The sequence below is a fragment of the Haliotis rufescens genome, unplaced genomic scaffold (genome assembly GCF_023055435.1).
Source record: "Haliotis rufescens isolate VD_foot unplaced genomic scaffold, xgHalRufe1.0.p SCAF_3, whole genome shotgun sequence".
NCBI lineage: Eukaryota > Metazoa > Mollusca > Gastropoda > Lepetellida > Haliotidae > Haliotis > Haliotis rufescens.
The window spans coordinates 28112781-28184869 of record NW_025964001.1 but is presented as its reverse complement, the minus strand read 5'-3'; the positions used below and the strand labels follow the sequence as shown (position 1 = coordinate 28184869).

At 41.5% G+C, this 72089-nt stretch overlaps 3 protein-coding genes across 4 annotated transcripts; 2 read left to right on the top strand and 1 right to left on the bottom strand.

Annotated features, from left to right (window-relative positions):
• The first annotated feature begins 17377 nt into the window (after positions 1-17377).
• On the top strand, positions 17378-24244 carry LOC124146564 (papilin-like). Its single transcript, XM_046516909.2, has 7 exons — positions 17378-17468; positions 18071-18167; positions 20355-20440; positions 20693-20786; positions 21399-21623; positions 22861-23016; positions 23334-24244. The coding sequence occupies exons 2-7, from the start codon at positions 18083-18085 to the stop codon at positions 23504-23506; spliced, it is 819 nt and encodes a 272-aa protein (XP_046372865.1). The 5' UTR covers positions 17378-17468; positions 18071-18082; the 3' UTR covers positions 23507-24244.
• Positions 24245-33016: 8772 nt separating this feature from the next.
• Positions 33017-37511, bottom strand: LOC125384363 (soluble scavenger receptor cysteine-rich domain-containing protein SSC5D-like). Its single transcript, XM_048403389.1, has 2 exons — positions 37506-37511; positions 33017-35077 (listed from the first exon to the last, which is right to left on the bottom strand). The coding sequence occupies exons 1-2, from the start codon at positions 37509-37511 to the stop codon at positions 33017-33019; spliced, it is 2067 nt and encodes a 688-aa protein (XP_048259346.1).
• Positions 37512-37581: 70 nt separating this feature from the next.
• On the top strand, positions 37582-59075 carry LOC124146554. Of its 2 annotated transcripts, none has more exons than XM_048403632.1 (3): positions 37582-37812; positions 53767-53950; positions 58801-59075. In XM_048403632.1, exons 1-3 carry the CDS (start codon positions 37643-37645, stop codon positions 58975-58977), a joined length of 531 nt encoding a protein of 176 aa, XP_048259589.1. In that variant the 5' UTR covers positions 37582-37642; the 3' UTR covers positions 58978-59075. The 2 variants fall into 2 exon arrangements, with proteins under 2 accessions (XP_048259589.1, XP_046372853.2); XM_046516897.2 differs by having other exon boundaries at positions 53767-53998.
• Positions 59076-72089: the final 13014 nt, after the last annotated feature.

Below are 72089 nucleotides of genomic sequence, written 5' to 3'. Positions count from 1 at the left end.
GACGTTAAGCAACAAACAAACAACATTCACAGTACCTATTCTCCTCATCCAATTTATTCACCTCATACGACCGGTAGTCTGGTGCTGATGCTGTTCTAACCTGTGTCCTCACGGGTGGTTTTGACTAATAACGTTAGTGCTATGTATTCTCTGATGCCAGCATGTCTGGTGAATATCAGGAACAATACGCTCTGCTTTGGTGTGCATGACTGCAATGAAAGATGTCTGCTACTCATGTAAATACAATCACAAATGCATCTGAGGTTCCCTACGTGCGCAGTTGCATGATACGAGACATGCCCCGGTGGCAAAGAGTGGCCTTCCATTAGTAAATGTGTTCCAAGATGCACATCTGACTGCAGCAAAGCAGCCATGTCGTCAAGGGCACGCTGGAGACGACTTGATGGATGGTACAGATGCTGAACAAAATAGGAAATGGAAAGTTATGTGCATCAGCTTGTTTGTAACACGGTAAGCAGGGTACTGACACTGAATATTTCATGATCGCCACAGCCTTATCTTTGTCAGATGGTCAGAAAGGTTAACGCTGGATACTGACATTGGACGGAAAGACTAGGACAACATCAGAAAATCTTAGTACCCATTTGTGTTCCGATTTGATGAGATAATTGAAAGACGATAATATTAATTCAAATTAAATATTATAACGAAAACGTTTGGAATAATGAAACCTAAATACGTCGAAGTCCTCTGGAGCAATACAATTAATCGAAGTTATTCATTCGGGTTATCCATACAGTAAACTACGGTTATAACGAAGTCAAAGGGACCACTAATTTTAGTTCATTATAACCGTATTTCGTCATAAGCATATATACAGCAAATGTACGGGATAAAAACATTTCGTTAAATCCGTCAGTTCGTTATAAACGTAGTTTACTGTACTTCGAAAAAAGTGGAATATCGTCATTCCGCAGTGTTTGCCTGGATAAGTTACATCGTTCTCCACGCTGTATCGAGTTAATGTAGTATTGTACCTTGTTCTGGTCAGTGGAGAGTATACATACTCAGTAACGTACACCGATAGATGTCTAGTGGGTTACAGGCCGGCAAAGCCACATTTCGAAAATAGATAGCCCAAATTGATGTGGCTCTCGCGGCAATGGTTATGGTTGCGTGATTGTATAATGTGGCTCTCGCGGCTATGCTGTCAAAACATGCTTTGTGATTCTAACAGGTTACCGTATATAACAAAACAAGTCTTGTTTTCTCATTTTTTATTCAACAAGGATAACATATTCATCAAAACTTTACATTGATGATTTGAATAGCATATGAATATCATAATGGATTTAATGTCATTACTGCAGATGAAGGAGGTCGCCCACGTTGTCAGCATATTCCATCTCACTCAAGCCACACATCATCCACTTTGTTACGAGGTACTAGAGGGAGGGCAGCAGCTCTTCTCACCAGCTTCTTCACCTCCTCATCTTCCTTATAGTCCATCACCAGACCTTCTTTCTGCACTCTCCTCCAGATACATTGGGTGAAGTGAAAGAAACACCCTCTAACTAATGTCCCAGGAAATACACCACGCTTAGTAATTTAAATGTGGGACACTCATTTAAAGGTATCTCTAAAGAACACCACGCTTAGTAATTTAAATGTGGGACACTCGTATAAAGGTATCGGTAATCGGATTAATTAATTACCCGCTAGAATAGGTGAAATGCACTCAGATGAAAATGTGGCTCTACCGGCAATAGCCATTTCTGAAATGTGGCTCTCCCGGCAAGACACCGTCTAGTGCCTCTATGTTTTCATTACGTCAGGTAAAATGATGAATGGACTGCTGATTTGTGTTTATTGTGACAATACGTGATAAAGTGCATTCTATACCTTTGTAGATGAGTGTGTAGTGACTAGAGTAGCCTTTTATCGTGTTCTCATTCCCGTGAATGATATATGCTGACACTCTTTCGTATATATATATACTATATATAGGACACATTACATACCTTATATCAGGCGTTCCTATTTGTTTAGCCTACAGTCGATATTAACGCTTCGCCGTATCTACACGTCCTGTACTGATGTGATGGGGATGGGTAGATGGTGCCAGGTATGTGACAAGTCGATCTTGCTCAGGAGTTGTTTGATCAGGGTTACAATATTCCAAACGTTTTATGGCAGTCATTTTAGACATGTTGAGGACGTTTCCAAATTCGACGCATCAGTGACCAAACTGACGCCCAGTGCAATTCCTAGTTTTGACTTGTACCATATGCACGCACTTGACTTGCCTTGCCTTTGCATGTGTTTGTGACGGATGGGCAGGATAACCTGGTATCGTCACTATTGCACAGCGATATTAAACATGTGCTTATGGTATAGTCGGAATCGTACATTCGAAACTGATTTAAGCATAAGAATTCATATTTCTTATGAATATGGAAACCGTTTACACTATGTTTCTACTTCCTACCAGACCCGTGAAGATTCCGGGGTAGAATAGGTCTTCAGCAACCCAATAGGCATGCTTGCCGTAAAAGGTGACTATGCTTGTCGTAAAAGGCGACTAACGGGATCGGGTGGTCAGGCTCGCTGACTTGGTTGATGCATGTCATCAACCCCAATTGCGTGGATCGATGCTCATGATATTAATCACTGGATTGTCTGGTCCAGACTCGATTATTTACAGACCGCCGTCATATAGCTGGAATATTGCTGTGTGCGGCGTTAAACAACCAACCAACCAACTTCCTACCAGTCTACGATGGAGGCAGCAAATGGTACATACAAATCATTCTTATCATGACAGTGATGATCTTTTACAAGGTGTTAATGAAAACGTGCCCATTAAGAATTTACAATTAATATTAAGTTAGATGATGTGATTATTCATTGTCAACGATTGCAATGATAATACAATTTGCATATTATTTATTCACGCTCATATAACATTTGAGAATAACTAGTAAACTAGTTAATCTTTGTTCGATCTCAGTTAATTCGATATTGATATTTTCGGCTTAATTCGACGTAACCTCATATTTCTGGCTCTGATTTCTATTATTTCATGCTTTCAGATACAATGTAAACAGTAATGAAAACTCGATCTACTAGATGGCCCTTGGAGTTGACGATGTGCTTCTGTTAGACACCAGTGAGTCTATATGTGAAGGATATTCGACTCTTGTCTTGTACTCGTATCTCACCGGGTGACCCCATGAAGTGATATGTGATGAGTGACATAGGTATAAGTGAAAACGTCATGACAACAGTTCACGTTCACGAGATGAGATAACATTGTGTAAGAAAAGACAAATGTTTCGTGCATAATTAATTTCCGTATTGATATTAATGATCTTACTCTGAAAACCACTGTAATAACGAGGAAGATTATGATCTGCAATAAAGTCATTTTCATAATTTTAATGAAATAATATAATATTTTATTTTAGTTAAAATGACAATATTTATGTTTTCAATACAAGAAATGTTTGTCTTCAGAAAATACATATATAAGATAACACATGTAGACTGACGGAATCACCAATCATTAATTACAAGATTGTTTAATGTCACAGTGTATTGACTTTATTGTGATAGTACACACACGAGAAAACATTTACACCATGCTGCAACTCATATTCCTCTCTGTGTAAAATAAATTGTCTCGTGCCCTTGATCTATGATAATCACCTTATCATCGCCAATCATCTGTTGTCCTCTTTGTTAGCTTGTACCCTTTGTTTGTTTCCACCTTTTGTTATCTTATTAATTTGTTGTCCTTTCATGTACATAAATATGCCATCTGCCTCATGGCATTCATTCACCTGATGAAGGAGTAAGCATCTGCTCCGAAACGTTGTGTTCCTCATAATAAAGAAGTTGACATCCATATATTCTCTTCCTTATATGTTAATTATGTAAAATCAATTCATTAACATGGGTTTAATATCGATTCTCTTTAGTGTATTGAAAAATAAAACTTTTTGAAATGTCACTCCGTCGTTGGCCCATTGTGGGTGAATGTATTTGGACATTGCGAATACTGTGTGTGCAGCATTAACAAACCCACGCGTACTAATGACCCATTTAATTTGAACGCGGATGCGATTTTTTCCACGTTCGCCTACGTCTATGGTCGTACATATTGACACATCGTGAGCTGGGTATATCGGCCCAATCTCGACACTGACCCTCATCAAATCTACCTACAATCTAGGCCATACTTAATTACCCTAGAGGCATAAAGGTAAATCAGAAGGAGCATTCTGGGTCATGGGTAATTAAAACCACATTGATATTGAGGGATCGTTGTTGGCGTAGTCAAATTGTCAAATATCACGGTCTGTAAATTTAAAATGTCAATACTTTGCGGATGTTGCTACTTGTGTCAATGTCACGGGAAAAGAACTGGATCTAAAACAAATCAGCTCACACATGATCATTCTAAAACACACGTATGAGTCGTTGTGAGATGGTAACGATGGTACCGGGTTTTCTGGAAACCATCCCACAGAACCAATCGAATTGATAGAAACTGTCTCGCGTGACATTCACTTTACAGTTTAGCTAGGCCAAGAAGCATGTCTACGACTCCCAAAGTCAAATAAATAAGTCTTGAAGGACGACAACCAGTTTGACAGGTTTCTGAGCTATGTTTTTTCGTTGTATCGGCTCACCATCGATAATAAGATGTAGTGCGAAGCATTATCTTGGCTTCGAAATGTCACCCTTCACGTACTGTGATGGCAGCTCTGAGTAAGACGAGAAATTCATTAGAATTTTGTCAACTGTACGGAGTCTTGTTAACAAACAGGTGAATAAAAGACTCAATAGACGTTACTCTGAATAATAGACGAAATACTGGGATTCCTCATTGATAATACCAATGTAAATATTGGGAGTAAGACAAGAAGTAGGCATCCCCGCAGGCACCAAATGCGCTCCCCTTCTTGTTGATCTGTTTCTTTATGCATATGAATTGGAACTTCAGCTCAGGTTGGCAAAGTCAAAACAGAGTAATTTGGCCAAGAAGTTTAATTAGGCTTCAGATATATCGATGATCTGATATGACCATCAAATAGCCAATTCCCCTTCACTGGTTTACCCACCTGAACTAGAAATACAGCAGACCAGTGATACCGCCTCATCTGTTTCATATTTTGATCTATGCATAAAGATTCAGAGTGACAAACCACTTTCCACAAGACTGTATGTATGTCAAGAGGGATGACTTCAATAGTCAATACTGTAAAACGTGAAATTAATGCGTCTCCAAAAAATGCGACCGCTGGCCCCTAGCCAAAAATGCGACACCCCTCCTTTCAAGTATCAGTGGATATATATATAAACAAAATGTCCTCTGTCAGGTTTACAGGAGAATCCTCACCTTAATCCAATCACACACCAAAGAGCACCGCTTATTAGCGCTGAGTAGAGTACTTCAGCTAAAACAATACGTGCGCGCTGGCTCGTGTCGGCCTTTGATGCAGTCACAAAGAGCAAAGACACCGTGTTGGGTGGCGTCTGTCTGGACTTGCAGGTGTGATCAGTGATGACATGAGTGAGTAGAACGCTTGTCTTGACCCCAGCAGTGACAATTCACAGGATGTAATTAGTGTTTGAATGACATTGTTTATATACTTGTAACAAGTGCTGCTCAATAAACAGTGATGTGGAATACATAGTTGTTTGTTTTCAGCGTATGTCTAAGTTGGTATTTCTGCTATCCAAAATGTCTTATTGTTGATATAAATGCGATGTTTAATAATGCGAGCAAAGACCACTCGCATTTTTCGCATTTAATTCACGCTCGCGTTAATATCAAGATTTACAGTATTCCAGCATCTCCAGCATTCCGTGTCTATATTGCACAACTTTTAGGTACAATCGAGGTACAATCGACTATGTTCTTCCTACCAAGATTTCAAAAAGCGTCATGTCACAGCCAAGAAGATGTTTGATGAAAGTAACAACATTCAAGGCCTCAGTGCAGCTTTCAAAAAGGTTTTATGGTAGACATGCGTGGGACATTTCCAAATTTGACGCACCAGTGACAAAAAGTATATAGGATGTAATTAACGTAGATTGTGCAATATCTTTTCTGTGCAATGATGCAGCAGTTCTTGCAGTTCTTAATTCAACATGAACGAAGATGAACAACCACTTACAGTGCAATCCCAGATTAAATCACCTCATACCAATCAACACTGGCCTATCCGGGCTTTGAAGTGATCTTCTTTAAACATCATTAGGAAATAGTTAGGATATCATAGTTATATCATAAACAGTTTCTCCGTTATCAATAAATAATTTGATTATTAAACACGTCAAACAATCTGTTCTTTTTAATATTGTTGATGAGGATGGAGAAACGCGGATTGTACATGTACGTAATTAAATGTTAGACTGAAACCCTTAAGTTGTGAACTTAAGAAAAAAACTGAGAAGACTCTGCAAATGATCAGTCGCTTGCTGTGTTTATAAGCTCCGATAACAGCGTACAGCGGACCTCAAAGGGTAGCTTGTCTTAAGTATAGCTGCTCAAATGAGCACATATTCACATGTGTAAATACCCAATCGACTCTCCTGTTAGCAATATATTTTTTCAACCTTACTGCTTTGAGCTCAAGGTGCAGCTCTCGACAGCATTCGGCGACTACCACCTAAGGACGGTGTTTATGGAGAATTCGAAATACGTTCGTTAGGGCATTTCTGTAGGATAGTCGCGAAGCCACGTAGACTTTGTGGTATAAACGTGTTTGTGTGGGACACATTTGACTTAATTAAAAGCTAACATTCTCCAGCGACTTTTTTCACAGTTACATTATCTACTACGTACAGCATCATACAACAGCTGATTCCATAATCTACAACCTTTAGCAGGAACACCGAGATTTTCAATACATTTTGCATATAGTTTGCATTTACTTAAGGAAAACAACGCTAAGATATTCACTCATTTTGATGTAAAACAATAAAAGATGATATAGTAATTGTTTTAAACTCGACATTTCACAGTTAAAGCTATTCTAATTGAATAAGTTAACGCCACGACAGAAACAATGCAAGTACAGTAAACTACGGTTATAACGAACACGGTTATAACGAACTGACGGATATAACGAACTTACTTTTTTGGTCCCGACTATTTGCTATAAATATGCTGTATATATGCTTATAACGAACTACGGTTATAACGAACTAAAATTAGTAGTCCCTTTGAGTTCGTTATAACCGTACTTTACTGTACTTAAATACAGATCATGAAATGGACAAACTGGGATTTGAACACATGGAGAAAGGACCCTAGCAGGAAATGAACATACACTGGGGTTTGTATCCGCATCTCCCACATACTAAACTCCTTAGGGATTGGTTAGAAAAGGTACCCAGCAACCTATGTTTGTCTACGAGGTGGCTTAATGGATCGGGTGGTCAGGCTCCGTGAGTTCTGTTGATTGTGTGTCATCCTACCCCGACGGCGTTGATCGTTGCTCATAATATCAATCTCTAGATTGTCTGGTCCAGATGAGATTATTTACAGACCGCCGTCATATGGCTGGAATATTGTGTGGCGTTAAACACCAAACTATTGACAAGGTTATCGTAGATGAAGCTTTTAAAAGAGTGAGTGAGTAAACATGGTTTTACGCCGCTTTTAGAAATAGTCGAGCAATATCACGGCGGGGGACACCAGAAATGGGCTTCACACATTGTACCCATCTGGGGAATCGAACCAGGGTATTGGGCGTGACGGCCGAACGCTTTAACCACTAGGCTACCCCACCACCCCCCTTATTAAAAGAGTGAGTATGGTTTTACGCCGCTATTAGCATTATTCCAGCAATATCACGGCGGGGGACACCAGAAATGGGCTTCACACATTGTACTCATGTCGGGAATCGACCCGGGTCTTCGGCGTGACGAGCGAACGCTTTAACCATTAGGCTACCCGACCGCCCCCCTTATTAAAAGTTGCGGGTTCGAATCCCAATTTCACTCGGATTATGTTCCTTGTGCTATATGGCTGTGTAATCTGTTGTTAAAACAATGTTGTAATTATATAACATTGTTTCTGCTAAGATTCAGTAAAAGTTCATAACACTGTATTTTAAAAATAATTAGTGATAAGAGATTTAGACAATATAAAGGGGCATAGGCGTGCCTCTCTCATCTCACGTTACATCAAGACCAGCAGTTGTGTGAAGATCATTGTTTCACCCTGGATATGGAGCGCCCTTCATAGTTTATTCTCGCTGCAGTGTTTTATTGTTCGATATACAACTCCCACTCGTCGTTTATTTCTTAAATACAAAGCAAAAGACATGTGCATACTGAGTCATATTGGGAATTGGGATTGTATACAACAATAAACTGCCACACCGTGATATAACTAAAATGCTGTTTAAAACGGCTTTAAACCAAACTCACTCACTGATGATCTCTCACTGAACTACAGCTGTTTACCGACATGATCGCGATGTCGCTGTGCATGTGTTAAACACTCGCTACATTGGTATATACTTTTAAGCATTGTAACCAAACTGAGATAAACTGGGACATATCTTTAATATAAAAATATTTATAGCAATCGGGAGTGTGTTACTCCGACCTCGAAATGTACTTCAAGGAGTTAATAGAATCCGATTTATATTCAATGCTGGCACATTTTCCCAGTGCCACCCATGGCGCTCTCGTGTCTGATTTAGTAAACCAGACACTGGAATAAATCACATCGAGACTGAGCATGCAAGCCAGGCGACCAATATTAACATGTGGTATTAATTATAAACACCACACATGTACACTGGCCAACTGTCTTTAATCTACCCTATAAATTCTGTACGTTTGAAAATATGTCTTCATGTACTACACACCTTCCATTGTAGTGCCATATCAAGTGTGGAACATTCAGAGGAGTTTCACCAATCTCGCTTCCTAATTGCTACACTGGAACTGAACATGATATCGTTCCTTTATCAGTGTCTAACAAATTAGAAATTATCGATTGTCAGCATGATTTTATATGTGAACGACAACAGTGCACATAATAATGATTACATTACCTATAATATCATTGGGTTTCACAGCAATGAGCGAAGATGCGGATGTCTGTATCTGTAGATAGAGACGATATTCGGGAGATTCTGGGGAGCTTAAATGCCGACTGATACAAACAAATCAATTAATTTATCGACCTGCATCTTCCCATAAGCTCGAACCATACTCTCGGCGAAGACACGAGGAGAGGGATTTTATGGATACGCTCTGTAGTAATGAGTGAGTCAGTTGGTTCAAAGTAACTATCGCTGCTTTGAGTAGAATTTCTGTTATATCACGGCGAGCCAGTTAATGTGGAGTAAAGGCACAACGTGACTCAGTTGTAGACGAGTGCTACTTTGGTGAAGCCCATCCTTGTGGTGCTGACAAACCAAGAATCATAATCAGGGTGAACAGGGATTCGAACCGAGGATTCAGGCAAGCTAGATTATATTTAATGACGATAAAACCCGTTCTACATATAGCCACAAATCTGCTGAAAGCAGGGTCGATTGTACGATTCCGACTGTATTGTGAGCATGTGTTTATGAGTGAGTGAGTGAGTGAGGTTTTACGCCGCTTTTAGCAATATTCCAGCAATATCACGGCGGGGGACACCAGAAATGGGCTACATGTGTTTATGAATCGCTATCAAATAGGTCTTCGCGAAAAGGTGAGTGTATCCTGCCTCACCGTCGGCATCCGCCACAAACACATGCAAAGGCAAGTCAACTGTTGCATTAAGGAATGCGGCTCTGCCCAACGAATTGCGGCACCATATACGACGGGGCTACCGTGATTGCATTGTCTTGAACATACGTACCAATGATATATTATGTATAGTATTACTCATTCTGACGCCTTCCCATTCTTATTGTTTACACTGTATACGTTTTTATGCTTGCTCTCTTTGAGAGCACCTTGTGTCAGCACCACAAGGATTGTCAGTGATCCATTCATACACCGCCACTGTCTTGCCACTATTTTGCCTTTTACGCCCAATGGAATCTGTTTGGGGAGTTCACTATAAAACGTTGTTCTATCATTACGTCATGTCTGGAGATTCGAAGGTGCGCTCGCAAACTTGATGACGTCATATGTTTGACGACGTTATTTTTGAGAGGGAAGCGTCTGGTGATTTAGCTGGACTACGCAGATAATTGGATAATTGGATACTGTTGGATTGCAAGGGAAGGTATTATAAATATTGATACACAAGAATAACGCTTCGTCTCTGAAAATATTTAATTTGGATAGAAACAAGGAACTTCATTTAAATTGAAAAGGAGCCACGGTGAGATGAGATGGGAGAACATCAGAACATCACCCTGTTGAAAATCAAGCTTGCTTCACTTATGGCTTATTGTTTGTGTCTTATGGCTTAACTAGGGTAGGAAAATATATACAGGTTGCCATGGGTTCGCTTGGATCATCAAGATTTTTCCAATTTGTTTTTCTTTCCACTTTTCTTTACAACATCGAATTGATGATTATCTACTATACATATGACCATGTAAAATGTAACCATTCATTTTTGCTACACTGAAATAACAGAGATTGTAACAGAGATATGTCAGCCGCACAGCACATGTCTCTATGAAATAGTGCAGTCAGATGATATATGAGGTACATGTATTACCGCGGACATGTACACAGAGGCGTTGATGGCGAGTGTACATGTTGCCATAAGTCAGTTCATTGTATTCATGGCTTTTGCGATACTTTTGAAATTAATCTCTGGTTACAAGCAAATATAGACTATATAAACGTAACATATTCACGAAGCTATTCACGAAGCTATACATATTCAAAACCAAGAATCTATATTTATATGACATGTAATAATTTTTTGAAAGTAATCTCTGGTTACAAGCAAATATAGACTAAATGTAACATATGCACGAAGCTATTCACGAAGCTATACATATTCAAAACCAAGAATCTATATTTATATGACATGTAATAATTTTTTTATCTATATTTGCTTCACATCAACGTTACCACAATCATTCCAAGCAGGTTTGGGAAGATCGCTATCCAGTGTTCATTGTTACAGCACAAAGCTCGCATCAATACCAGCCCATCATGTGAAGAATGTGGACTTTATGGCGCTCCGATGATATGACGGAGGTATTTTGTGTAATAACGGTTTGAAACCACACTGTCAAAAGAAGTCCTACTTTCGGATAGAGTATAAGCACTGGTTGCATTCATAAGATGATAGGATATAGTCTGTTATGCACACGAGGAATATTTGTACAGCAAATAAACCCAAAACGTTACACCCATTTGGTTTGTCCAGTGACATTTTGTATAGTTGATCGTTGTGCATGAAACAGACGGAAATAGACATGATTCTGGTTATGTCTATACAGCTTCAGACGCCCGGAGGAATGAAATGTGCATCATTGTACATGCAATGTGCAAATGACGTAAATAGCTTCAGGAACAGGAAATGCTTTATTCTCGGTTAATAAAAGCGACAAACCTTGTCCATGAGCAAAAGAAATCTCTTGAGTCTATTATACGATTCCGACTATATCATGAGCATGGGTGTATGAATCACAATCAAATATTGCATTCCAAGATGCCAGTGTTCACGAAAGAGCTTATCCTGTTCCAGTACTACGAGTTGCAATAACTTTATATGATTAAATCCAAATTTATTTGTTTTGCCTCGAGTGAATAAAAGCTAAAGAAATTCATATTCTTTGTTTCGTTTCTTGCATATGTAGTATACAGTAAACTACGTTCATAGCGAACACGCTTATAACGAACAGACGGATATAACGAACTTACTTTTTTGTCCCGACTATTTGCTGTAGGTATGCTGTATATATGATTATAACGAACTACGGTTATAACGAACTAAAATTAGTGGTCCCTTTGAGTTCGTTATAACCGTAGTTTACTGTACATTCTTTTGATGTTAATGTGATTTTGTTTTTTTTAACCTTTACCATAATAGACGAAATACTAATATATCTTTTATAACCCAGGCTTCGATATATACTATGTGAGTGTTTGCATTTGGGGAATGTTAACTCACCGTATAGTCATAACCATATGAATTCATTCGGCACGACCACAGTTTATACCTCGGTTATCCGAGGAAGTGAAGACATGGAAGAGCTACATACTCTAAGTCAATACATATAATGGTATTTTTTGTGCAGCGTTGATTGTTTCGCATGCTAAGGATGGCTCAGGGAGTACAGATGACCTTTTCCTGGTAACGCTACCTTTTTCATAACCATAGAATGAATGCGTTTGTTCCTGCAAACAAAATTGATAAGATCGGTTCGTGACCACGTCGAAAGGTCAAAACCTCGACAAGAAGAGACGAGAAGATGGGAGAGGTATGGGAAAGCTGGTGCTTTTATTACCTGAGCCACAAACTTCTACACAGCGTTCTCTAATTGTCATTGTAGCCTGCCATTATGCCGTGCAGCTATAGGAGTCATTTGAAATGTTAATTACACACTAAGTCACAATTTAAGTACTGATTGACATTCATTCGTTTTGCCTTTGATCCTTTAATGAAAGAAGTTTTCAAATTGCGTCGTAAATGGTTTGTTACGTATAGCCGGTCCTGGGTTTCCATATTAGAGCAAACAATTATTTCAGAATCATCTGTAAATTGTGCTATTCAGAAATAAAATCCTTGTACAAACGGGAAGTTAGTTCCCGGTTTATTAAGAGTCCGTATTTGAAATTGAAGGTTTCAACAATCAATCATCCTGTTTAAGGTTTTTGTATTATTGATCGTGATTCGATCATTGAGGTTCCGGAATACTTAGATTCCAGGATTAAAGTCAACCTGTTCTTCAATGACCGCCTCCGTGGTCTAGTGGTAAAGCGTCCGCCCGGAGAGCGGAAGGTCCGGGGTTCGATCCTCGGCTGCGTCATACCATAAGACGTTAAAAGATGATACTTGTCTGGCGCTCGGAATTAAGGGGCTAAAAACAAGGACTGGTCGGCTCGGAATCAGTATACTGTGTCTGACTTGGGGTATTCATGTTAAACTGCGGCATGGTATCTCAGTGAGCTAGCACTATAAATCGGCATCAGTCCGGACTAGTACAAGCAGCCACACAAACACACACGTACATGCACGTCGCTATATAAGTGCAATAATCTTGGACGCGACGTTAAACCCAATTTCACCTCACCTCACCTGTTCTTCAATGAATAGATTCTTTCTGGGAGGAGCGCCAATGGCATAAGTACTGTGCGGCGTCAGGCAACAAATACACACTTACTTTCTATGCAAATTGTGTGAGTGGGTGCTCCCGTGCTTATCCTTTTTTGCGAACACCTGGTGCCACCCATTCCTATGAATTTCCTCTCTATTTTTACTTTTGAGCTTTATATAATATGTTTCGGTGGATATTCGAGATTAATTATTCTCCGGCTTTGACGTGTTATAATGTGAAACCTCGTTAGCTGAAGTCATGGAAGTGTCGAGTTATCAGTATTTGGAGACATGAGATCGTATTGCTGCTGATACAATCGAGTTAGTGAGATGTAACTGTAGTAAAAAAAATGTGTCTGGAATCACCTGGACAAACGTTCAGAAAACAAAGCAATATATGTTGCCAAACCAAGTTCAACTTACGTCATACACACCCGAGAGTGTGTACATCATCATCTTCAGTGTGTACGTGTACGTGTTATTCCGACGATACTGTTGGCGAACTTCTGCTGTCATCACTGATTCAATAAATATTGGCCAAATAATATCACAATGTCTGAATGTCGCATACCTAGGAAATGTTATTATATGATGTATATCTATGATGAACAAGTGAGATAAATTGGGTTACAAAGCTAAGGAATTGTATGTGTAAACTAGATTTGGCGAAGTGTGTTTTTCCAAACGTGTGGAAACAAAACAATATTTTCTAAAAATGTGTCCACAAGGTTTGAGAAACAACTTTCAGAACACATGCCACAATGAACAACTTTCCTCCTCAAAATGCATTATTATGCAAAATTCAATACTTTTATAAATTGTGAAACCTATATGAAACTCATGCCGTCAGTTTAACTAAAAACTGCTCTTTCCAGATTTCTAATAAGCTGTCATGATCGAGAAATCGAACATGAGCAGAATGCAAAATTAATATTCCACGAACTCTACGTAAATGTAAGTTATGCAGCTTAAACTGTGTTGAAACGGAATACCACTATATATTTATCTGACTCGTGTTTGATGACTTAAGACAAACTTATATTAAAACCAGGTTCTCCATCCAAACCATCATAAATTCAACCTCCTTTCATCATCGCAAGATCCTAACACTGTAGTTAATTAATTTATAAGCTGAATACATGTATAATGCTCGTGTTGAAAGACACCTGTTATCCAATGTTTACCATCAGGTCTGTATTATAATTATATTTTGTACTGTACATTGAAATGAGACAGGTGTTTTAGAATGTGGTTTTGGTTGAGTGCTGATTAGTGCCAAACCCCAAATCAATACGCTTTAGCGAGCATCTGCTTCACTAAAAGTCTTACACAACGGGAAAACATCTGCCTGTAAATTGAACGGCAAAATCGGTAGACGACGAACTTGAGAACAACATATAAGACAAACAGTTTCACAAAAGCGTATGACCACTTTCACTTCGCTAACACCTACAATACCTTTTGGTAATAATATAATTTTAACATAGGCTCAAAACTCCAGACCGTTGAAGATCCGGGTTACCAAATGGCTTCAGCAACCTGTGCTTGTCCTAAGAGGCGACTATGCTTAAACTTGTAAGAGGCGACTAACGGGATCGGATGGTCACGCTTGCTGACTTGGTTGATGCATGTCAACGTATCCCAATTGCGTAGATCGATGCTCACGATGTCAATCATTAGATTGTCTGGTCCAGACTCGATTATCTACATACCCTCGTCTTAGAACTTGAATATCGCTGAGTGTAGTGTTAAACAACAAACAAATGAAAAATCTAGACCCGCCAGTCGTTTGTACAGAAGTAATAAGATGACGAGTCCAATATTGGTTCTAAACGGTAGGGCATGTTGGGGAAAGTGCATAGCGAGTTGTTCAAACTGTACTTAATCTAGTTGTCTGTCCTGTTCACCTGGACTCATTACAAGCTGATTTATTAAAGCCAATGCTTCCGTGTCTTGATGGACCTGTCATTCCCAGAACTGACTTTACAGTTACACAAATGAAGATTTTGTCGTGGATGTTTCTGTCTATCCATCTGCCTTCAGAACAACCATAAAACCAGACGTGACCACGTTCCTATTGCAGGAGAGCAACTGATTGATAAATTGTCCTTCAGCTTTATCTTACAAAAGAACAATAAATGACTTTTTAATGTATTAATTGTTTTCAAGGATTTTTTTGTATGTGTTACCAATCAATCAATGAACCAATCGATCAATCGACCAATCAATCAGTCGACCAGTCGACCAAACTCTGCATTCAATATGGTCATAGGCCAATATACATTCCTGAATTAAAACGGTATTGGCATAAAGTAATAATCTGAGCATTTCTAAAGGTATGTGCCTAATGAATTTATTTATTCGCATGGATCATGAATCATAAATTATCATTATCATAGTTCCTAAATATTTGTAAATTAGTAAAACATACTATCTTTCGTACGTCATGACAAACTGGACACATGTAACAATATCAAATACGTAACATTTGTTTATGCATATGAATCAGAATGTCTGCTCGGATTAGCAAAGTCAAAACAGGGTAATTTGGCCAAGAAGTTTAACTTAAATTTCAGGTTTTTCGATGATCTGATATCGTTCAATAACCATCAAATAGTTAATTCCCTTCCACTGATTTACCCACCTGAACTAGAAATATAGGAGACCAGTGAGACCACTTCGTATGCTTCATATTTAGATCTTTTGAGCATAAAGATTCAAAATGACAAAACACTCTCCACAGGACTGTATGACAAGAGGGATGATTTCAACTTAACAAAAGTCAACTTTCCCTTCATGTCGAGCAATATATCTGAAGTTCCAGGCCCTGGTATCTACATTTCACACCTTTTGAGTTACATTCGAACATGCTCTTTCTACCAAGATTTCAAAGAGCTTCCTGCAACTCATTCTCAGAAGCTGTTTGATCAAGGTTACAACATGCAAGGCATTAGTAAAGCTTTCAAACCGTTTTATGGTAGACACGTGGAGGACATTTCAAAATGTCCGGTGACAAAAAAAGGTCGGATACAATTCCCTATTTTGACTTGTACCATATGTTCCCGGTTTTTTTTTAGATGAACATTTGACATGCTTTTGGCTGTGCTTGAGACGGGTGCCAAAGGTCGGACAGGGTTCGCTCACCTTTTCGCGAACACCTGGTATCATCACTATCTGATAATGATTCATACACACATGCTCATGATATGATCGGAAACGTACAATCGACTCTCTTTTCTTATGAATATGGAAAGGGTTTTGTCGCTTATAATTATTTAAATAATAGGATATTTCTTCTCTCTTCTGAGGCTTGGAAAGAGTTTAGTATGAACCCTCAGATCACGTTTGAGTTTCATCTATATTTTGGCACCTCCCAATGCTTTTGTATATTTAATTAAAAGCAGCAAAACCCTTTCCATAATCACAACAATCGACCCTTCCTTCAATCCCCTCATGGCCCCAGCAACTTGAGGATACACCACCATATGTTATTATCCATTGCATTGTTTGTTTATTTTATAAATTATTAATGTTATCATAATTAAAGTTAATGAACCATTTTCGCCCAAAACTCAAGTATCTACAAAATTTATATATAAAACAAGATTTACGATTTATAAATATGAATTGATCTATTACTTTGTAATGGAAAGGCGACTCCCACATTCGTCGACCTCATTTAATTATCCAACCCATCACAAAGCAATGTATACTGAATGTAGGCGTATTTTCGATTGAAATAAAATACAACACTCATCCCTCAGAAAACTTTTTTAAAAGTATTTTTATTTCTCCGACATTGTTCATTTCCGACCCAGTACAATCAGAAGATACCAATCCTAAAGACAATTTCATATACTCTGATTCACGAGACAGTGACTCTTATTTCACCACCATGCGACATGTTCAAATCTAGATACGTTTACAAAGAGTATCATTGGACCACACTTCTAACGTCAGCTGTACCGAAATAGCATCCGACAACGTCAATATAGCTAATGCGACGACGTATTCCTACTTCTAAATTTTAATTGGATGGGTAGAAGCTGTCTGTGTGTACCGCCTGTTTGAACACATTTAGGTTGGTTTGTTTGCTTGTCTATTGTTTCCCTCTCCTATAAAAGACGTATTGCGCGGAGAAATGAACCAGATACTTTGAGTGCTTGCAACGACACTAAGACAGACCTACCGCAACGTCGCCTGTGCGCTTACCTCCACGGAGTGTTTTGTATTGGAGTATAGCTATATTTCAAAGGTGAGTTCTGTTTATTGAATTATGACACTTTGTTAATTTTCTTATATTTTCGTTATCATGTAAGTAATAAGGAATGTCATCGGAATGATGTTTCTTGAATATCGACATGTCATTTAACCACATTACCATGTTCGTATTAGACAGTAGTACCTAAAAGAACTGAGCTAAATGTAACATTTCATTGTACTGACTAAACTTGTACAATATTTCAAACGTATATATACTAAATCAATGAGACTTTTCAGATTTTCTCTGTATTAATAACTGACTAACTGCAGTGAAAGTAGACATTAATAGTGATTAATTTTGATAAAAAGATACAATTGCTAAAGGTACTCGAGTATGTATAAAAGCTTAAAAAATAGTCATTTCGTTGTTGTATATCGAGTTATTAATTGTGTCATGTGGCCCAAACAAGTTGTTCGTAATCGGCATTGCGTTATTATATTGTTTCAGTTTATATTTTGGTTCAGATGTGAGGATGTTCATCCTCCTCAAGAATCACGTTTTGTTTCAAGCATCACACCAGTTCGGCGTAACACTGTGCCGAAAAAATATGTACTCTCTGATCAGATTTAGTAACACCATTTTACCTTTTTCAGGTTTGTAACAAGATGCCTTCAACCGTAGTATTCTGCCTGATGTGCCTCGTCACTCTATCAGTCGCAGCAGAGCCGTTCGAATATTTCAAAGACTTAGGTAAGATTTTCTTAATCGAGATTAAAAATGAATTACGCCGCACATAAATATATATAATATGTACTTCTCAAATGAAGTTACAGAACACCCTACTCCTTCATATTACTATAGGTGATCTGTCATGTCATGCTTTGACAGATTGAATAAATATGACGTAATCGGGTGTCCTTTAACTTCTTTTCAGTAGAATATAGATATGAATACAGGTGGATTCACTTAATGAATGGTACTACCTGAACCTATTCTTGTACCGGGCATCACATCATTTTAATCTTAATTAACTTGTGTACTCTTGTAAAAGAAAGATATGTCAGTTTCTTTCAGATGTCCTTTCTCATGTTCTAAATATTAATGGCCATTCATAATCTCGAATCATAGAACAGGTGGTATTATCATGTTCGACTCATGACCGTACATCGGTATTCCCAAGTGAAATTAGGATCAAAGTCACATAACACTGTTCATTACAATAAACCAGCTGTGCGCTGTATAATTCTTAGTACAACATTAGAATAATTTGTTCGGATGTGAGGGTGTAAGTAACACAACACTGGTCATTAGAATAGTTAACTGTGAGCTGTGTAATTAAAAGTACACCATTTAATTATTATAACTACATTCGGAAGTAAGGTTATCATTTCAAGTAGCAATGAAGCATATACAATAAATATTTAGCGAAAGTTTGTATAATTAGTATGGCTAATGTGCAACTTCCAAAGACATTTAATAAAGTTAGTTACGGATCATATATAAGCTACGACAGTAATGAGATCCGAATGAGAGATGAGATCGTTACAGCATGTTGAGAAGAATGTTCCAAATATGTGTGATTTAAAACGATACGAATATCAAGGAGAAAACTGTGAAGGTTTGGAGCATTACGTTCTTCTGGAACCCCACATTCTTTGCCGTTCTCCAGACCATCGATACTAAAATAATACAAGAACAGTCTACTATTTCCCGTTGTGCGTGTCTGACGCAACAGAGTTCAAAGAAGGCGATCAGAGACTTTCCCAATAGGTCTGCTGCAGGGAGGTGCTATTTTCCCTCCCTTGTTCATATAAACTCTCTACGTCTCGTCTCACCTGAAGACCAGGCAACCCAGGTGTACCCTGGCGAGCGAGTACACGGCAAACAGCGTTAATAAGGATGTGTACACAGCGATCTGTACTCACAGCGCTAGTTAGTTAAGTCGCAGATGCGTCAGTTAACATCATGGAGTATTTGATGGTTGCGTGTCTCAAATGGCAATGATGTGTTAAACATGGCTGTTTTGTTAATGTGTGTGTTCTTCGTTTGTTGATCTCTTCGGCGTGGATTGTCCCCGAATCTTCCTTTTCCTATGGTTGGGGATGTCCCTCCTCATATGTAATTTACTATCATACCGTAGTAGTAATTTTAAACTTAGTTATATAGACATTGTTGAAGGTAGACTTCGGAAAGTACCTGGCGTCATTCCTCCGCAGAATACAAACTTCTGTTGGAACAAGGATGAAATAGTGTAAACTAAACAAACAAACGCTTAGTTTTGAATGTAAATAATGTGAGTGGCGGGTGCTGTCGGTATGGCTGGGCATGTTCACCTTTTCGCGAACACCTGGTGTCATCACTTATTTTTTTCAATGATCCGTTCACATGGTATTCACAGCTATTTTCTCTACCCGATGGAATCTGTTTCTGGAGATAATCAAGATTGATTATTCTCTGGCGTTAATGTTTTATGTTTACGAGAAGTGGTAAAGAAGAGAAATAGACATGTCAACACGTAAAACACAAGAACGTTGCTCTTTGTCTGTATTGGAATGCTAACTGTCGACGGAAGGTATTTTAACGAACTTTAATGCTGTGAACATATGGTACGACCACTAGTACTGTGAACGTTACATGTTCATGGTTGAACGTGTGACATACAAGTAGCCCTGTGGCTGAAGGTCATTTGACCTACCAGGATCCGCTGACCCCGGATTTGAATCTTAGATCCTTCTTGACAATGATTCAATACCAGTGTTCGAGGGTTCCGCCAAGCTTCTCAAGTTGTAAGACCTATGTCACTGCCCCCCCCCCCCCCCCCCCCCCTCCCCCAAAAAAACAAAACAGTCCCACCCCCCACTCCTCACCACTCCACCCCCACCACACCACACCCTGGACATCATGCTGTCAATTTTAACTGTTGTTTTTCTCTTCCAGTTTGCAAGAACTTCCGATGCGGCGACGACATATGTTTAAAACAGAAAATGTGGTGTGATATGTGTTCCTGTTCCGATGCATGCTCGGTAAGCTATCTCACATTGTATTGTGCGGATCCTGGCACACGCCTGAGGGACGCAACTCTGTAGATTAACGTAGCGGCGCCTCGAACGACAAGACAACCCGTCATAATTTAAGAAGTAACCTTTGTCAATAAACACGTAAATCTAGTTTATTTGGCTTGGATTATTTCACTTTTTATGACAGAGGTTTCAATTCAGGGATATCATCCCGAAGAAATGTCGTATTTCATTTCAACAATTTGGTTCTTTTTTCAGAAGGTCAAATGTGGATCTGGTCAAGTGTGCAAGACGGTCAAGTCGCGAGGCTGGTTCGCTAGATCAGTAGCAACATGTGTTGACAGCACTGATGGTGAGTGAAGGATGCGAGTAGTAAGTGAGTGAGTGAGTGAGTTGAGTTTAACGCCACTTTTAACAACATTCCAGTTGTACGGTGTGTCAGCTTATTGTAGAAGGAAAGCCCGAAGCGATGCATGTCTCAGACGTTTGCCACTTTGCTGAAACTCACGAGGACGGAAAGGGTGCTGACACACCTAGAAACATAATGTGGGCCGAACCGGGTTTGGAACTCACTATCATAGGTTCCTGGCGTACCCAAGGCACGTAACTCTGCACTCACTGCACTCAGTGAGTGAAGCGCTGACGACATACCGCTCATCATAAGACAAATGATCATTGTACCAATAACACCCCCACATATGATTATCTAGATGCATCAAAATGGGTCGGGTGGTAAGGCTTGGTGATATCAACCATTGTTTTGTCAGGTCCAAACTAGATTACGTACGTTATATAACTTGATTTCTGCTGAATGCAGCCTCAAACAGCAAATTAACAAACCTATATCCCACTGTCAGATCCAAACAGTGGCTGTTAACATTTTCTGAAACCAACATAGAGGAAATATAAGTATGCTTTACCTAGCATTTGTAAATAATAATGATAAATAATATATAACTTGTAGCTCAAAGGAAAATCGAAGCAACAACAACTAGAAGACCTACGACCACGTCTACAACAACTACAACCACCCCGCCAGCAACCATCTTCCAAAGGAGCAGCGATATCTGCAACAACGGACGTCCCTGCACGTCAGATGCCGCTTGCGACTTCGGCGACTCCTGCCTACTAACCCCGCAGGAGGTGACCGGCACGTGCTGCAAGAAGGAAATTGTCAACCTGAGGCCACGTGAGTATTGTCTATTTACACTACTAATTAACTATTTAACGCATTTGCTATTCGCGTGCCTTTTCAAGAGCCATGGCGTTGATGTGGGTGAAATAGTAACGCAAGCAAAAAATAATGATAATGCGATTTGAAGTAACATACAAGTTGTTTCTCAATATAAACATCCCACGAAGTTAATATATACACAGAAGAGCACATGACAATATACTTCTTAGTCGATTTTATCATGTGTTATATATTCAGTTGAAAATATCTGAAGTTATCTATATCATATTAAAACATAAACTACACTGGCGCTTAGTCAGCAGTGAAAGAACATTTTAATTTTCTATATGGTTATGTTTAAAAAAAAATATAATCTGATTTAAAACTTTTATAAATAAAAAAAAAAATACATTTGCATAATACACAACTGCTGAAGGGTAGCTAATTATCTTATCTTTGATAATCAATATAAATACAGTGCTTTTTCGGCACAAATGTACAACATTTCAAACATCGTAGGGGTTGTGTTGTTGCTAATTTAGTTCTCACCCCAGTCTTCATTGAACAAATTTAATTTTACACAAAATTACCCAGCCATAGATTATTTTTTACAAACTGTTGCAGGAATGAGTGATGGTCAAATAGACATAATCAAATTCAACAGTCGTGATTAACGGAGTGGCCAGATGTCGTAAACGTTGTGATGATTAGTGAACAGACTGACGTCTGTCAGGCACTCTTATATCTCGGAATATGCTCAACACGAAGTTAGAATTGATATCGGTGTACTTTGATTATATCTTGACACAGTAACCGTTTTTCTGAAATATTACACAAGCTGGAGAATTGTTTGAATTACAAAAGTGCTAAATCGGCTCTTATGGAAACGAGCGTAAAACTTCCATCTTAAGAAGACAGAGTATTAAGCTGGGGGCACGGGTGGCCCAGTCGTCTAAGGCGCCGCGATTCGCTGTACAGAGTTGCGTCGCTTGGGCACGCCAGAAACCTATGATTGTGGGTTCGAATCCCGGTTGGGCCCGATTATGTTTCTAGGTTTCCCAGCACCATGTCCGTGCTCGTGTGTTTCTCCGAAGTGGTAAACGTCTTGGATCTGCAACTCTTCGGGCTTTCCTCCCACATTAAGCTGACACGCCGTGGTATAACTGAAATAAAGTTAAAAGCGGAGTTAAACCCAACTCACTCACTCACCATAAACGTACTTGATTACATAGTGTATGCTATTTGGTTGCAGGGTGCCGGGAGGCAATGAGGACTGGGCCATGCAGGGCTGGCTTCCAGAAGTACTTCTACAATGTCACCTCCTCCAAGTGCCAGGGCTTCTTTTACGGAGGGTGCGACCCCAGCGAGAACAACTTCGACTCGATGGAGGGATGTCAACAAGAATGTGGTTAGTATTTATAGAATGTTTTGCATTGGTTTTATTGCATAACACGATCTTCTAGATGTTATATACCGCGAATCTTCATTCACTCGAATTATAGACAATGTTACGATATGACCATGGTAGTGTGTTTGTGTGTTTAAGCCGCACTCAGCAAAATTTATTTATTTATTTATTTATTTATTTATTTATTTATTTATTTATTTATTTATTTATTTATTTATTTATTTATTTATTTATTTATTTATTTATTTATTTATTTATTTATTTATTTATTTATTTATTTATTTATTTATTTATTTATTTATTTATTTATTTATCAGAGAATCCATGCCTGCTTCCCCTGGACTCTGGTATCTGCAGAGCCATCCTACGCAACTACTTCTACAACACTACATCTAAGCAGTGCGAGGAGTTCTACTACGGAGGATGCGGAGGGAACGAGAACAACTGGAAGTCACTTGAAGAATGCCAGCAAAGATGCATGTCTGCGTGAAGACCTCGTTGATCAGAAGAACGTTCTTGCCTGCGTCATATGGCATCGTGATCATGTCTCTAGTCCTGGGTTGAACAGATATTGGTGCCAAAGGAACCAGGTGTTCTGAAATAAGACTATTGTCTGTCAGCTTAAAGCTTAAGGACATCTTGTACGTATCATTTTACGAGAAGCCTATAGTTATCAATGTACACACATAATTCGACGAAGAATCAATGTGCTTAAAATCATTATGGACGCATCGAATCGTGTAAAGGTTTCAAAATAACTGTCTGTTCCAATTCAGTTTTGTCAACTTCTACAATTTTTCATTTTGTTTTGAAACCTTTTAAAGGTTTTGGGTTTTTGAATCATGTACATAATGTTTAGTGTAGAATATTAACTTTTATACCGGTGCTAATGTATGAATGTGCGAGAAGGGTTGTTTAAAAAATCATTTTTTTTTAAATATCATGTATCATGTTTCGAAAACTTTGAGAAATGTTTTGTCCATCAACGTAGTTTAAAAACATCCAGATCAAACTGCTGCAAATTGTTCATTACATCCAGTCTACTTTGAAGTAAATACCATTAATGGCTAGCACAATATTGTTTATATGTTTATACATTGATGCTGGCCGTCCAATGTCTGAGTGTGAGCGTTATATTTGACTGAATGGAATATGTCAAATGGGATGTATACCAACTGTTTATATTAAAATGTTGTACAGAAATAAATTGTTGTGAAACCCACGAGAACGGGTATGGTGCTGACGAACCAAGAAACATAAACAGGGCGAACCGGGATTCGAACATAGGATTATAAATGTCTGGCACGCCTGAGGTACGCAACACTGCATATCGAATTGCTGCGCCTTCGATAACTGGGCGACGTGGGATGATTGTCGTAAACATAATGGGGAACTCATCAATTTCGACTTTTTCATGATTCTGATGTACTGATGCATTGATTTTGATGAAAATGAATCCTGTAACCTCAAACAACCTAACGCTGTGCATCATATGCTTGCTAGCCACGACATCAAACCACCTAACACGTTGTAACATGCATGTGTATTATTGCCCCGACCTCAAATCACCTGACACGTTGTAACATCCATGTGTGTTATTGCCCCGACATCAAACCACCCAACACGTTGTAACATCCATGTGTGTCATTGCCCCGACATCAAACCACCCAACACGTTGTAACATCCATGTGTGTCATTGCCCCGACATCAAACTATCCAACACGTTGTAACATCCATGTGTGTGATTGCCCCGACATCAAACCACCCAACACGTTGTAACATCCATGTGTGTGATTGCCCCGACATCAAACCACCCAACACGTTGTAACATCCATGTGTGTGATTGCCCCGACATCAAACCACCCAACACGTTGTAACATCCATGTGTGTTATTGCCCCGACATCAAACCACCCAACACGTTGTAACATCCATGTGTGTCATTGCCCCGACATCAAACTATCCAACACGTTGTAACATCCATGTGTGTGATTGCCCCGACATCAAACCACCCAACACGTTGTAACATCCATGTGTGTGTTTGTCCCGACATCAAACCACCCAACACGTTGTGACATCTATGTGTGTCATTGCCCCGACATCAAACCATCCAACACGTTGTAACATCCATGTGTGTGTTTGTCCCGACATCAAATCACCCAACACGTTGTAACATCTATGTGTGTGATTGCCCCGACATCAAACCACCCAACACGTTGTAACATCCATGTGTGTGTTTGTCCCGACATCAAACCATCCAACACGTTGTAACATCCATGTGTGTGATTGTCCCGACATCAAACCACCTAACACGTTGTGACATCCATGTGTGTAATTGTCCCGACATCAAACCACCTAACACGTTGTAACATCCATGTGTGTGATTGTCCCGACATCAAACCACCCAACACGTTGTAACATCCATGTGTGTCATTGCCCCGACATCAAACCACCCAACACCTTGTGACATCCATGTGTGTTATTGTCCCGACATCAAACCACCTAACACGTTGTAACATCCATATGTGTAATTGTCCCGACATGAAACCACCCAACACGTTGTAACATCCATGTGTGTGATTGCCCCGACATCAAACCACCTAACACGTTGTAACATCCATGTGTGTGATTGTCCCGACATCAAACCACCTAACACGTTGTAACATCCATGTGTGTAATTGTCCCGACATGAAACCACCTAACACGTTGTAACATCCATGTGTGTGATTGCCCCGACATCAAACCACCCAACACGTTGTAACATCCATGTGTGTAATTGTCCCGACATGAAACCACCTAACACGTTGTAACATCCATGTGTGTGATTGCCCCGACATCAAACCACCCAACACGTTGTGACATCCATGTGTGTCATTGCCCCGACATCAAACCACCTAACACGTTGAGACATCCGTGTGTATGATTGCTCCGACATCAAACCATCCAACACGTTGTAACATCCGTGTGTGTGATTGCCCCGACATCAAACCACCTAACACGTTGTAACATCCATGTGTGTAATTGTCCCGACATGAAACCACCTAACACGTTGTAACATCCATGTGTGTGATTGCCCCGACATCAAACCACCCAACACGTTGTAACATCCATGTGTGTAATTGTCCCGACATGAAACCACCTAACACGTTGTAACATCCATGTGTGTGATTGCCCCGACATCAAACCACCCAACACGTTGTGACATCCATGTGTGTCATTGCCCCGACATCAAACCACCTAACACGTTGAGACATCCGTGTGTATGATTGCTCCGACATCAAACCATCCAACACGTTGTAACATCCGTGTGTGTGATTGCCCCGACATCAAACCATCCAACACGTTGTGACATCCATGTGTGTTATTGCCCCGACATCAAACCATCCAACACGTTGTGACATCCATGTGTGTTATTGCCCCGACATCAAACCATCCAACACGTTGTGACATCCATGTGTGTTATTGCCCCGACATCAAACCATCCAACACGTTGTAACATGCATGTGTATTATTGCCCCGACATCAAACCACCTAACACGTTGTAACATCCATGTGTGTTATTGCCCCGACATCAAACCACCTAATACGTTGTAACATCCATGTGTGTGATTGCCCCGACATCAAACCATCCAACACGTTGTAACATCCATGTGTGTCATTGCCCCGACATCAAACCATCCAACACGTTGTAACATCCATGTGTGTGATTGCCCCGACATCAAACCACCAAACACGTTGTAACATCCATGTGTGTCATTGCCCCGACATCAAACCACCCAACACGTTGTAACATCCATGTGTGTGATTGCCCCGACATCAAACCACCCAACACGTTGTGACATCCGTGTGTGTTTTTGCCCCGACATCACACCACCTAATACGTTGTAACATCCATGTGTGTGATTGCCCCGACATCAAACCATCCAACATGTTGTAACATCTATGTGTGTAATTGCCCCGACATCAAACCATCCAACACGTTGTAACATCTATGTGTGTGATTGCCCCGACATCAAACCACCCAACACGTTGTAACATCCATGTGTGTTATTGCCCCGACATCAAACCACCCAACACGTTGTGACATCCATGTGTGTTATTGCCTCGACGTCAAATCACCCAACACGTTGTAACATCCATGTGTGTTATTGCCCCGACATCAAACAATCCAACACGTTGTAACATCCAATTACGAGATTGCCCCGACATCAAACAACTTACACCTGGTAACATCCAATTACGAGATTGCCCCGACATCAAACAACTTACACCTGGTAACATCCATGTACGAGATTGCCCCGACATCAAACAACTTACACCTGGTAACATCCATGTACGAGATTGCCCCGACATCAAACAACTTACTCCTCGTAACATCCATGTTCGAGATTGCCCCGACATCAAACAACTTACTCCTCATAACATCCATGTTCGAGATTGCCCCGACATCAAACAACTTACACCTGGTAACATCCAATTACGAGATTGCCCCGACATCAAACAACTTACACCTGGTAACATCCATGTACGAGATTGCCCCGACATCAAACAACGTACACCTGGTAACATCCATGTACGAGATTGCCCCGACATCAAACAACTTACACCTGGTAACATCCAATTACGAGATTGCCCCGACATCAAACAACTTACTCCTCGTAACATCCATGTACGAGATTGCCCCGACATCAAACAACTTACACCTGGTAACATCCATGTACGAGATTGCCCCGACATCAAACAACTTACACCTGGTAACATCCATGTACGAGATTGCCCCGACATCAAACAACTTACACCTGGTAACATCCATGTACGAGATTGCCCCGACATCAAACAACTTACACCTGGTAACATCCATGTACGAGATTGCCCCGACATCAAACAACTTACACCTGGTAACATCCATGTTCGAGATTGCCCCGACATCAAACAACTTACACCTGGTAACATCCATGTACGAGATTGCCCCGATATCAAACAACTTACTCCTCGTAACATCCATGTACGAGATTGCCCCGACATCAAACAACTTACACCTGGTAACATCCATGTACGAGATTGCCCCGACATCAAACAACTTACACCTGGTAACATCCATGTACGAGATTGCCCCGACATCAAACAACTTACACCTGGTAACATCCATGTACGAGATTGCCCCGACATCAAACAACTTACACCTGGTAACATCCATGTACGAGATTGCCCCGACATCAAACAACTTACACCTGGTAACATCCATGTACGAGATTGCCCCGACATCAAACAACTTACACCTGGTAACATCCATGTACGAGATTGCCCCGACATCAAACAACTTACACCTGGTAACATCCATGTACGAGATTGCCCCGACATCAAACAACTTACACCTGGTAACATCCATGTTCGAGATTGCCCCGACATCAATGATCATAACACGTTATAACATGGCTGTGGGTGATTAACCCGACATCAAACCTGACACGTTGTAACATCACTGACAGAAATTGTTTCCTAACTTAGTAAATTTCTCTGTCCACTCAGACACTAACATTATATTATACGTTACTAATCAGTCAGTGTGTTTATTGTCACTAACTGAAACAGGTTAAGCAGTAATCAGATATACTTTCATTGTCTGCTTCCCGTAGGAGCGAAATGCTATTTAGCATACAACAACACATTGATGAAGAAAAAACATTTTAAACCTGCATTCCTTTGATAAGTAGTCTGTCACTCTGCCACCCGTGCTATGGAGACTGCTGTCGTCATAAATATCAGTATTCCTAGTCGCCATATGCATTAAATACGTGTTAAATATGTACCTGCCTAATCTGCACATCTAATTTCACTATATATATATTATACATCTAATCCATATTTGACTTATAGCCTGATAATATGCACTTTATTAAATATAGTTACTGTAGTATTCCACTTCTAAACATGTTATGAGGTGTTTAAATTCTAAACATGTTCAGGGGTGTTTAAATTCTAAACATGTTTAAAGGTGTTTACATTCTAAACATGTTTTGATTATGGGGATGTTGTGTTTAGAAGGTGTTTAGGTTAAGATGTGATAGATCATTTCATGTGTTTAGACCCTAAAAGTGTTTGGATACAACACACCAAATGTGTATACGGCTTAGGATTGAAACACAGTCCTAACTTCGCCTGGTATCTGTTTACATTCTTAACACTTTGTTTTTACAGTTTGATTAAAGTAGTGAATTGTACTCATTTTAATGAGTGATATTTACTGATCGTCAGCACCTTCGTGCAATCTACCGTGCACGATAGTAAATTCGTTGTTTACTAACCTTCTGGCGGCTGTTACTAAATGTGTTCGTAAAATTCACCAGATATTTTTCTCAATGATGCATGTGCGTGATTGCCCCGACTGGTGTTATGGTATGTCCCAGCAATCACAATAGCATTGTTCTGGGGAATTGGTATCATGCCAAGTATTGCATATGCTCAGTCATCGTTCTACCTAACACGTTGTAGGTTCTACTACACCAAATCAGAACCAGTTTGGACAGTGCGGTTTTGGACAGCCTTCAGTGCAGATCGAGAGATATCTGCAGGCTGTGATTGGAGGATATTCTGTAAGATTTTTATGTCTTTCAAATGTACATCCTTCCAGTTATTAAAACTGACCATGTTTTTCTATATTTAGTACTGTATTTTTCAACATGATGACTTATGCTGAATGTGACCACAGCTATTTTCAAGTAGGTGACATTTGGTGCGAAACTGGGGGTGGTGTGTTTAGCTTCCGGTACTGGGAAAAGGAGCTGACTAAGCTAGTCATTTTTATTTTTTTTATTGCTGCTCTAAGGCCAAACTGTGCACACACGTACAGGTAATAGCTGTTGAATGCTTAGTTATTTAAAAAAAATTCATAACGTTACTATAGAAGTCTATGGGAAAACATTTGGTTGTGTGTAACCTGTAGAGTTGTTCGACTGCAAGCTCCGGCGAACATGCCCAATCAGCTGTGCTCTGAGACATAGAGGAGCAAACGGATCTTCTCGGTTGTATGCAAGATAGGCACTTAAACCGTGTTACAGCTAGCATCTGAGTAGACACCAACATCTTGATTAACTAGTCCTTTAGCGGCTGATTTTGCCATTAATGCTAAAGTGCCTTCCGCGATTAGTATTTCCATAACCCCTGGCACAGCCATCAATATTACAAGGGAAATGAACCAGGGATAATCGCAGCTGGCTTATTCGGGATTAAGTGGCAGTAACGACAAATATGGTAATTAAAACCAGACCACATTAACCTTGTATGGTCGAACCGCTACGAGCCATGTCGAGCATCTGTTTCGATTGCTATAATACACCAGAGACCTTCATATCGTGGGGACATTAACCCTTGATGAGAGAGTGGAGGTTGGACGCACTTGTTAACCCTTCCATTAAATCATCTCGACACAATGCTTCGCTTTTAGAATTTTAAACTCGTAGACGGATCTTGTATGTTTTGAATTTGTGAAGCGATTTGTATAGCGTTGGGGGTGGAGCGTTATGCGAAAGAGTTGAGGGTTTCGTGTATCAGGCGATGGAGCTTTCTGAGAGAGAGAGAGAGAGAGAGAGAGAGAGAGAGAGAGAGAGAGAGAGAGAGAGAGAGAGAGAGAGATGGGGGAGATGTAATAAGAATGTTGATTGGAGTTGATTGTGATTGAAAAGTAATAGTGAGTGAGTGAGTATGGTTTTACGCCGCTTTTTGCAATATTCCAGCAATATCACGGCGGGGGACACCAGAAATGGGCTTCACACATTGTACCCATGTCGGGAATCGAACCCGGGTCTTCGGCGTGACAAGCGAACGCTTTAACCACTGGGCTACCCGACCGCCCCTGAAAAGTAATAGAAAGAGGGGAGTTTGGAGAGGGTAGGGTGCTAGTGAATGTTGGACTGGGTGGGTGGAGGTTTCTGTGTTATAGCAGAAGGAGGGTGAGGAAAGAATGTAGTGAGAATGGTTGTTGGGGTTAGAGGAGATTAATAAGAAAAAAAAAGAATGGATGGTTGGACCAGGGTTGGGGTGGTCATGTAACATCCATGTGTGTAATTGCCCCGACATCAAACCATCCAACACGTTGTAACATCTATGTGTGTGATTGCCCCGACATGGTGGCGGTTTCTGAGTAAGAGAAAGAAGGGGGAGGGTGCGGAAGGGATGTAGTGAGGGTCGTTGTTGGACTGAGTGGGTTGAGGTTTCTGTGAGAGAAAGAAGGACGGGGAGAGAGGGGGAGTTGTGTAGCGAGGATGCTTGTTGGAGTGAGTGCTGCATATTTCTGTGAGAGAAAGGAGGTCGGGGAGGGTGGGGAAGGGTTGTCGTGAGGGTGCTTGTTGGAGTGAGTGTTGGATGTTTCTATGAGAGAAAGGAGGACGGGAAGAGTGGGGAAGTTGTGTGGCGAGGATGGTTGTTGGACTGAGTGCTGGATGTTTCTGTGAGAGAGAGAAAGGACGGCTAGGGTGGGGAAGGGTTGTCGTGAGGGCGGTTGTTGGACTGAGAGGTAGCAGTTTCTGTGAGAGAAAAGAGGACGGGAAGGGCGGGGAAAGGTTGTCGTGAGAATAGTTGTTGGACTAAGTGCTGGATGTTTCTATGAGAGAAAGAAGGACGGGAAGAGTGGGGAAGGGTTGTCGTGAGGATGCTTGTTGAAGTGAGTGTTGGATGTTTCTATGAGAGAAAGGAGGACTGGAAGGGCGGGGAAGGGTTGTCGTGAGAATAGTTGTTGGACTAAGTGCTGGATGTTTCTATGAGAGAAAGGAGGACGGGAAGAGTAGGGAAGTTGTGTGGCGAGGATGGTTGTTGGACTGAGTGCTGGATGTTTCTGTGAGAGAGAGAAAGGACGGCTAGGGTGGGAAGGGTTGTCGTGAGGGCGGTTGTTGGACTGAGAGGTAGCGGTTTCTGTGAGAGAAAGGAGGACGGGAAGGGCGGGGAAGGGTTGTCGTGAGAATGGTTGTTGGACTAAGTGCTGGATGTTTCTATGAGAGAAAGGAGGACGGGAAGAGTGGGGAAGTTGTGTGGCGAGGATGGTTGTTGGATTGAGTGCTGGATGTTTCTATGGGAGAGGGAAAGGACGGCTAGGGTGGGGAAGGGTTGTCGTGAGAATGCTTGTTGGAGTGAGTGCTGGATGTTTCTGTGAGAGAAAGGAGGACGGGGAGGGTGGGGAAGGGTTGTCGTGAGGATGCTTGTTGGAGTGAGTGCTGGATGTTTCTGTAAGAGAAGGAGGACGGCTAGGGTGGGGAAGGGTTGTCGTGAGGATGCTTGTTGGAGTGAGTGCTGGATGTTTCTGTGAGAGAAAGGAGGACGGGGAGGGTGGGGAAGGGTTGTCGTGAGGATGCTTGTTGGAGTGAGTGCTGGATGTTTCTGTGAGAGAAAGGAGGACGGGGAGGGTGGGGAAGGGTTGTCGTGAGGATGCTTGTTGGAGTGAGTGCTGGATGTTTCTGTAAGAGAAGGAGGACGGCTAGGGTGGGGAAGGGTTGTCGTGAGGATGCTTGTTGAAGTGAGTGCTGGATGTTTCTGTGAGAGAAAGGAGGACGGGGAGGGTGGGGAAGGGTTGTCGTGAGGATGCTTGTTGGAGTGAGTGCTGGATGTTTCTGTGAGAGAAAGGAGGACGGGGAGGGTGGGGAAGGGTTGTCGTGAGGATGCTTGTTGGAGTGAGTGCTGGATGTTTCTGTAAGAGAAGGAGGACGGCTAGGGTGGGGAAGGGTTGTCGTGAGGATGCTTGTTGGAGTGAGTGCTGGATGTTTCTGTGAGAGAAAGGAGGACGGGGAGGGTGGGGAAGGGTTGTCGTGAGGATGCTTGTTGGAGTGAGTGCTGGATGTTTCTGTAAGAGAAGGAGGACGGCTAGGGTGGGGAAGGGTTGTCGTGAGGATGCTTGTTGGAGTGAGTGCTGGATGTTTCTGTGAGAGAAAGGAGGACGGGGAGGGTGGGGAAGGGTTGTCGTGAGGATGCTTGTTGGAGTGAGTGCTGGATGTTTCTGTAAGAGAAGGAGGACGGCTAGGGTGGGGAAGGGTTGTCGTGAGGATGCTTGTTGGAGTGAGTGCTGGATGTTTCTGTGAGAGAAAGGAGGACGGGGAGGGTGGGGAAGGGTTGTCGTGAGGATGCTTGTTGGAGTGAGTGCTGGATGTTTCTGTGAGAGAAAGGAGGACGGGGAGGGTGGGGAAGGGTTGTCGTGAGGATGCTTGTTGGAGTGAGTGCTGGATGTTTCTGTGAGAGAAAGGAGGACGGGGAGGGTGGGGAAGGGTTGTCGTGAGGATGCTTGTTGGAGTGAGTGCTGGATGTTTCTGTGAGAGAAAGGAGGACGGGGAGGGTGGGGAAGGGTTGTCGTGAGGATGCTTGTTGGAGTGAGTGCTGGATGTTTCTGTGAGAGAAAGGAGGACGGGGAGGGTGGGGAAGGGTTGTCGTGAGGATGCTTGTTGGAGTGAGTGCTGGATGTTTCTGTGAGAGAAAGGAGGACGGGGAGGGTGGGGAAGGGTTGTCGTGAGGATGCTTGTTGGAGTGAGTGCTGGATGTTTCTGTAAGAGAAGGAGGACGGCTAGGGTGGGGAAGGGTTGTCGTGAGGATGCTTGTTGGAGTGAGTGCTGGATGTTTCTGTGAGAGAAAGGAGGACGGGGAGGGTGGGGAAGGGTTGTCGTGAGGATGCTTGTTGGAGTGAGTGCTGGATGTTTCTGTGAGAGAAAGGAGGACGGGGAGGGTGGGGAAGGGTTGTCGTGAGGATGCTTGTTGGAGTGAGTGCTGGATGTTTCTGTGAGAGAAAGGAGGACGGGGAGGGTGGGGAAGGGTTGTCGTGAGGATGCTTGTTGGAGTGAGTGCTGGATGTTTCTGTGAGAGAAAGGAGGACGGGGAGGGTGGGGAAGGGTTGTCGTGAGGATGCTTGTTGGAGTGAGTGCTGGATGTTTCTGTAAGAGAAGGAGGACGGCTAGGGTGGGGAAGGGTTGTCGTGAGGATGCTTGTTGGAGTGAGTGCTGGATGTTTCTGTGAGAGAAAGGAGGACGGGGAGGGTGGGGAAGGGTTGTCGTGAGGATGCTTGTTGGAGTGAGTGCTGGATGTTTCTGTAAGAGAAGGAGGACGGCTAGGGTGGGGAAGGGTTGTCGTGAGGATGCTTGTTGGAGTGAGTGCTGGATGTTTCTGTGAGAGAAAGGAGGACGGGGAGGGTGGGGAAGGGTTGTCGTGAGGATGCTTGTTGGAGTGAGTGCTGGATGTTTCTGTAAGAGAAGGAGGACGGCTAGGGTGGGGAAGGGTTGTCGTGAGGATGCTTGTTGGAGTGAGTGCTGGATGTTTCTGTGAGAGAAAGGAGGACGGGGAGGGTGGGGAAGGGTTGTCGTGAGGATGCTTGTTGGAGTGAGTGCTGGATGTTTCTGTAAGAGAAGGAGGACGGCTAGGGTGGGGAAGGGTTGTCGTGAGGATGCTTGTTGAAGTGAGTGCTGGATGTTTCTGTGAGAGAAAGGAGGACGGGGAGGGTGGGGAAGGGTTGTCGTGAGGATGCTTGTTGGAGTGAGTGCTGGATGTTTCTGTGAGAGAAAGGAGGACGGGGAGGGTGGGGAAGGGTTGTCGTGAGGATGCTTGTTGGAGTGAGTGCTGGATGTTTCTGTGAGAGAAAGGAGGACGGGGAGGGTGGGGAAGGGTTGTCGTGAGGATGCTTGTTGGAGTGAGTGCTGGATGTTTCTGTGAGAGAAAGGAGGACGGGGAGGACGGGGAGGGTGGGGAAGGGTTGTCGTGAGGATGCTTGTTGGAGTGAGTGCTGGATGTTTCTGTAAGAGAAGGAGGACGGCTAGGGTGGGGAAGGGTTGTCGTGAGGATGCTTGTTGAAGTGAGTGCTGGATATTTCTGTGAGAGAAAGGAGGACGGGGAGGGTGGGGAAGGGTTGTCGTGAGGATGCTTGTTGGAGTGAGTGCTGGATGTTTCTATGAGAGAAAGAAGGACGGGAAGAGTGGGGAAGGGTTGTCGTGAGGATGCTTGTTGAAGTGAGTGTTGGATGTTTCTATGAGAGAAAGGAGGACTGGAAGGGCGGGGAAGGGTTGTCGTGAGAATAGTTGTTGGACTAAGTGCTGGATGTTTCTATGAGAGAAAGGAGGACGGGAAGAGTAGGGAAGTTGTGTGGCGAGGATGGTTGTTGGACTGAGTGCTGGATGTTTCTGTGAGAGAGAGAAAGGACGGCTAGGGTTGGAAGGGTTGTCGTGAGGGCGGTTGTTGGACTGAGAGGTAGCGGTTTCTGTGAGAGAAAGGAGGACGGGAAGGGCGGGGAAAGGTTGTCGTGAGAATGATTGTTGGACTAAGTGCTGGATGTTTCTTTGAGAGAAAGGAGGACGGGAAGAGTGGGGAAGTTGTGTAGCGAGGATGGTTGTTGGACTGAGTGCTGGATGTTTCTGTGAGAGAGAAAGGACGGCTAGGGTGGGGAAGGGTTGTCGTGAGGGCGGTTGTTGGACTGAGTCGCTGACAATGTACAGCTTCGCATGTGAGATTACTACATTACTATGAAGGATAAACTTGATTTCTTTGCCTATTTATATGCCATTTTGTCGAAGAACACACGATATAGTTTATCTATACGCAGGCTCGTTGCCGGTTGCGCGAACGCAAAATCCACATGGCTATGCGGCTTACGGAAGATACCACTTTAAAAATGGTGTCAAGCATGAAGGCAAGACATGGAGGAGTATAGAGGATAACTGGTATTTTCTCTTCCTCCTACAAGTTCGCGTTCATATTGATTTTGTTTTGATTTACTGTGCCAACTGTTCAGGCGGCCGCATTAACTAGTAGTTGATGGAATTGAAGTGAAACAGGTTGGCGGTGTCACATTCAGGACAAACAGAAAAGACAGAAAAAGGTCAAAACAGGCTATTTTCTACAAGCTGAGTAAAAACAGATCGACGATATTCTTGTAAAACGACACTTGTTTGCATCATTACTGATTTTTGTTTCGCAGTGGAAGTAGTCCACTGCTTCTTTCAAAAGGTTTTGAGTTGTTTATTCAGAATTGAAAGGTTATTGTTTGCGTATGACTTGATTGGAAAATGCATTTTACGACTGACATACTAGTATGTTACACGATGTGACACACAAGTAAATGGACATTGTCTCATACCGAGAGTCAAGCAACGTTCAGACACATGACGGGTTGTGTTAAAACGGAACGCTAAATTATGCATAATCTATTTGTAGATATTGCAGTTTATTGGTACAATCAGTTGTTAATTGAAATATAAGTGTATTCGAATGGTTGAATGTCCTAATTGTCAGTCTGGACATTGGTTAAATAGTCAATGAGGTTTTACAGTCGGTGGTGGTTGGTGAGAGTGGTATTTTGGTATTTATTCATATACTTGGGAAAGGGTTGGGGGTTGGGGAGGGGAGTCATGCATTGACGAAATGTGGAAGAATGTTGTTATATACGTAAAAGTATTAACTGCCGGACAAAAGAAAGTATACACCCATGCTTGATAGTGGCTAACGATGAAACGGGGGCACGGGTGGCCCAGTCGTCTAAGGCGCCGCGATTCGCTGTGTAGAGTTGCGTCCCTTGGGCACGCCAGAAACCTATGATTGTGCGTTCGAATCCCGGTTCGCCCCAATTATGTTTCTAGGTTTGTCAGCACCATACCCGTGCTCGTGGGTTTCACCGAAGTGGTAAACGTCTGAGACCTGCATCACTTCGGGCTTTCCTCCCACATTAAGCTGACACGCCGCGATATGACTGGAATACCGTTAAAAGCGGCGTTAAACCCAACTCACTCACTCACTAACGACGAAACAAGCAAGGAAAGGTTATTCGATGGTGATGTATGAAATACGGGTATCATAGTTGTGCTTTGGTCTTAGGATTTTAAGCCTAGTAATGTGTTGATATTCGTACTGTTTTGGTCATATCGAGTTTTCAAGTAAATGATATACGCATCAAGTTAGTGTGTACAAAAAAACAAGGGTAATGCAGGTCGTCGGCATTTATGTGGTGAAAACCTAAAGAATGTTTATGGTGCTGATAAACCAAGGATTATAATCAGCCCAAATCTGGGATTCGAGATCAGACTCGGCGAATGCGGGCTCCCCAAAGAGTAGCAATGCATTCTACATAGCAAAATCGACACCTTAGGCCAAGGCATCAATGAGGATAAACGTCTTAAGATACATGACCCTGCGTTTCTCCTCCAAAGGAGGTTACTCTGAATAGCGGATAACAGCGCCTTCGGCAGGAGAACGGTCATCTAACGGTTCCTGCAGACTAATGGTTCTTACAGACTAACGCTACCCACATACTAACGGTTCCTGTAGTTAATTTGACTAATAAAAACCTGACAAAAGCATCATCGCATTTCCTATATTAGCACGAACATGTCGTATACAGTGGTCGCCAATAGTTGCATTCAGCCTTTTTGGACTAACATATGAAATATTCGTCTTGTAAAGGGTTAACGCAATGCTAAATGCACGTGGTTATCCGACGCCCGCGTGGACATGGGTTTAATTGTCGCATCAACCCTCTCACCTTCATCCTGGTTGGGGAGTAATTGTCAATCCCGTAATAGCTTAATGGGCACTTTATGCCTCTTTGACAAGGTCATTGCAACTACAAAACGTTTTCTTAACACAACAATCAACCAACTGAATGAGACACTGCAAAGAATGAAAGTATGTGAAACACAGGCTAACTTCAGTATGGGGTGCACGGTGTCTTACAGCTTTACCAGGAAATTCTCAACCAACTTCACGTCTCGCCAGGTTGAAACCATTACATGCTCATGGAATGAAGTAATGAAACAGAGAGAAGTCTTCGGAATCGGTATATATAAATTGTAAGTATTGTGTTATGTTTTTCTGTAAATAAGTCATCGCTAATGTAATTGTAAAACGTGACACACTGTATTTTCCGCTGTTATGAGGATGCTTTTATTTTAAGCATTTTCGTATGAGGCGTTTTGTTGTGTGATGGGGAGGGGCGTGGTGAAAATGTGTGATGGAGTTCGTAGGATAAGTTTGGACAGTCGGTCTAGTCTCTCTATGATGTACCCAGTGTCAAATTACACTTGTCAAACTTCTTTTAGAGGTCTGGTTTAATGTCTGTATGATATACCCAGTGTCATGTTACACGTGTCAAGCGTCTTTTAGAGGTCTGGTTTAGTGTCTCTATGATATACCCAGTGTCATATTACACGTGTCAAACTTCTTTTAGAGGTCTGGTTTGGTGTCTCTATGATATACCCAGTGTCATATTACACGTGTCAAACTTCCTTTAGAGGTCTGGTTTAGTGTCTCTATGATATACCCAGTGTCATGTTACACGTGTCAAACTTCTTTTAGAGATCTGGTTTGGTGTCTCTATGATATACCCAGTGTCATATTACACGTGTCAAACTTCCTTTAGAGGTCCGGTTTAGTGTCTCTATGATATACCCAGTGTAATGTTACACGTGTCAAGCTTCTTTTAGAGGGCCGGTTTAGTGTCTCAATAATATAGCCAGTGTCATGTCACTCGTGTAAAGCTTCCTTTAGAGGTCCGGTTTAGTGTCTGGATTTAAAACCCAATGTCATATTACACGTGTCAAGCTTCCTTCGAAGGTCAGGTCCACAGTCTCAGTGAAATTGCTAGTGTCATACAACACGTGTCAAGCTTCCTTTAAGAGGTCAGGTCTACAGTCTCAGTGAAATACCCAGTGTCATATTAAACGTGTCAAGCTTCCTTCAGAAGTCAGGCCTAGTGTCTCCATGAAATACCCAGTGTCATGAAACACGTGTCAAGCTTCCTTTAAGAGGTCAGGTCTACAGTCTCAGTGAAATACCTAGTGTCTTATAACACGTGTCAAGCTTCCTTTAAGAGGTCAGGTCTAAAGTCTGGTCTACAGGCTCAGTGAAATACCCAGTGTCATATTAAACGTGTCAAGCTTCCTTTAGCACTCAGGCGTCTCACTGACATACCTTGTGGGATATAGATGTAGCTTCTGCGAGAAAGTCAGGCACTGGTTGAAATGTGTCAAATTATATATCCGCCTGATTTTATGTACTCAAATTTTAGACTAAAAGGCCATGTACTACTTTAATTAACTGTAACTGATATTATCCACGTGTTAATTATCATTTCCCTGATCACTGATGACTGAGTCCGCACTTAGCCATTGGCAATACTTGTCAAAACTGATATTTCCCCAAGATCAGGACCGTGCCACCAAGAGATATCAACGCTACGACTCTCGTAATACCTGGTTCTTGGAAAATCGTCAACCTGTCGTAAACAGTCTGCGATCGAAGGAGACGATCCAGACCTGTCCCCAACTGGTGCAGACCAGCATGTTCCTATACCATTATCGGAAACAGTCGACGATGTGCAAAGAATGACCATGAGCTTGAATTCTGCCTCATGGCGACTTGAAATACAGGATTGTTCCCAGGAAGTATTCTTGAATCTTTTTTGAATGTACATGAGGTGTTTGTTGCAATCAGTCATTCGAAAATTGTGTTCTCAATAAACTGACGGATCTGTAAAGTTTAAATCAGTTGCCACAGCTTGTGTCACCGAAATGATAAGGTGTAATCTGCGATCGTTCGTAACGGGTTTTCGACTGGTTACGATTTATAGGAACCAGGCCTAGTTAAACCGATTTATATCAAAGGGACTTACCATTGTCTTAGCGCTAAGATCGTTTTGTGGAACGGGATCATGATCCAGAAACTCAATTGGTGGGAAGTTCATTATATGAACAAAGGTGAGCGTGTATGGTTGAGAGGTTTTGCGAAACAGGCCATATCGATATAGTTAGAGCGTGGGGCGGGCTTAACGCTTGGTGGCAAACTGAAAGAGCGCAAACAGAACACATCTGACCATCATACAATTGCAGCTTTAAAAAAGTGGGTTCAATTAACATAAATTAAAGAAAATATATTCCTCTGGCTCAAGTTGGCTTATTTTCCCCAGGAAAGAATAAAGAACAGGATACAGGGCACAATGAGACACTAGAACCTAACAGGGCCAAGCTCACGTCTTGCTGAGCAAAGGGTCTGTGATGCCAACTGCAATCGATAACGGTAAATTAAAAATCCACATTCGTCTCCTTCCAAATATACTCCCAATCACGCCTGCTATTTTTGGCAATCTTATGGGATTTCATTACGGTTTTGTTTTAAGGGTAAAACACTTTAAAGTCGTATTTGCACTCAACTATAACGAACGGCCATCGACGCTTTCCAATACTTTGTACTTAGTAATGTGATATTTTCTGTGCGAGAACCTGGTGCTTGTGTATTATTTTTATCAGGGGCTTAGGTACTTTTTTTTATCTTGTGCTGGTGTATTTTTATCACTTAGCGCAAAGGTAGTGTTTTATATCCCGAAGCATGTGTGTGTAGATGTACATGTATGTGATATTGGGTTTTTCAAGTTTATTATTGAAACATGAGAGTTGACGCGTGATTTCTAACAACCAGAAATACATATTATGTCTTTTTCAATTCATAGCCTAGTCTGATGTTAAATCAAGCCAATAGACATTAATGTATACAATTTATTGTCATAAGATCAGAAACGCCGATTCAGAAGTTTTTATTGGTGGTAATAAAACCACCTTCGGGATAATATGCAGATATAGACACGGACAACTACTGATCAATTTCAATGCAATTAATTACGAGTTGAACCTAGCAATAACGTAAGAATGCGTGATGTATGTTGGGCGTGTTGCCAAGGACACCTACCGCTTCTGACACATGGCGACATATACAACACTGGAATGTATTTCTCTTGTTTGACGCTCCAGTATCAAAGAAACACCAAGTCATCTGCGCTGATGGTACCGCCATATTGATTGGATTTACCAACACGTTCGATTGCCTTCTTGGGCGAATCAAACTCTAATCATTTTCCGATGACAAAGGAAAGCTTTTTGAGGATATTGATTTTGACATCGATCACTCATATGACACTGGGAATTTCTGAAGGCACAATACGTCGTATTGCAAAGAGGCAAACACAACTGATTGACATTTGAATAGACATGTGTCGATAGCTCTGTTTACTTCGGCTCCATGGAAGCTGGTTAGCCTTTGATCAAACTAACTGGCTACAATATGTCTTTAAAATGCCTTGTATATTGCAGTGTAGAAAATATCTTGCAGTGATGACCTTTCCCTTTGTTTGCGTCGTTACAGTCCCATAAAGACAGTTTGTCAAGCGTTTACGTTGTGGGAGTGACGACATCATGTACTAACAAAGACCCTTTTTTGCCAAACATTGGGGTGACTCCAAGCAAGTATAACAGTCATACTTGGTCGTAAAGATCCATAAGGGCATCAACAAAGCGTTTGTAAAATATTGTTGATTAAACCGTTTTACTTCACGCACATACAACAGCTGCAAAGAGAATGCTATTATGTCATTTTGTTTTAAACAATTTGAATTCAAAACATATTACGAGTCATATTATTACAAGACGCATCAATTGGAGGTCATCTTACGGAAAATTCCGTACGTTGACGTAACGTCATTTTCACAGTTGTATGTCGAATTACGGTCAGTGAGTTGTTATAAATGCTTTTCTGCAATAGGATGCATCTGCATGTGTATTGCAGACCCTTGAACGTGCAGCGATGAATATATGCATGATATAATGCAATTCCAGAGGCTGCCATCGAGCGGACACTAAACACGTTACCATGCATACAACGCCAACACTGCACACAATTGACAAGTAATGCTAAGGAACAATGACCAAAGTGAATAGTGATGATTGATATGAATATCGCTATATACTGTTAGTTACAACAGCAGAGTGAGAATGCCTCATTTACATATTGATTGGTTCTTGTGCGTATTGCTTTCCACATGAAATAATAGATGACTTTACCACTTGCCAGGCTTCCTAAACCATCAACGTCACGTTGATATGGCCAGGCATAACTCGCCGATTTTGGCACAAATGAGGTATTTTTATTTTAGAAAATCCCAAAGTTAGTTTTATATTGAATTGCTCTTTCATTTGAAAGCCTTCGTGTTGAAAGTTGAGGTTTAATCGTATTCAAAGGAAATTTGAAGAAAACGGAAAAGGGGTGCAAAAACTAAAACATGATTTCTACGTCAATTTCGTTCAACTGCTAATGGTGCTGAAGGGCATATTGTATCAGTTGTTTTGAAACATGAGAAGTGGAACTGCAAGTTCAAAGATGCAGATCAAATTACTCCCCTGATTCTTGAATGTTTTCTGAAATTGAACATATAGGTGGGTAGGATTCAAATATGTTTGATAGTTGATGACTTTTAAGAAAAAGTGTTCAGACGAAACGTTCATGTAGGGATATCTGTCAAGATTTTCGATTTTTAAATATCGAAAATGAAATGAGTAGTTGATTTGTTGATTAGTCTCGTTTTGTCTATTTGTTTTAATAAATATATATGGCAACTTGAAATGTATTAATGTGATGTTTCTTAATCGTTACCATAACTCCTGAAGAAATCTTTGAATATGCTTCAGGGCAAATTTCCCTTCACTCACTCACGATCTTGCTGACATATTAATATATTTAAAACTTCAACGAATCATGCATAGGCTATGCAGGGAATTTAAAACCCTGGATGATTTTTTTAAAGTTGAAGAAATGATCATGTGTTTCAACAAACTTTGGGAAATGGAATGCTGACAGTTGTTTTATCCCAACTATTAAACGAAATGAAATCATATCCTTAAAAATCTGCCACATCACAATCGAGTGTTATGGCTTTAATCCTTTTTTTCGCAATATCCGAGGAATATCGCGTCGGGGAACACCAAGACTATATAAATGCTTGTCACTCAGTAGCCACGATTGGAATCGAACCCTGATATCTTTGTCGAGAAGAGCAACAGGATCTTCTAGCCTACTCAGACGCTCACTAAGCTTGTAACGCTTCCAGATGGTTGCACACTCAATCTCCAAGCCGATGCAAGGATTTTGTTAAACAATACCAACATGTATAGATGAGATTGAAATACCAAGTTTGTATTTTGTCAAAGAAATGATGTGCATATCAAGGTTTTTTCCCCATCATTCATATCCATACCCAAGGGATTCATCGAGTAGGTTTCAAAGAAATGTTACAATCGTAATCTAGATGACATTTTGAAAAAAAATAACTCACGAACAGAACAAAAGATTGATTTTATTAACATCCGTCGGTTGGATCAGCACCAGGAATATAGTGTATGAACATGGCTGTCATTCACAGGTTTCATTTGATTAAAAGCCATGTGGTTCTATAGTCTCCAGGCGGCGCAATTCACATTTCCGCGTATTCAATGCCACCATCAACGGATCATGTCCTTAAAAAGGACATTTTTTTGTCCGTGACATATGCATTTCCGGCTGACAATCACTCGCGAGTGACACGTGAATCTCCCAATTTCTAAATATCCGATCTATATGGCTTTTCACCTTAATGAGGAAAATGTTATGTGTCTTATTTCTAATGAAGAGGATCATATGATATAAAGAAGACATTGCTATAGCGCTGTATATGATATGCGAACCATCCTTGAATGACGATACGCAGAAGCCGTTATTAGATTTCGTCTATTAAGCACTCATTTCAGCTAGAAATAAAAGCCCTTCATCAAAAGAGGTTATATTTATTGAATATTGGCGAAGATTTATACGCTGTCAGCTGCCCTTTTCTTTACTCTGCAGTCAGCGTATTCTTCGGTGTAATGTCATATGTTAAGGCTATTCTTGGTACCAGGATACGAACAAACAGTGTGGGTCTACTTGATCAGATCTCATAAACAGTACTGTGCAGTATCTATAGATGGATATTAACACAATGTTATTCGTCTCAATTTCTTATTTTGTTTTACAGAAACTTTCCAAAATTCATTAATAAAATTCATTTCGAGTGATATGGAGATCTCCATTGTAGATTTAAAAATATAATACGTTGATATGAAGAAGGCTTATAGGTAAACATCATAGCACGAAAACCATTAACTCGATATATCGCATTATGGTCCCGAGGAATCGATATCAATAATCTAATCGAATCGGATAAATCAATTTAGTTCCTTGTGTTGTATTTTTAAGAAGTTTGGCAAGTTTAATTTTGTTTTAACTTGTATTTTGGCATGTTTAGATTGTGTATTATAGACGATTGGGGCTTCTTGTTTTGGCGTGTCAAATGTCAAATGTCAAATATTTATTTGTATGTATATGTATGTGTACGATTGCCACATTTCAACAGTTTTTAAACCTTATGTCAACAAACTCCACAAGAACTTTAAAACACATTGGACTATTCCTATCTAAAGTTATGAATATACGTAACTCATCACTGTTCTAACGTATTCTAAAACTATTTGTCTTAACATAACGCCATAGTATATAAGCATGTATGATCTACATTATGTCAACATGTATTATGGGCTGGAGGCCTGATTACTGAATATATCTGTCTGTCTGTCTGTCTGTCTGATTGCGGTTGTGGCCGTATGTAGTGTCAGAAACTACAACCGGAGCGGTCGGGTAGCCCAGTGGTTTAAGCGTTCGATCGTCACGCCGAAGACCCGGGTTCGATTCCCTACATGGGTACAATGATTGAAGCATATTTCTGGTGTCCCCCGCCGTGATATTGCTGGAATATTGCTAAACACGGCGTAAAACAATACTCACTCACAGCTACAACCACAATTACAGTCGTGTGAGTTACACACATAACTTTCACACCAGCCATAACGGATCCCTAACTTCGGCCCTAATTACAGAAATACCAGCACAAACACAGTTATAACTACTGCAGCCACAACCGCAACCAGATGCTCTACATCTTTATTAGTAGAGCCAGTTTTTTCAGCATGCATGTGTGCACGTAATTTAGTGCTTAGCAGAGTGTCTGCGCTTCATTAACGCCAGATGAACATCTTGCAGACGAGTCACCGAAACGTCCAGAGCCAGTTGATTCTTTGAATAAACTACCAATTGAAAGACGCGAGCCGAAGCATTGCCGTGTCCATTGCAAAATAACGCATACCTTGACAAACGATGGCTCTACAGAGGGCTGAAATGGTGGCCTGTTCACTGTCAGCAAGGTGATTGTGTGTGGTATTGGATTCTTGCGACTTAAGTTATGGTAGGATTCTGTTCAACATGGAGAAGATACAATTTGAAATAGCAGTTCTGCTTTGACGTTAAAACGTAAGCTCATTTAGGGATTTATGGCGTTCGGGCAATCGTGTGTTCAGTCCCAGTGGGGCCCACGGTTTCGCTTGAATGATGAATATTCATTAGTTTCGGGTTTTTGTTATCTTGAAGCCTAAAGTTCAATAACTAGAGTTATGGGACTGATAATGAATTTGAACTGCAGAAATGTCCCCAAGTAAAACCTGGGAAGTCTACGAGACAGCCCCGGAGGGTGGTTGGTAGAACAATAGGTAAGACAGTGGGTAGGACAGTGGTAGGACAGTGGTGGGACAGTAACTAGGACAGTGGTAGGACAGTAGGTAAGACAGTGGGTAGGACAGTGGTAGGACAGTAGGTAGGACAGTAGGTAGGACAGTGGTGGGACAGTAACTAGGACAGTGGCAGGACAGTAGGTAAGACAGTGGGTAGGACAGTGGTAGGACAGTAGGTAGGACAGTAGGTAGGACAATGATAAGACAGTGGGTAGGACTGAGTATGACAGTAGGTATGACAGTGGTGGGACAGTGGGTAGGACAGTGGTAGGACAGTAGGTAGGACAGTAGGTAGGACAATGATAAGACAGTGGGTAGGACTGAGTATGACAGTAGGTATGACAGTGGTGGGACAGTGGTGGGACAGTAGGTAGGACAGTGGTAAGACAGTGCGTATGACTTGGTAGGACAGAAGGTAGGACAGTGTTGGGACAGTAGGTAGGACAGTGATGGGACAGTGGTGTGACAGTTGGTAGGACAGTGGGTAGGACAGAAGGTAGGACAGTGGTGGGACAGTAGGTAGGACAGTAGGCAGGACAGTGGTAAGACAGTGGGTAGGACTGGGTATGACAGTAGGTGGGAGAGTGGTTGGACAGTAGGTAGGACAGTGCCGGGACAGTGGTGTGACAGTTGGTAGGACAGTGGTAAGACAGTGCATATGACTGAGTGTGACAGTAGGTAGGGCAGTAGGTAGGACAGTGGTGGGACAGTGGGTAGGACAGTAGGTAGGACAGTAGGTAGGACAGTGGTGGGACAGTAGGTAGGACAGTGGTGGGACAGTAGGTAGGACAGTGGTGGGACAGTGGGTAGGACAGTGGTGGGACTGGGTAGGACAGTGGTGGGGCAGTGGTGGGACAGTAGGTAGGACAGTGGTGGGGCAGTGGTGAGACTAGGTAGGACAGTAGGTATGACAGCGCCGGGACAGTAGGTAGGACAGTGGTAGGACTGGGTAGGACAGTAGGTAGGACAGTAGGTAGGACAGTGGTGGGACAGTAGGTAGGACAGTGGTGGGACTGGGTAGGACAGTGGTGGGGCAGTGGTTGGACAGTAGGTAGGACAGTGGTGGGGCAGTGGTGGGACAGTAGGTAGGACAGTGGTGGGACTGGGTAGGACAGTAGGTAGGACAGTAGGTAGGACAGTGGTGGGACAGTAGGTAGGACAGTGGTGGGACTGGGTAGGACAGTGGTGGGACAGTAGGTAGGACAGTGGTGGGACAGTAGGTAGGACAGTGGTGGGACTGGGTAGGACAGTAGGTAGGACAGTGGTGGGACTGGGTAGGACAGTAGGTAGGACAGTAGGTAGGACAGTGGTGGGACAGTAGGTAGGACAGTGGTGGGACTGGGTAGGACAGTGGTGGGGCAGTGGTTGGACAGTAGGTAGGACAGTGGTGGGGCAGTGGTGGGACAGTAGGTAGGACAGTGGTGGGACTGTGTAGGACAGTAGGTAGGACAGTGGTGGGACAGTAGGTAGGACAGTGGTGGGGCAGTGGTGAGACTAGGTAGGACAGTAGGTATGACAGCGCCGGGACAGTAGGTAGGACAGTGGTAGGACTGGGTAGGACAGTAGGTAGGACAGTGGTAGGACAGTAGGTAGGACAGTGGTGGCACAGTAACTAGGACAGTGGTGGGACAGTAGGTAGGCAGTGGTGGGACAGTAGGTAGGGCAGTAGGTAGGATAGTGGTGGGACAGTAGGTGGGACAGTGGTTGGGCAGTAGGTAGGACTGGTTCGGACAGTAGGTAGGAAAGTGGTAGGACTGGGTAGGACAGTAGGTAGGACAGTGGTGGGACAGTAGGTAGGACAGTGGTGGGGCAGTGGTAGGACAGTAGGTAGGACAGTGGTCGGACAGTAGGTAGGACAGTAGTGGGGCAATGGGTAGGACAGTGGTGGGACAGCAGGTAGGACAGTGGTAGGACAGTAGGTAGGACAGTGGTGGGACAGTAGGTAGGACAGTGGTGGGGCAGTGGTAGGACAGTAGGTAGGACAGTGGTCGGACAGTAGTGGGGCAATGGGTAGGACAGTGGTGGGACAGCAGGTAGGACAGTGGTAGGACAGTAGGTAGGACAGTGGTGGGACAGTAGGTAGGACAGTGGTAGGACTGTGTAGGACAGTACGTAGGACATTGATGGAACAGTAGGTAGGACAGTGGTGGGACTGCGTAGGACAGTAGGTAGGACAGTGGTTGGACTGGGTAGGACAGTAGGTAGGACAGTGGTGGGACAGTAGGTAGGACAGTGGTGGGACAGTACGTAGGGCAGTGGTGGGACAGTAGGTAGGACAGTAGGTAGGACAGTGGTAAGACAGTGGTGGGACAGTGGGTAGGACAGTAGGTAGGACAGTGGTTTGACTGTAAGTGGGGCAGTCTTAGGACAATGGTAGGACAGTAGTTAGGACAGTAAGTAAGACAGTAGTTAGGACAGTGGTAGGACAGTAGGTAGGACAGTGGTAGGACAGTAGGTAGGACAGTGGTGGCACAGTAACTAGGACAGTGGTGGGACAGTAGGTAGGCAGTGGTGGGACAGTAGGTAGGGCAGTAGGTAGGATAGTGGTGGGACAGTAGGTGGGACAGTGGTTGGGCAGTAGGTAGGACTGGTTCGGACAGTAGGTAGGAAAGTGGTAGGACTGGGTAGGACAGTAGGTAGGACAGTGGTGGGACAGTAGGTAGGACAGTGGTGGGGCAGTGGTAGGACAGTAGGTAGGACAGTGGTCGGACAGTAGTGGGGCAATGGGTAGGACAGTGGTGGGACAGCAGGTAGGACAGTGGTAGGACAGTAGGTAGGACAGTGGTGGGACAGTAGGTAGGACAGTGGTAGGACTGTGTAGGACAGTACGTAGGACATTGATGGAACAGTAGGTAGGACAGTGGTGGGACTGCGTAGGACAGTAGGTAGGACAGTGGTTGGACTGGGTAGGACAGTAGGTAGGACAGTGGTGGGACAGTAGGTAGGACAGTGGTGGGACAGTACGTAGGGCAGTGGTGGGACAGTAGGTAGGACAGTAGGTAGGACAGTGGTAAGACAGTGGTGGGACAGTGGGTAGGACAGTAGGTAGGACAGTGGTTTGACTGTAAGTGGGGCAGTCTTAGGACAATGGTAGGACAGTAGTTAGGACAGTAGGTAAGACAGTAGTTAGGACAGTGGTAGGACAGTAGTAGGAGAGTTGGTAGGACAGTGGTAAGACAGTGGGTAGGACAGCGGTAGGACAGTAGATAGGACAGTGGTAGGACAGTAGTAGGAGAGTTGGTAGGACAGTAGGTATGACAGTAGTTGGACTGTAAGTGGGACAGTGGTAGGACAGTGGTAGGACAGTAGTTAGGACAGTAGTAGGACAGTAGATAGGACAGTGGTAGGACAGTAGTAGGAGAGTTGGTAGGACAGTAGGTAGGACAGTGGGTAGGACAGTAGTTAGGACAGTGGTAGGACAGTAGTGGGAGAGTTGGTAGGACAGTGGTAAGACAGTGGGTAGGACTGGGTAGGACAGTAGGTAGGACAGTGGGTAGGATAGTAGGTAGGACAGTGTTAAGACAGTGGGTAGGACTTGGTAGGACGGTAGGTGGGGCAATGGGTAGGACTGGGTAGGACAGTAGGTAAGACAGTGGGTAGGACCGGGTAGGACAGTAAGTAGGACAGCGGTAAGACAGTAGGTAGGACTTGATAGGACAGTAGGTAGGACAGTGGGTAGGACAGTAGGTAGTACAGTGGTAAGACAGTGGGTAGGACTGGGTAGGACAGTAGGTAGAACAGTAGGTAGGACAGTGGTAAGACAGTGGGTAGGACTGGGTAGGACAGTAGGTAGGACAGTGGTGGGACAGTAGGTAGGACAGTGGTAGGACAGTGGGTAGAACATTAGGTAGGACAGCGGTAGGACAGGAGGTAGGACAGTGGTTGGACTGTGGGTAGGACAGTGTTAGGATAGATGGTAGGACAGTAGGTAGGACAGATGGTAGGACAGTGTTAGGACAGCAGGTAGGACAGTGGTGGGACAGTAGGTAGGACAGTGGTAGGACAGTGGGTAGAACATTAGGTAGGACAGCGGTAGGACAGGAGGTAGGACAGTGGTTGGACTGTGAGTCGGACAGTGGTAGGCCAGTAGGTAGGACAGTGGTAGGACAGTGGTAAGACAGTGGGTAGGACTGGGTAGGACAGTAGGTAGAACAGTAGGTAGGACAGTGGTAAGACAGTGGGTAGGACTGGGTAGGACAGTAGGTAGGACAGTGGTGGGACAGTAGGTAGGACAGTGGTAGGACAGTGGGTAGAACATTAGGTAGGACAGCGGTAGGACAGGAGGTAGGACAGTGGTTGGACTGTGAGTCGGACAGTGGTAGGCCAGTAGGTAGGACAGTGGTAGGACAGTGGTAAGACAGTGGGTAGGACAGTGTTAGGATAGATGGTAGGACAGTAGGTAGGACAGATGGTAGGACAGTGTTAGGACAGCAGGTAGGACAGTGGTGGGACAGTAGGTAGGACAGTGGTAGGACAGTGGGTAGAACATTAGGTAGGACAGCGGTAGGACAGGAGGTAGGACAGTGGTAGGACAGTGGTAAGACAGTGGGTAGGACAGTGTTAGGATAGATGTTTGGACAGTAGGTAGGACAGATGGTAGGACAGTGTTAGGACAGCAGGTAGGACAGTGGTAGGACAGTAAAGGTATGACAGTGGGTAGGACAGTGTTAGGACAGCAGGTAGGACAGTGGAAGAACAGTAGGCAGGCCAGTGGTAAGACAGTGGTAGGACAGTGGGTGGGGCAGTAGGTAGGACAGAAGGTAGGACAGTGGTAGGACAGTGGGTAGGGCAGTAGGTAGGACAGTGGTTGGACTGTAAGTGGGACAGTGGTAGGACAGTTGTAGGACAGTAGGTAGGACAGTGGTAGGACAGTGGTAAGACAGTGGGTAGGACAGTGTTATGGTAGATGGTAGGACAGTAGGTAGGACAGTGGGAAGGACAGTGTTAGGACGGCAGGTAATATAGTGGTAGGACAGTAGGGTAGGACAGTGGTAGGACAGTGGTAGGACAGTAGGGTAGGACAGTGTTAGGACAGTAGGGTAGGACAGTGGGCAGGACATTGTTAGGATAGATGGTAGGACAGTAGGTAGGTCAGTGGGTAGGACAGTGTAAGGACAGCAGGTAGGACAGTGGTGGCACAGTAGGTAGGACAGTAGGTAGGACAGTGGTGGGACTGGGTAGGACAGTGGTGGGACAGCAGGTAGGACAGTGGTAGGACAGTCAGTGTCTTCTGTGTATTCGGATATATTTAAAGAACATTATTGATTCTTTTGGACGTAATGGAAGCAAGGTTGTTGAGTTGTCCAAGACGCCACATTTCGTGGTGCAGTGTTGCGGTCCTTGGACGTTGCAAAATCCTATTAATGTGAGTTCGAATTCAAGGTTCTCCCGAATTATTGTTGGTATGTCTGCACCGTGGTCATTGGTAGGTAGTAAACATCCAGGACCTGCGTCGTCCATTGCGCTGGCACGTGATATGAAATACATCATATGTTCGAAGCGGCGTTAAACCAACTCACTCACTGGCTCACTCTCACACACAAACAGCAGTATTACACGTTTTTTTCCTGAACTAGGTTTATGTGCACAAAGCGATCTCAGCGCTACTCCAATACTTCAACACTAACTAACGATATGCTACTGCTAAGATCGCTTTGTGGAAGTGGATCCAGGATATATCGAATCTGTCCGAATAAATGTTCCACACACACGCATGACCCATTATATCCCATTCCTGATTTCAGGAGACTCCTAAAGCTTTACCAATTATAACTTATGGAAGTGGCAGGGTTCCACACGCCGTGAAACAACACAGAATCTCATCCATACGCATCGATACGAAGAATCTATCGCAATGTCCCAAGGTTTGAGCACGAAGCAGACACCGAGTTTCTATTCTATGTACTCTTAATAGCCTTATGTTTAACAACATAGTCATGATAATGTATTTTTTGTCACTGCTTCAAAACACGCAATTTGTTTCTGTTAAGGAAGAGACCATTTTTTACACACATTTCATCTTTCAGGATATCATGTATGCCTAGCGTATAATAATATTTTTGTGGTAAAAAGGGGGAACGATTATTTTTGTGGAACAAATTATTTTTTTCAAACATATCCAACCACTACCCCGTCACCCTGACCACTACTTACAACCACACCACAACCCACCCCCTCCCCTACCAAATGGTCGGTCCACTAACTGTGTCCAGTATTGGCGCAGTAGTACGCATTTACGTAACAAGTCCTGCCTGAAATGACGCGTGAATTTGATATATTACACATACAAGGCTAGATTCAAATTTAACTCAGACTTCTATCTCCAATAGTTATGTATGTTTACCCTACTACCTGGCTGGGTGAGTACGAGGCAGTTAAGGCACTGCAGACTGCACTACATTCACATCCAGGGTACCGTGCCTGTTATTTACATTGTCATAGATAACCATAGCGGCGCTGAGCAGAGCTGAGTGTATATTTACTTATATAATTTCTCGCCATCCCCACTGTGCCTGGGTAACCATCACTGTCAATAGGTGTTATCTTGTCACCAGAACGTGAAAATAACTTATGAAAGGATGTCAATAAACTAACAACCCCTCGCCTTCGTATCACACGGAAAGATGTTTACCCTATATAAATATAGTAGATGGTGGAGATACGAGGACGGCAATGTGAGAAAGTTAAGGCGCGTGTTTGGTGCTGTGACATGAGGCAGGAGCTCCGGGAGTTGTTGATAGAAAGCGTGTCCCTGTCGATGAGCCATTTATGGCCTTCTCACCACTGGCAGTCCTCGGGGGAGAAGGGGAGTCACACCACTATTTGCAGTCAGCTCGACCACTGTTTGCAAGAAGTGAATGAATGTTTAATTAGAAAATATTATTTCCAATAACTATCCCACGACATCACTGGCCAGTCACGTACACCAAAATTGTAACAGTTGACCTCATAATCGTCGTGGTTTTAGGATACAACTTTTATACATTTCCAATATTGTTACAATCATTTCTTCTCTGACTAAATAAAAGATATTTCGAGTTGCTAATGAAACTCGTGTCGTCATCCTTTTGGGTGATGATGCATTCTTAACATTTCATGACAAAAATTGGAGGAGAAGGCCTCAATAAGAGAACACAACTTGACATTAAAATTCCGAGATATGAAACAGCCATATTATTTATCGCAGGTTATAAAATACATATTTTCGGCTGATTTCCTGTTCTTGGGTTATTTGGATTATGGCACAGGTGTCCATTTTCATATACATTACGATTTTGTTGTCGTTCGTTACCATAGTAACAAGCAGCAACTGTACTATTTGCGGTTTATTGGCCACTTCGGTAAAGACAAAAGCTAATTCCATGCAGAGCAGATTGAGACCAGAGAGGCAGTCTGGAACGCATCAGCAATTCCTTCAAAGATGAGTGTATTATTAATATTCCACTTCAATCATTGTTAGTTACAAAAATGCTGCAACTCATGTCACTCAATCATGTGTACCGGGCTATTTCCATCCTTTACTGCACATCCTGTCAATCAGCTGGATTTATGTATCATTATCAATCCAAGCAATGCTCATTTCATTTCTCGTGGATAGACATACCCGGCGTTGAAAGCTATTTGTAGATAATGATAGTTCAGTACATAATTGGGAGGCGATTGACTCTTGGCTTCCCATTCCGTCTTCAGGCACTTTGATCATGACCATGTGCTTGTGAAATTGATTTAGGTTCATCATTCTTCTCGTCTTATCTTTGTCCGACGAGTGTTCGCACAGTCTTATCATTTACGTTTGATATCACGTTTATTGAATCAAGGCTGTTAACTGGAAACTTTAACCATGAACCAAGAATGAACGTGTATCACTTTGGATGAGTCCCTTCCCATGTGATGCTATCATGAGGGATTGGAATGGTGTTGTTTAGGATTGTTTACCCACTCCAGATGCAACAGAATTACCTTTCACGATTCTGAAGTGGTGACAATCAAATCCTATCCCACTCATTGGAAATTTAACCATGATGTGATCAACACAAACCCAGGTCTTAACTTGGAAACATCCACTTTGAATTACCAGGATTGTTGCTCAGATTCTATTTCTAACCCAGCCTGTCTTTAATTTGTAAAAATATATGTTCCGACATTATATCAATACGTGTTCTTGAAAGATACAAGTTCATGTGGAAGAAACGAGAGGCGAGTCACGAAAGCAGAGTAAAACGTAGTTATTGAAGCACATGATGGCCTGATTGACCAGCTATAATAAAATATGAAATGTCATCGAGTCTTCATCCGATCCTTTCACCGACGAAATGACATTTAACTGATGTGTTTATTTCTTATCACAAGGCTATTGGAGTCAGAAAGAGAGCTGAGGAAGCTGTTTCCAAAGATCGTTTGCTATGACAACGTCGAACGCTTCACTGTAGACGAAGAGCATCTCCGACGTCATGCACTGCTTGTGATGGACGGCATCGGCTTTGCTGTCGAATGCCTCGACGACGTTGGGAAACTGGACCACTTTCTGACAATGGTCGGTAAACGTCATTACGAGTCTCGGGTTCCCGAGCGCGTGTTGAAGGTACGACAGAAACACCAGATCTCCCAAACTCATGCGTGTTTTGTGTGTTAGAACATTATATTCAATATGATGCTATTTGTTTAGCAGTGAAAACCTGATGACCCTCAGTCAAAGATTTAAGGAATGAACCAGCCAAATGTGGTAGAGTAGGAAAGGATTATGATTCATTTGCTTTTGTTTTTTGTTAACATGCCAAATATTCTTTTCTCATTTCACTGTGCTAAAATACACCGAATGCAGACATTAAGTGTTTTGGTCCAGATGCGTAAAACGGTAAGGGACTATGATAATGCACAAATGATACGATGATGTGAGATCAAGTCAAATATAACGACTCCGACACACAGACAACGCAAAGAAATATAATATTATATCCTCATAATGTGCGGAAGTTTGCTGATAAAAGATATGCCAATATAATGTCCCTGAACTTCGTTGTTGTCAGCGATGACATGAGGTAACAAAATACAGGTCTTTGTGCTGGTCTGGCAGCTTCTCTCCAGAAAGAATAACGCGGCAAGAAGCATGGAGTCCAGGTTTTCCAGACATGTGAACGCAGATTCCTTCATTTCGAAAAAACAAAACTGAAATCGATATTTCTTTGCCGTTCTATTAACTCATATTGTGATAAAAATACAGAGGCCACAACGGCAAGCAATGACTGACTGCGATGCGGATGTATGTAATTGGTTGCAGAAGCGCCAGGCAGAGAGTTCACGCATAGGTCTGATGTGAAGCGGGCAGAAAACAGTGCTTGCTTGAATACCTCCATAATGACTGACTCATATGCCAGATGCCGATTTGTTAGTAATTCACAACCTGGGTATGTCGTATGAAATAGAAAGTTCAATATAAAACATTATGCGAGCGGTTCAAAAGATGGTAAATGAATTCCGACAAGTATCCCAATTTATGAAAGAAATGTAGGTGAGCGGGAAATGGAGTGGCCTGAGGCACCACTCTATATTTTTTAGCATAACGTTCTCAAGCACTTAACGCGTATTAGATTATGCGTAAAGGTTTATGAATTTTAGTCAACATTACTTTGTTTGTTTGTAGCTTCAGGCCGCACTCAGCAGTAGTCCAGCTATTTAGCGGTGGCCTGTAAGTAATCGAGTCTGTACCAGAAAATACAGTGATTGATGTTGAACGCGACGATCCACGCCCTCAACTATTTCTGCGATATATTCCGTAATCCGTTTTATGTTTCAGTAAAGTCGTAATACAGTTATCAGACTTACTGTAATAACATCAAAACAAAGTTATCAGAAATGGCGTAATAACGAAATCAGACATGGCGTAATAACGCTGTCAGAATTGGCGTAATATCGTTGTCAGAAATGGCCAAATAACGGTATCAGACATGGCGAAAAATACGGTATCAGAAAGTTTAACACAAACGGCGAAAGAACGATATAAGAAAGGGTGTAATATTTACCGAATGAACTTCTTCTAAATAAATTGTTTTCTCTAAATATGAGCGATTCCTGCAAATCCGTATATACACTTCAATAAATATTTCACAGGGTACTTACGGTTAAGTATATCTATCACGGCTCTTGGAGCATAAAATTGAGAACGGTAATCTCGTAATAAAGATCTACAGTTGATAATGGTAATGCCATGCTACCTCCATTAAACTGAAGCATGGCGACGGATATAACAACGTAGACCATTAGATGAAGAGTGCCAATATTCAGTGGTAGATACTCGATTAAGGTAGATGGCAGAAGGAACGCTGGTAGTCGTCAGAATAATGTCGCCGTCTCTGGAAACCCGACTACTCACCACCTGAGCACGTTTTTCACCTATAAATGTATTTCAACGTTTCTGATAATTTACTTTGAGGTCGTAACATAGGACTGACAAAGAGAATTGTAATGAATATAGCTGACAGTGTCCTTAAACAGTTAGGATTTGCACAAGCCCATAAATAACCCATTGATTGCAACGCAAAGGGCGGACATCAAACATGAGCTTTTTCCCAACGCGGTAGCGACGTCATTCGCCGGTTTCGGTACGGCTTTGAACTTGAAGTTTATCAAATTATGAGTGGCTGCCATTAAGGCGACTCAACACCTTGCTTGGTATTGATGTCGTAAAAATGAGGTTGAATGCAACGTTGATTGAGCAGTGGCGAAATCACACAGGACTATCAAGCACATAGTTATCGCGATTTTTTATTAATTGTTCTTTCTTAATCTTACATCGTAGCTATAATTCATACAATATACAACTGATGAAAAACCCGATGCGGAAATATCCATGGACTCACGAACATCGTCATAAAGACATCAGATTCATGACTCAAATATTGAACCTCACGATCGACTTCTTGTCTGCAATGAAAACTGCAGCCATCGACTTAAGTTCTTTGAATTCGAAATTGCATGGTCCGTAACATCGTTAAGAACCGACTGATCCAAAGAACCAAGTCGTTATTAACACGGGGTCTATGCATAACAACGTGAGTACTTGGATTACGCCTTTACCAATAACAATCCAAGCATCTTTCATTATATAACCATCCTTACCAATTACTTCATACAGAACATCCCACCGGGAGACTGGAGGTCTTCTGGCATCACATTTACATAAGATGAGGTGAGATAGGATGAGATCATTTCTATTGTACATGTACACCCACTGAGGGCCGCGTACGAAACAGCTAAAATGTAAAGCTTAAAATAACAAGGACATCATCATCATCATCATCATCATCATCATAATGATAATAATAATAATGATGATGATGATGATGATAATTACCGTGGTTGAACCTTGGAAGAGTGGTAATTATATATAATTATATATATACGTGTGTGTTATTACAGGCTATTATAGTAGCACATTTTTATTACTTTTTGAAATATATATCAGAAAACACCGTAGGAGAAATGAGCGTTATCTTTAATTTCTCAATATCTCTATGAATGGTGGTATTTCGCCCAACGGGCTGTATTAATGTTCACGGAGGCTATGGGGATTATAAGTTAAAAGCGTCGCCATTTTGTTTCCCCAGAAGAAGTTTGTGAGTTATATTTTCCGCTTTATGAAAAGTTGCTGTTTTGCAGATGTTAGTAAATCTTTGATGCGATAATGTAACTATTTAATTTTGAGGAAATTATCATCTATGTTGTTAATCCTGTTCACCTGAACGTAGCGACAAAATCAGTTCCATATTCATAAGAGTCCATATTATCTGACTATATCATACGCATTTTATACATAACAAACAAATAGTGACGATGCCAGGTATTCGCTAAAGGTGGGCGTATCCTGCCCTACCGGTAGAAGCCGTCACAAACACATGCAAAGGCAAGTTTACTGAAGAAACACGGGAACATAAAAATAGAAACATTCATCGGACGTCATTTTAATAACTGATGCATCCAATGTCCGTCTCGTGTGATGCTGCTCTTTGAAATCTTTGTAAAAAAACATACTCCATTGTAACTCAAAAGTTGTAAAATGTAGACACCAAAGGCTGGAGCTTTGGGAATATTCTCGACATAAAGGGACAGCCAAGTAATGAGCGTGTAAATCTCATGAATCCATGGACGTCATGGGTTGATCTCATGAGCTTGCCTGACACTGCAGAATGTTTAAGTATACTATTGATGATTATTTATTCGGAGATAATATGTGTGCATAATTGCTTAGATATTCATAGAAAGAGACATCTGACCAAGTTCACCCACACATCCAATGTTGTTTGTAAGTCTTGTAAGTTCATAGAATCTTATTGTGCAGCAACGCTCTGTCCGGACAGGGTACACAAGTAGGACAGTTATATGGCACAGTTTGGCGAAACATGGCAAATGTTTATACACATCATTAATGCATGAAAACAAGATGAAAAGCATGACATAGCGTGGACAATTCTAAGGTTGTTTACAATGGGCATCAGTGTATATATGAAGATAGCTGTTTCTGATTATAATTATTCAACAGATGTAAATAAGAGATAATGTCTAAGAGATTGACTTTTTTTCTGTTAAGTCTGTGCCTATCATTTGATAAAATCATATATTTCATGTGTCGAGTGAAATATCTCCTTAACTTACAGTTTATAACGAAACATTTTCAACAGAATAACAAACGGCAGCGACTTTAACAATCTCTCATTAGTTTGCCTTGTCAATGTGGAACTAAGGTGAAAAGTCAAGAGTTTGAGAAGGAGCTAGACATTGACGATGGTAAATCCCGCAATTCTAAATCTATTTAACTATGACAAAAGTTCCGTCCAAATGTTTCGATCAATGCAGTGAAATATCAAGTGTTATGTTCACTGCTGTGAAATATCAAGTGTTATGTTCACTGCAATGAAACTATCACTTTTAACAACTTCAGAAATCTCAGTCTTTCACACGGAAGTATATCTATAATAAAAATAGATCACTTCATTTCGCCTTACTAAAACATTAACATGCTTTCTAGTTGAAAACCATTAACAGAAGCACAATCAAATAGTAAGCTACGGCCGTGCTACTTTGTCTATCACTAGTTGAGGTCAATAAAACTCCAACAGTAAAACGAACCTGACATGTACGGCCATAATGCCTTCTCCGCATCGTACCACAATGCTAAATCCAATCACTGCCCCCACGGTAGCGTAGATGTACAATGTATTCTTCCCAAAGGAGAACACTAAGTAAATTGAACAACGTGACAAATTCAAGGCTAAATTCTCATTGGAACCACTAAAACGCCGGACCTCTACAAGACCAATATGCTCTGTAAGAGCAAAAGTGGTTTTTTTAGAAGTTTTATTGCAACATAATTGTTTTTGATTTTTCCAGAAATTGTGGCCTGCGCTTGACGGGAGTTTTACGGCAACGTTAAGAGATACTTACTCGAGAGAAGCACGGAAGGCCTGGCATTTCTTCTTTCACTACATGGTCAATGTGATGAAGATTGGGATGAATGAAGCGGAGATGAGAGATGTGTCAAGAAGGGGCAGAAAACTGAGTGACTGACACCGCTGCTCCTGATGTACGCAGCGTCTCCAAGTTCATCTCAGAACATCGCTGTAAACTGACACTAACAGCCAACACCCTATATTAAAAGCTTATAAACTCCCTTTTTTACCCAATACTCTTGGTCTGTTGCTTTATAATGTTGACTATATCCAGCTTAAGTTTTTTATAAAATAGATCGAGTTTGATTCAATTAAGAGGCAGATATTCCTCAATTATGTGCAAGCCAACTAAACATACCAAAGCGTGCCAATTCGTCTTGTTAAGTAATCTATGAATATCAAGGATGTAGGAAAGTTGCACCTGGTTATATTTTCTCTATCGAGTCTTGATGCTGGCTCACGTCTGAGAACGGGACCATCGTTCAGATTGTTTAACTAATAGCCCTATGCATCCATCATATATTCTGGTGACACAGAGACCACATTCACCTGTGCTTAAGACATAATAACAAAGACAATACCTTTACACTCGTCCCTCTTATTGACTGTCGATATTATGCTTCAGAAATTGCTTTCTAAAGAATCCTAAAATACTCATTACAGTCTCGCCCATGCGTCGCTGCATTTACATTCCCTTTTCTTAACGACAGATAATGAGGTGTCATGACCACCCTCCTCCATCCAGCAGTGGACAAGCAGAGTACGGGAACCCTAAAACCGTATTGTTGTGAGACCGCTGTACGATTCGGACAGTATCACCAGGATCTGAATCACTATCAACTAGCGATGATACCGGGTGTACGTGACAAGGCGAGCGTATCCTGCCCCGGCGACTGCACCCTTCACAAACACATGCAAACATATACATACTTGATAAGGGCCAACGTAACATGTTACAAATTTTTATAAAGAATCACAAATAGTAAAGAACTCTTGTATTTTACGCAGGCAATATTTAAATCAAGAACAACTATATGGATATGAAGATTTTCCGATGTGTTCCTGAAAATAAATGGGCGAACAAAAATCCATAATGTACATTTTTTTTAAATGATTTTACTATACCACACAGTGAAGCAATATTTTCATAATGTAAAGGTTCACATGCACAAAACATATCCTATCTAGTGCATTTTCGTGTCTTGGTAGGAAGTAACTTGTTATTTTTAAAACTCCTTCCTTTCCACACGATCAACTTTACTGTTAATTGTGTTTTCCTGCTGAAGCCTCGACGGAAACATACCATGGCCCTCCCTCTATTGTTCATATCATGATAAGGCTAGCTATCAACTTCATTTCGCAATTCCTCTTATGCTTTTGTATGTCATGATATACAGTCGGAATCGTACAATTGACTTCTTAGGGTTATGGAAAGGCTTTTCTCGCTTTTATTCACACCTTCATCTAAGTCAAAAAGCAGATTATACTTTTTTTTTATTTACAACTAACAGTATACTATAACTCCAAAAAACACATTACGTTCAGGTCAAGGCCCTACAATGGCAAATTAAGGAGGCGGTGTGATATAGGGTTTAGCGTATATATGCATGGATGTAACTAAGAATTATTAGAACCAATATTGTTCCACCGATGCCTTGTTGCACCACATCGCATGATATATAACTTATCGCATCCTGAGGTAGACATCATGTCTGTGCAGGTCAACGTTTTGATTTGAATCTATAAAGTCTCCGAACCTCATGTTACACTGTATGATGTACACCGCCTCCGTGGTCAAGTGGATAGACAGTCTGCTAGGAGAGTGGAAGGTCGGTTGTTTGTTTCCCGGCCGTGTCATAACAAAAGACGTTAAGAGATGGTACTTTTTGTTTCCCGACCTGGCGCTCGACAGTAAGTGGATAAAACAAGGACTGGTCTGCTCTGAGTCAGTATATTGTGTCTGAGTGGGCCAGCCACTGAGGTATCCATGTGTAACTTCGGCATGGAATTTCAGTGGATTAGATTTCTACAAACGGCATTAGTCCGGACTTGCACAAACAGAAACACACATAATCTTATCTTCAGCAACCCATGCTTGTCGTAAGAGGCTCGCTGACCTGGTTGATTTATGTAATCGTATCCCAATTGCCTGGATCGATGCTCACGACATCAATCACTGATTTGACTGGTCCAGACTCGATTATTTACAGACCGCCGTCACATAGATGGAATACTGCGGCGTTAAACAAGAAACATGAAATATACGTACAAGCTTTAAGCTGGCAGACAATAGTCTTATTTCAGAACACCTGGTTCCTTTGGCACCAATATCTGTTCAACCCAGGACTAGAGACATGATCACGATGCCATATGACGCAGGCAAGAACGTTCTTCTGATCAACGAGGTCTTCACGCAGACATGCATCTTTGATGGCATTCTTCAAGTGACTTCCAGTTGTTCTCGTTCCCTCCGCATGCTCCGGAGTAGAACTCCTCGCACTGCTTAGATGTAGTGTTGTAGAAGTAGTTGCGTAGGATAGCTCTGCAGATACCAAAGTCCAGGGGAAGCAGGCATTGATTCTCTGTAAAATAGACAAACTATGACAAAACATAAGCAATCAAACATAATGTTATCCATGCTCTGTTTCATTATTCCCCTTCTCCATGATTATGTCATACCTCAGGACAATTATTTAACATGATACGTCAAAGATCTGCTTGCTTGTTTGCTTGTTTGTTGTTTAACGCCACACTCAGCAATATTCCAGCTATATGACGGCGGTGTGTAAATAATCGAGTCTGGACCAGACAATCCAGTGATGGACATCACGAGCATCGATCCACGCAGTTGGGATACGATGACATGTATCAACCATATCAGCGAGTCTGACTACCCGATCCCGTTAGTCACCTCTTACGACAAGGTTACATTAACAGCACTGCGTATCATATCTCATATCGCGAACTTTTTCATACTGAAGTCCAGCTATTGATACAAAGCAAGTACAGTATGTGACGCAAGGTACAAACAAATGTTTAAGGAAAAGTGATGACGAGAATGCAAATCTGTATATGTAGTTATGACTTCAAACTATACTGCCGGGCAAAAGAAAGTATACAGCATGTTTGATTGTGGTTAAAAAAATCATTTGATTTAATTGATACGGGTGTCATCGTTGTGTCTTGAACCTTAGGTTGGCAGTGTCTCAGCGACTGTTATCAGCTAAGTTGGTTTTTTTGTTGTTTAACGCCGCACTCAGCAATATTCCAGCTATATGACGGCGGTCTGTAAATAATCGAGTCTGGATCAGACAATCCAGTGATTAATATCATGAGCATCGATCCACGCAATTGGGATCGATCACATGCATCAACCAAGTCAGCGAGCCTGACCACCCGATCCCGTTAGTCGCCTTTTACGACAAGCATAGTCACCTTTTACGGCAAGCATGGGTTGCTGAAGACCTATTCTACCCCGGAATCTACACGGGTCTTTTCAGCTAAGTAACGTTCGGGTAACGTTTGTAATTTTATGGTCAAATCCCGTTTTTCAAGTGTACAGTTCATATTCCCAGCAGTTTATATGTCGAACAAACACGTACTCACAACAACCCAGCCAGCATAGCTGTAGGCTTTTGTGGTTCCCTTCTACATGAAAATGTGGATGAGTCATTCATTAACTATTTAGGACGATAATCTAGCTATTTAAGGTCTCACGATCATGGTTTAATGCAGTCGATAAGCTTGTGTACCAAGTGCCGGCTGAGGCGATACAATAGTTATTATCGCCAGGGATATCGAACCTGATTATCACCAAGAAATGATAACACACATCTTGCGTAAACGGGACCATTATCCATAACGACTTTGTCAGAATAATAAAGAATGTCTTCACTTCATCTCGACAATAATTGAACGTGAAAGGTCCCTGATTCGTAATTTGATAAGGGTAAATTAAGGAAGAGTGGTCCCAGAGGACAACAGTGGTCAGGAGACACTAATGCCATGAACGCTTTAATCAGGATTGACACATGATAAATGCAATATGATATTGTATTAAATCAAACACAAGGCTGAGAGCTGAAAGTGTCTGAATTAAAACCGAGCGAAACAGGATCTCACGCCATTTCCTATGTTCAGACCAACTTGTTTTGCCTTAGGCATTATTCCAAAAGACACTTAGGTCTCTAAGGAGTAATTATGTATCAACAGATGGGCATTGACCTAAATCCACATGGACAAGTACAGTACGGTCAGTGCCACTGCTACCCAAACACGACCAGATTCATCCTGACCCTTAACCGTTCCTGTTCATCTCGAAGGAAACCTAATCCTTTATAATGGTCAGTGGGGATACACATGGAAGCTCCAAGGGTCGTCTTGATATTTCCTCATCAGCCGTCATTTCTTGTCGAAAATACCTTGTCTTTTGGTCGATAGGAACATTGCAAGTGCTTTAAAGTCTATCACGTAAAACCTCAGACAGAGTTGATATACGAGCTCATTTACCATGCACACATTTGCAATGTGTTCTGTGAACATGTGTGTCAACTTGTTAGGTTAGGTTTGAGTCGGAAAATGTGTGAAATTAGTGGCATTGATTATGGATTAAGTGATCAATGTCCCATTAACATCCGTCTGTCAAGATTCGGGGAAAAAAAAGAAAGTTAATCTGTGTTCGTTTGTGACTATGTGTGAGAGGCAAAGTTTCTAAAACTAGACATGGAATGCAAACACTCGATACTTGTGATTTACTCAATTGAAACATCGTATCCCGGTATTATTTGGTTTTCTGATGAAATATCATGTCGCTAAAGACCTCTTCGTCAAAATCATTTTTAATGTCTGTTGATGTCTTTGGGGTGCAGTTTCATCAAAAAAAATGTTAGTGATTGCAATCAGCGTCTGGCATTGTGGTTGTCGGTAAATGTCCACAGTGCACCTAAACTGCCCTGCAAAGGAAAGTATTCAGTTGATACTAGTAATTGAATTTAACTAAAAGATTACAAACGCCGCTATCATGACGTTACTAGGCTGTACACCGTCGCTGTAACACTGCGAACCTAAGGTCCAAAGTACTATTTTGATACCCATATCAGTGAATAAGTGAGTATGGTTTTACGTCGCTTTTAGCAATATTCCAGCAATATCACGTCGGGGACACGCATATCAAGTACATCAACATCGAATAACCATTTATTGTTTGTTTATTTTCGTTTCAATGTCCATTGACAATGTGTATGAGAGTCCAGTAGGAGGATCGCGGCATCTTATTTCTTCAGAGGTGAGGTGAAATGGGGTTTAACGTCGCGTCCAAGATTATTGCACTTATATAGCGACGTGCATGTACGTGTGTGTGTTTGTGTGGCTGCTTGTACTAGTCCGGACTGATGCCGATTTATAGTGCTAGCTCACTGAGATACCATGCCGCAGTTTAACATGAATACCCCACTCAGACACAGTATACTGACTCCGAGCCGACCAGTCCTTGTTTTAGTCCCTTAATGCCGAGCGCCAGACAGGGTAACAACAAGTACCATCTTTTAACGTCTTTTGGTATGACGAGGTCGGGGATCGAACCCCGGACCTTCCGCTCTCCGGGCGGACGCTCTACCACAAGACCACGGAGGCGGTCTATTTCTTCAGACCGATAACAGCTTTTGAGGCACATATATGGCTTACATTATTAGATCGTAATATTGAATTCATGTTGATATTCCTGAAAGCATGGGTGGCCCAAATTGCTGCTGATAATAGGTCCGGTTTCCAGATAATTTCATCTGGTCACAACAGTGGGAAACGTGAACAAATGTGACTCACTCTTCCTTCCTTCCAACTGAAGCATTGTCCTTTCTCCCTTGTTCCCCGCCATTACTTAGTTTAATGTCATATTTTTTGCATCTTATCTCTGTATATTAAGTATGATATACTTTAGAGTAATATGTTTATCTTGCAGCGCATTTCGTTATATCAGATCTTACACTTTGTGTGTGTGTATATATATATATATATATATATATATATATATATATATATATATATAATAAGGGAATGCATAAAATCAAATAACCACAATACCTTCCTCTACAATCTCCGTTGGGGCCCGGGTGAGTTGAGTGTATGCGTGTGTTTGCGTGCGTGTTGGTGCCTCTCTCTCTCAAAATAAATGCGGACTATTTGTATTATGTCCTTGAATTCCAGAAAGCCTTTTGGTATTATGTCTATCCATATTTCTCCCTTTTGTCAAATTCACAAACATAACATCCACGATCGCATGTTTATTCTCCTGTTCTACCGACAGAAACTATAGGAATGGTGTCTTGTACTTTCAGCCTTTAGTTCACAAGTTCACCTAGCCTCCGAGATACGTTTGACAGTCAATATTGACTACGTCCACCTTGTTTAGTGTTCCATGCCTGAGATCCTACAGGCGTACCGACGATGAATTGTCCCTGGGGAATTAGACGCCATATCCATTGAGGACCTGTTGTTGATGTGTCATCTCTACACCGACCGTTTGCCAATATATATCTTTCAGCCGGGAAGTTATTTGCGAAAGGTTTTGACAACATGTAAAATTGGCGTTCAACATTCTCATATGCATAAAGTTGTGGTTGTCGTGAACGAAATGCTTTGCTCAGCTATATCCGCTTTAACGCTTTTAAATGCTTATAGTGTTTGTCCAACAGGCTGATCAACGTTTAAAACACTAATGCACGTATTAACATAGTTTATCAGGTGTTCTTTGAGTCGATGCAGCAGAACCCGAACCAGAAGCAAGGCATTACAGAGGATCTATGGTCAACTGGCTGGAACATATTTCAGACCAGTTCTAGACATTGTAAATAGAGTCGCTTGTGTCCCTGTGTTAATGAGGTGATCACTGACTGCTAGATTTGTAAACAGCATACGACTGGAGCTACAAGACAACTGGTGTTTTTGAGACTTCAGTCACTGCCTGGATTGCCAGTTGTCCAAGACTTGTAACCTCTATAAGCTATCCTATATTTTGCAATGGTTTTATATTTAGGTTTTATATTTTTTTGTAAGTTGCAGTTTTCTAGTCATGTTATTTAATTTAATATTGACGTCGACAGTTATGAATGATCTGTTACGCAGAATTGTAGAATTTGGATTAATGTTGTCACTGATATAACAAAATTAATGTTTTTCTAAATTTGTTTTTGTCGTAATTAAATGTGTCGAGAAAGGCTGGTATAATCAAATACGTCCAAGTAAAGCCATGACTACGTGCGCTACCAGCATTGCTTTGCTGCGGGTTAGTCCAGTGGTTTTGTCGTCTTGTCCTGAGTTTTATTCTTTCCATGGGCATAATTTATAGTGATCCGAGCTGGGTTGAAATATCCGGAACTTTACTGAGACCTGAACAAAACAAAGAGTGGATTCAATGTTAGAAAAGGTCCCAAGTAACCTACACGTGTTGCAAGAGGCAACCAGATAGAGCGGGTGGTCAGGCTAGGTGACTTGATTGATCTACCGTCCTTGTACCCAGACAGCTTCTATTCAAGTATATATATATAATATTGAAAATCTTGAAATTCAATTTGGTATATATATATATATTGAAAATCTTGAAATTCAAATTGGTATATATATATATATTGAAAATCTTGAAATTCAAATTGGTATATATATATATATTTTGAAAATCTTGAAATTCAATTTGGTATATATATATATATATATTGAAAATCTTGAAATTCAAATTGGTATGTATATATATATATTGAAAATCTTGAAATTCAAATTGGTATATATACATATATTGAAAATCTTGAAATTCAAAATTGGTATTTATATATATTGAAAATCTTGAAATTCAAATTGGTATATATATATGTGTGTGTGTGTGTGTGTGTGTGTGTGTGTGTGTGTGTGTGTGTGTGTGTGTGTGTGTGTGTGTGTGTGTGTGTGTGTGTGTGTGCGATAAGCTCTCCACAAGACTGTATGACAAGAGGTATGACTCCAATATCTACAATAGTCAACTTTCCCTTCAGCAGCTCCAGCAATTTTCTGTCCAACTGTTGAGGTACACGAGAGCATGCTCCTTCAACCAAGATTTCAAACAGCGTCATACGACTCTTGCTTAATAGTTGTATGATCAAGGTTACACCATTCAAAGCCTTTACAAAGCTTTCAAATGTTTTATGAAGACGGTATTTCAAAATCTGACGCATCATTGACAAAAATCACATCCGATACAATTCCCCATTTTTAATCGTACCATGTTCTTCCAGGTGAACAACTGACTTGCCTTTACTTGTGTGTGTGTGTGTGACTGGTGCCACCGGTTGGCCAGGATACGTTCACCTTTTCGCAAACCTCAAGTATCATTACTATTTGATGGTGATTCATAAACAGATATTCATGATATAGTCGGCATCGTAGAATGAACTCTGCTTTTGGCAGACATTTCTTGTGATAATTGAAAGAGTTTTGTGGCTTTGATGTACCTAACATAAAAGATTCAGACATAATATGAATCACTGCTTTGTCTATATTATTTATTGGTCACTGAAATACAACTGAGTGCGGCGTTACACAACTAACCAAAATTCTTTCTCCGTTCTGAGAAAACGCCTAATTTAGAGAAAAAAAAATCGGCTCGCGTCTGGACGGGCGCTGGCACACCACTGGTTGATTTATCAATGATGTACGTGCGCCCCGTACTCCTTTCTGTTTAGTCAAACTAAGAACTGTTCATTCAACGTTACAGCTCGACAAGACAACTGTCGATGCCTGCTGTGTAATGAGTCATTGTAAAATGAGCAGATTCCTGAGTGAATTGAGCTGAAAATACCAGTTCATGGTATAACCACTTTATCTCATATTCCACTTGGGTGTGTTTTGATCTATACAACGTCGGAGGAATACAGTGGATTCATTTCTTAGACTCAAGCCACTGGATACTAAATGATATCAATTAATCAATAAACACACGTCATGCAAACATGAGTTTTTGGAAAATAACAAATTGGACCTAAAATAATTATAGTAAATGTAGTGCACGATAAGATGGACATCACTTCAAGAATGACATGTTTTGGTTGTCTGTGGTATTGAGTACCTTACCTTTTCAATTTTTGTGGTACTTTTTCACCAAACTATTATCAGACACTGTTTCCTTTACGGTCATTTAAGAAAAGATATGTATAGGCGGCCATTCGATTTTGCTAACGTTTTTCTTCAGCAGTTTTGTCTCCTTTATGTGCAGGGATGTAAGTACGCATTGTTCTTTCTTTACGTGTGGCGTCTTTTGTTTGCGAGATGTTCCTTGGCATTGTTTTGTATTTTGAGTTCCTTATTGGTATGTTATAATGACCTTTATTTGTAACATTCATTCTTTATTCGTAACATTTGACTTTTATTGCGTAGTTTTGTCCTTGGTTTAACTTTGTATTTTTTCGATCTAATGGCCGCCCATAGAGATGTTCTAAATAATTCCAAGCTTGGCTACTCCCAATGGAGTCAAGCGAAGACAACGCCCCAAGTAGCCCATGATTGTTGACTAATGTGTGTATCACAATAAAGTGAGTTAGTGAGTGATTTATGCTTCTGTTGATTATATTGCAGCAATATAACGACAGGGCATACTCAGAATAGGCTGTGCGAAGTGTTCCCCTCTGACCACGTTATAGTTACATAGATCATACATTATGAATAATTATACTCTACATGCTGTCATGGACGTTTTGATTCAATTCCACAGTGGGACCTCGTCAATTCACACGCTGTGGGTATGAGTAATGTACGTATTTACAAAGTAATATTCTATACAAGTTCCCTACAGAAACACGTTAATCATAAGATGTTGATACTATAAAGTGACTCTACAATACCTGAGATAAGGATGAGGAGGAGGAGGAGGACATCACCAACAACCGAAGTATAGAGGCGCAAGAATCTACACCATGGAGGGGTATGATGAAATGCATGACATTATTACTCCGCTAACGTAATCAATGTGAACTACCTTGTATTTTCAGCTGCCAGTATAGTCGTTAGAAGGTACAACCGTTCGCATTGACATTCCATCAGCGAGTGATGACACCGTATGCCAACCAAACCGAACTCAACACCATTCACCTCAACATTTAAAATCGGCACTACATCAAAAGGTATACAGAATTATTATCTGAATCATATTTATGTTTTAAGTTTAGATGTTTATGTTTATTAATTTATTAATCTAATTTCGAGGTTTGATCTTTTAAAATCATTAATCATATTAAACCACACAAATAAATTGAGGCCATTTATTCTGCAGATTTTGAGCTTACTCACCCAAAAGTTGTTAATTAACGACTTTATAAGCAGTATGGCAGCGATATCAAGCAAACATGGCGGATAGATATCTGGTAACACGCGTTTATAATTTATCAATTATCAAGTCCAACACATTTAACTCTAATTCTGTTCGTGATACCGTATGAGCGTGGTGTTGGTGTGATGTTAGTTTGGTCAGCAAACAAAGAACGGTATACCCTGAACAACCGCACACAGCTTGCTCCAAGACAAGCTCGTCCCATCAAGGCCAATTGTAAACCTTTAGTCCAGACGTGCTGTTTCCTGACCAATGACCAGGAGATGATGGCCGCTGGCCAGTCGGGCGGTCCACCTGGCTAAGCTATTAACATGATAACTTCCACAAAGTACCAGGGTTTATTTCATTTGATTGATTGTTCCTGTCCGTGGTGATGAACTGGCCACACTGCTGTACATGTTTATAACATTTCGTGTGAAATAAAACACGAAATTCTTCTATCATTCGATCTTGATGGTTATTTGCAGATAAGGTTGGAACCATGAAACACGCATGCCTATGAATGTGTATTGATGATGATGAGTTTAGCTTCAATAGTAATTGCAGCATCATGGAACTCTTGATGATGTTTTCCATGGTAGCGCTGGTAACAGTATGGATTAGCGTCTCACGTTGAAATTGGATATACATGAGGTCCGGTTGATAGATTCCTTATGTTTCAGAGCCTGCCGTTACTGAAATTTCTTTCACTAACAACGTTGAAAAGATTATTTTTTCTACATTAAACCGGTGTACACTAATTCAGTGTCATAAATGCCTCTAAATAGTTTGATCTAGTGTCCCCCGCCGTGATATTGCTGGAATATTGCTAAAAGCGGCGTAAAACCATACTCACTCACTCTAAATAGTTTGAAAAATTATAAATATCAGAATAATATGACATTTTCGTTTAACAGAAAATCCATTTAAGCTACCTTTAAACCTTCTTAACTTTAAGAACGGTATTCTAAAAGCAGTGTCTTCAAGTATAAAATTGTGAAAAAAGGTTGGGTTTTTTATCCATTAGCCCTTCCTTGGCAATGAAGACAACCATGACATATGCGCAGGTGTTCACTCTTGGGCAGGCTTTCATGATTGAAAACGGCCAATCCATTCCCTGGAAAAATCAGTATTCGATCGGTCTTTTACGGTGGATTGTTGTAAATTACTTCGTTCCGAAATGTTTGATCCCTTAAACACAAAAGCTCAGCTCTATAACGAGAACATAAGATTGCTCTTATTAGCCCTAATACCTAGACCAGTCTCAGTTATATATATCACATAAGAACTGTCTTTACTGTGCTTACACGGAAATTGAAACGTGGTTTGAAAAGTGTGCGTATAAAAAAGAACATTTTCCCCGAAAATCGAACTATTCTCGTATGAGTGTAAATTGGGTATAAATGGTTGTCAATTTCTTTCATCGCCATTTCCCAATACCTGAATTGAACAGCTTCATTGTTTGATGTTAAAATCAAAGCTACTGGGTCAATAACGTGATTGTCGTCTTTTGACGTACTTCCCCCTAAGAAGGTGTTGTGTTATCGCAACCATGTTGACGCACTTGGCTACACGACACGTCTACATTCAAAATCTACATGTAATCAATCATACCACGTGACATGCCTCTTTCAGAAAATAAGACTCACAAATTAAACACATCAAGTCATCGATAGACCTTTCATACGGAATTGGCTCTGAAAAGGGTATTTTGGGTATCAGTGCTAAGTGTTGGGAGTATTCACCAGTGTTATAAATGTGTTAAGATATGTTTTCATGTGGCCATTTATGATGTGAATGTCATGTACAGTAAATGAACTTTTGACTGAAATATGTCAACAAGGTCGATGTTCGCTTGATATTGATTAAGTGTAAAACGGAAAATAAAAGCCTATGGCAAAAGCACAGGGCCTGAAGCAAATGGTGTAGAGTGCATGCACCTGCACATGGAGGTGAATATTGCACACTATGGCGGTTAACAGAGGTCTAGGACCTGTACATAGAGGTGTATACAGCACGCTAGAAGTACAGAACAGCGCTTTAGGACCTACACAAAGAGGTGTATACAGCAAACTAGGGATGATGAAAAGAGGTATAGGACATAGAAGTGTATACAACACACAAGAGGTGGATAACAGAGGTGTAGCACCCGTACAAAGAGGTGTAACTACACACTAGGGGCGGTGAACAGAAGTATAGGACAAAGACGTGTATACAGCACACTAGAGTAGGTGAACAGAGGTATAGGACATAGACGTGTATACAGCACAGTAGAGGTAGTGAACAGAGGTATAGGAATTTGACGTGTATACTGCACATTAGAGGTGGTGAATAGAAGTATAGGACATAGACGTGTATACTGCACATTAGAGGTGGTGAACAGAAGTATAGGACATAGACGTGTATACAGCACACTAGAGTAGGTGAACAGAGGTACAGGACATTGAGATGTTTACTGCACACTAGCGGTGGTGATCACAGGTATAGGACCTGTACATAGAGGTGTATACTGCTGCCAAGAGGTAGAGAACAGAGGTATAGGACATAGGCGTGTATACTGCACACTAGAGTAGGTGAACAGAGGTACAGGACATTGAGATGTTTACTGCACACTAGCGGTGGTGATCAGAGGTATAGGACCTGTACATAGAGGTGTATACTGCTGCCAAGAGGTAGAGAACAGAGGTAGAGAACAGAGGTAGAGAACAGAGGTATAGGACCTAGGCGTGTATTCTGCACACTAGAGTAGGTGAACAGAGGTACAGGACATTGAGATGTGTACTGCACACTAGCGGTGGTGATCAGAGGTATAGGACCTGTACACAGAGAGTGAGTGAGTTGGGTTTAACGCCGCATTTAACAGTTTTCCAATTTTATCGTGGGTATATAGAGATGTTTACCGGGCA

Excerpts from the sequence above, each read along its gene's own strand:
- LOC124146564 (XM_046516909.2), top strand. The coding sequence starts at position 18,083 with ATGCCTTCAACCGTAGTATTCTGCCTGATGTGCCTCGTCACTCTATCA. Across the intron at positions 20,441-20,692 it reads CCTGTTCCGATGCATGCTCG|AAGGTCAAATGTGGATCTGG; the intron begins GTAAGCTATCTC and ends TTCTTTTTTCAG. Across the intron at positions 21,624-22,860 it reads AATTGTCAACCTGAGGCCAC|GGTGCCGGGAGGCAATGAGG; the intron begins GTGAGTATTGTC and ends ATTTGGTTGCAG.
- LOC124146554 (XM_046516897.2), top strand. The coding sequence starts at position 37,643 with ATGAAAGTATGTGAAACACAGGCTAACTTCAGTATGGGGTGCACGGTG. Across the intron at positions 37,813-53,766 it reads GGAATCGGTATATATAAATT|GCTATTGGAGTCAGAAAGAG; the intron begins GTAAGTATTGTG and ends TCTTATCACAAG. Across the intron at positions 53,999-58,800 it reads TTCCCGAGCGCGTGTTGAAG|AAATTGTGGCCTGCGCTTGA; the intron begins GTACGACAGAAA and ends TGATTTTTCCAG.